A 66,726-nucleotide genomic window follows, 5' to 3' on the forward strand; every position below is an offset into this window, starting at 1 on the left:
CTGTCACTTGGTCATTGTGCCAGACTTGAGATGGCAGAGAAAGGCAAGGGCGCGACAGCTGCTGCAAGGTGGCAGGCTTCCCTGTCCTTGGAGGGCCCTCCCTCTGCTTTTGGCTCTGGGAAAGACCGTGGCCCTAGGCTCCCCAATGGTGGAGTGGGGATTGACTTTTAGCTTTGTAGTCAGAAAACTAAACATCTAGCCTCTGCTCGGTGTTTACTCTTGTTGCTGTTGTTCAGTTGCTCAGTTGGGTCCAACTCTTTCGACCCCATGGACTGCAGCATGCCAGACTTCCCTGTCTTTCACTATCTCTTAGAGTTTGCTCAAACTCATGTCCATTGAGTCAGTGATGCCATACAACCATCTCATCCTTTGTTGCCCGCTTCTCCTCCTGCCCTCAATCTTTCCCAGCATTGGGATCTTTTCCACTCAGTTGGGTCTTCACGTCAGGTGGCCAAAGGATTGGAACTCCAGCATCAGTCCTTCCAATGAATATTCAGGGCTGATTCCCTTAGAATTGACTGGTTTGATCTCCTGGCTGCCCAAGGGACTCTCGAGAGTCTTCTCCAATACCGAATTCGAAAGCATCAATTCTTCGGCTGTGCCCTTTCCAGGACCACTTTCCCTTTTCCTCTCCTACCTTTCAACATCCTTCACACCTCCTCCTCCAGGAAGCTCATGTAAGGAATCCAGCACAGGGCTCTGGCTCTCTGAAGCCCAGGGTCTTGTGCTGAAATCTACACTGCCTCACAGTGCCCCTATGTAGACTCTATGAGTGCTCTGTCCACATCACCTCAGCCCTCTTGTTTCTGTGCATGCCAGCGGCTTCTCCCTGTGAGACCTGCTGGCTCCTTCCTGAGGGCTTCCCCTGACTGCAAGATGTGCTCATGCCAAGCTGGGCACAGGGCAGGCTAGACTGGCCAGGAAGCCAAGGTAAACCTCCAGGGCAACTTTCAACCAGCAGTGGAGGGAATTACAAATGAGATATAATTCAGAGTACCTGCAAACACTGGCCCCCTCACACTGCTGCTGGGGCATGAGATGGTGCCCCCATTTTGGAAGACTGATTCACAATTTCTTATGAAATTCAATACACACTTCCCCCATCACCCAAGAACTTTACGTCTAGGTAATTGTGCAAACAAAATGTTAAGATACACCCACCAAAAGGCTTGTGTGTGAATTTCAGGGTAGCTTTATCCACAATAGTCAAGACCCAGAAATGACTCCATTGTCCAATATGTGAGTGGATAAGTGAGATATGTTCATTGAATGGAATAGTATTCAGCAAAAAAAGGAATGAAGAGCTGAAATATTAAGTGAAAGAAACCATTTGAAAGAGTACTTATTGAATGATTCTGTTTATGTAAAGTTCTAGGACAGGAAAACTAAGAAATGGGGATAAAAATAAGAACAGTAGTTGCCTGTAATGGAAATGTTCTATGGTGGAGGTTACACTGGGGTATCCATTTCTCAAAACCTATTGAGTGTAAATCACTGAGTGTAAATTATACCTCAGTAAAAATGTTCATACTGTGCTTAGGCGCTCGGTCTTATCAGACTCTGCAAGTCTGTAGCCTGGCAGGCTCCTCTGTCTATGGGGATTCTCCAGGCAAGAATACTGGAGTGGGTTGCCGTGCCCTATTCCAGGGGATCTTCCCAACCCAGGATGGAACCCAGGTCTCTTGCATTGCAGGCAGATTCTTTACCATCTGAGCCACCAGGGAAGCTCAAGAATACTGGAGTGGGTAGCCTGTCCCTTCTCCAGGGGATCTTCCCGACCCAGGAATCGAAACAGGGTCTCCTGCATTGCAGGCGGATACTTTACCAGCTGAGCTACCAGGCAACTGGATCACTCCAAAAGTTACACAGATCAATGCAGAATGTGTGGATATACAAAAAAGCACAAAGTAAAAACAAAACCAAACATCACTTGCAGTTACACTCCCCAGAGAGAGATCACCAGTCTGGACAGTTACTCTTCCTACAGTCATAGTTCCCATACTTGGGACCCTACTATTTACACTGCTTTGCAGCCTGCTTGCAACATCTCCAGCTGCTCTCCACATCCACCCCCATCCTTCTCTACCTCAGATTACACCTGTGGGCTTGGCCAGTGGGAGGCAAAATCAGGAGACCAGAGGGCAAGAGACCATAGAAGCCGGTATTCACTCCTGTATCTTTTCCTACTGGATCACCTTGGGCTCGCCATGCCCACAACCAGAGATGACAGCGCCTCTGGGGCCGCGGCGCCGAGGACACTGTCCTTCCAGAGTCGGAACCTCTCCCATCCCCTTGGAGCCTGTTGACGTCACAGCTCTGCTGCTCCAGCACTGGGTTCCCGCAGAAGTCCTGCGGTGCCCTAAACCTGCTCACACTCTCCCAATCAGCCCCCTTGTAAGTAAACGCCCATGAATCATCCTAATTTGAGCAGGCCATCTTTATCCCGTCTGAATTCTGACGGGGCAGCGCCGGTGAGAATGACCGTCGGTCCCCAGAACACCGCGGCCCCTGCTGGACTAACAGCTCTGGCACAGCAGCCCGGAGGAGGACGCGTCCCTATAGCGACGGAGCAGGGTCGCGCTTCCGGCCCAGCTGGCAGGACGGAAGTCCCGCCCCCGCCGGCCCGCCCCCGGCTTCCCGTGAGACCCTGCGAAGCGCGACGTAGCCGGAAGCGGGTGGCGACCGGGTGGGCGGCCGGCGCGCGTCCTCTGTGCAGTTCGCGGCGCGGCAGACCCTGGCCCGACCCCCGCCGAGACCCCCGCCCTGACCCCAGCCCGACCAGGCGGAAAGGATCTAGCGCCCTGCCCGGTAAGCGCGCGACCTAGACCTAGAGGTCCTGGTTCCCCCTGGGGCTGGTCCACGGCCCCTCCCGGTGGCCACCCCCGCCAGACCCCCACCCATCTCGAGGCAGCCATCCACAGGATTTGGAAGCGCCGACCTTGCCCTCCCCCAGTCGTTCCGGGGCTGGTCCACGGCCCCCCTTCAAGTCCCCACCCCCCAACGCAGCACCCCTCCTCCGGCCGTCCCCGCCCAGACCCCCACCCACCCTGCAGGGCGCCCCAGATCCCCAACCTTCTTTCCTCTGAGACTGTCACGGGCCCTTGTTCACCTGCACCCCTTCCGTAGGGCCAGCCGGCCCTGCCCCGTCCCCTCCTTCGGATCCAAGACGTGGTCCGGACTTAGGGTCCGGTCAGGCCTCTTTCTGAGTTCTGAAGGGTCTTCCACTCTTCAGAGGGAAGGATCCTCCTCTCGGTGTTGAAGAGGCCTGTCTCATCGGGAGCGGCAGCCACCCCTTGGCCGTGGGTGACGGTGTTGCGGGAGGGAGGGGAAACGGAGAGAGGACTTTGGAATCCTCCCTCAGTTTATGTACCTCTAGTAGAAGGACTGTGTTTCTCATCTGCCCTGTTAAACAGCTTCTCGCCTGCCGCAGACGTGAGAGTTAATTGTGCTCATTTGGTGCAAGCTTAAGGGTCCAGCCACCATGGGTTTCTGTGCCAAATGGGGCTGTCATAATGGTCCAGGGGATAAGTAGTGTTGAAGTTGGCCTTGGCATCCCTTCCCCACCCTGCAGAAGTGCGCAAGTAACAGTGCTTTAGGATGAGAAACGGTGGTCCTTCCATGTAGGTGCTTTGAGTGCTCAGGTGGTTTTAGAGAAAGATCAGCATGATTTGTCCCTGTCGCTGGTGACAGCCCCAACATTGTGCTGAAGTCATCCCTTTTAATCTCAGGTCTTGAAGAAGTTCCCACTTAGGGAGCAATGTTCTAGGGTCTGACAAGTGGCTTCTCTCATGAGCTGAGAAAAAATGTCTTGGTTCACCATTTACTGAAGCCTCGTCCTCTTGCAGAGAGCTGTGTGTTACCATCTTGATTTCAAGTATTAAAGCAGGAGTTCTTGGATTCTTTTTCAAGATAAACTTTGGCCACCTCATGCGAAGAGTTGACTCATTGGAAAAGACTCTGATGCTGGGAGGGATTGGGGGCAGGAGGAGAAGGGGACGACAGAGGATGAGATGGCTGGATGGCATCACTGACTCGATGGACGTGAGTCTCAGTGAACTCCGAGAGTTGATGATGGACAGGGAGGCCTGGCGTGCTGCGATTCATGGGGTCGCAAAGAGTCGGACACAACTGAGCGACTGATCTGATCTGATCTGATCTGATGGTTTTGAAAGAAGGTATTTGTTTCTCATGTATTAAAGTTAGGATTTCACAGAATTAAAGGGTCTTCTTATGCAAAAAAACAGTTGCTCTTAAATCCAGCCCACCTCATTCACTTTCATGTGACATGTTTCCCCCGCTGTCATTCTGCCAGTCCTCACTCTGCCTTCTTTTACACAATTACACATTCAGGGCAGGCTCATCCTAGTTTTGACTTCTGTTTGCCTGTGTCCTGTGAGTGTTTGGCATTCTAGATTCAGGAAGCATGGTTGTGGGGACAAGCTGGGTCCCCTTGAGGAGTAACTGAAGGTAACAGGCAGATGCGGACCAAGATGCTCCTGGGTTTTCATGCCGTTGCATTGGCAGGGAAGCTGGTGGGAACAGGCCCCTCTCAGACAGTGGGCGTGAGGTCAGAGGTTGCGAACACTGCTAGCGACGCAGGCGTGTGGCTCTGTCTCTGACAGTGGCCTATGTGTCCTCGACAAGACACGTCCTGCCGGGGAAGCTGGAGGGAGTGTGCACACTCTGGTCCCAGGACCCCGGCCAGGTTAGGGTTAGTTTACATCCAGCACTGTGCTGGGCACCCTTTCCCTCCTTGGCTTGATTCTTACTGTATCAACTTTCCTGGTCATGAATTAAACAGGCCACCATTGAACTTGAACTTGGCCAAAGCTAGGAGATCTGTGAAGAGATGGCTTTTCTCTTCAGCCCAGGCTGTGTGGCTGCTATTTCCCACAGTGTCCCCATGAGGCATTGTGACAGATCTGCAGGTCCATAGGCCCCTGCCCATGCCCTGCTGTGGCCATGCTCTCTGTCATCTCTGTCCTTCAGATGGCCCCTGGGAGGCCAGCCTCGTCCCATGTCAGTCAGGACCACCGCTTCTGCCCCAGGCCTGGAGCCTCCCTGTGCTGGCTTGAGGCAGGTGGGGCATTGCCGGGACCAAAAATGTGGGGCTCCCTGACTTCAAGTACCATCAGCCTGAGTCCAGTATGTTGCCCTGAAGGCAGGAAAAGAGATTTAGCAGCCAGTTCTGAGCACATTTTATAAAGCCCAGCCCTTTGCTAGGAGCTTCACTGGAAACCGACATTCCATAAATTACACAGTCTTGATGCGACGTGGTAAGTGGCCTCTAGTAACTGCACGTTACTGCTCATGATCACTTTATTGGCCTGGCAGCATCCACACTGCTTTGGGCTTTTCCTTGCGCCTGGAGAGCAGGTTCCCGCCGTGAGGGGCCTCCACACTGCCTGTAGTGAGTTGTCCTATTCCCTAACAGCTTCCAAGCAGCTTCTTGGGGTTCCTTGAGGTTATATCTTGTAATGTGTTTGCACTGGCGGTTGATTTTCTTGTGAAAATCTTGTTTTTCTCAGCACCATGGCCAGCCCAAGAACCAGGAAGGTTCTTAAGGAAGTTCGGGCGCAAGATGAAAACAATGTAAGCATCTGCTTTTCCTCGACACCCAGTTCAGGTTTCAGGAACCTCTCGGGGTAGTGTGTGGTCTTGGGGTCCTCACTCCCTGTCACCGTTGGCCTCATAACCAGCCTCCCTGTTCTTGCTCTTGGGGCCACCACTGGGTCTTGGGGGTCCCTGGGTCCTGCCTCAGCCTCTGGACAAGCCCCTGGACACCCTCCGCAGGTGTGTTTCGAGTGTGGCGCCTTCAACCCACAGTGGGTGAGCGTGACCTATGGCATCTGGATCTGCCTGGAGTGCTCGGGGAAGCACCGTGGGCTTGGGGTTCACCTCAGGTCAGTGTGCAGGGGTGGGGAGGAGTGGGCCCCCATGTAGGTCGGCCCCTTTCACCCCCGGGCTCTGAGTCAGGGGGCGATATAGGTGATGAGGCCAGCCCTCTGCTGTGCAGCTTCGTCCGCTCTGTCACGATGGACAAGTGGAAGGACGTGGAGCTGGAGAAGATGAAGGCGGGCGGAAACGCTCGGTTCCGGGAGTTCCTGGAGTCTCAGGAGGACTACGACCCCTGCTGGTCGCTGCAGGAGAAGTACAACAGCAGGGCCGCTGCCCTCTTCAGGGACCGGGTGAGGCAGGCCGCCCGCCACGTGGAGGCTGCTCCGGCCACGGGCACTGAGGTCCCCTGTGGTTCTGACCACAGCATGGAGGCCGCGTGCCATCTGCGTGGAGACAGCATGCATGGCCTTGGCTCTTCCCACCTGGAGGACTTGGGGGGCCTGTGGTTTACTGGGCTGAGGATGGGCTTTCCTCCCAGATTCCGGGAAGCACTGTGTCCAGACACCTCTGTGCATGCAGCTAAAGCTCCCCTGAGAACTTCAGTGCCTGCGGGGAAGGCCCATCGTTCGGGGTGTAGAAAGAGGGCCTCAGAGACTAAGAGCTTGCCCGTTTGGCGTCCACACCCAGCAGAGCCCCCAGCACGTGGTGTAAAGCCAGAGGGGCTGTGTGGGGGGCAGGGAGTGCACTGCGGTCAGGAGCATTTAGGCCACCTTGATGGGCCCCTGCTCTCTGACCCAGGTTCCCTTGGCAGGTGGCTGCTCTGGCCGAAGGCAAAGAATGGTCTCTGGAGTCATCACCCGCCCAGAGCTGGACTCCGCCTCAACCCAGGACACTGCTGTCCTCTGCCCACCGGTAGCTCCTCATCCAGCCTTCTGGCCAGCTCTGTGCTGGGTTCAGCCCAGCCCCTTCCTCCTCCCTCTTCAGTAGTGAGATTCTGGTCAGAAGGGCTCCAGACTGTGGCCCAGTGCTTGCTGTGGCCTTGGTCCCCCTGGTTTCCCTGCGGCCCCCCTGCAGGCTCAGGCCGGCATGGAGCCCCTGTGGCCCCCGTCCCCCCAGAGCCGCGCCTCCCCTACTTCTCACCAGTTTCAGCTGCTGAGCCTAAGCTTGAGCTGCCTTCTGCTCAGAGCTTAGTGTTCAGAGGAGCCAGGCATGAGCAGGTGGGCGTGACTGCACCTCCCAGAGACCCCTGCGGGCATGTACCCACCCTCTGTTGGCCTCTTACTTTTGACCCACCATTGCAGAGCCTCTGGCCAGGTGCAGAACTCCACCGCCTCTGGGGACAAGGCTTTTGAAGACTGGCTGAATGATGACCTTGGTTCCTATCAAGGGTAGGGTTTCAGGCGGGCTCAGGGGAGGCTGGGGGCAGGGGGCACTGTGAGAGTGGCTGGGGCTCCTGCCCATGTGTGTGGTGGGTGCAAGATTGGCAGGCCCTGTGGAGTCCTGAGTGGCAGCTTCAGGAGGGTGCTTGAGTGAGAAAACCACTGAGAGAAAGGACGTGATTCCTCCCTGGAACCTGCCTGGCCTGTGGACGAGTGTGTCCCACTTCCGGCAGTGACCTGATATCTGGGTCTGGATGCCTCTGCACCCTGTGGCTGTCAGGAGCAGCAAGCCTGTTGCCTGTGTCCCCCAGGGCCCAGGAGAACCGTTATGTGGGGTTTGGGAACACGGTGCCGCCTCCAAAGAGGGAAGACGACTTCCTCAACAGCGCCATGTCGTCCCTCTACTCGGTGAGGATGCCGTCCCAGTGCCCCCCGCCCCGACGCCCCAGGGCCTCCTGGAGACCAGCCATCCTAGGATTGCAGTGGCCCACTCCCCTTTCCTTCACTGACCTCACACCTTAAAGCTGGGCTTATGGGGTTTAATCCCACTTGTGTTTTGTCTTTCATTTACTTTGGCTACAATGTATAAGACACGTGCCCCAGGTTTAACAAGGCATGTTTTCCCCGGAGACCTCGGGCTCTGAGTGGAGCCTGCCTGGCTGCCCCTCCTGGCAGGGCCACCCTGTTGCATGGGTTCTGGGCTGAGTCTGCTCCAGGGGAGAAGGGGCCGTCAGCCTGGCCTGGTTTTCAGAAGCGCCTCCCAGGGTGTGAAGTTTGTGTCCCCGTGTCCCTTCCATCCTACCCCCAGAAGCTGAGCATCTTTTGTCAGCTCCTCATGAGGGTCACTCCACATCTCCCCAGGAGGCACAGGCTCAGTGGGGATTTAATCCAAATGACTGGCTTCTGTTGTGGAGGCTCAGGGGAAATGACCTTGGACTCAGAACAGGTTTCATGACCCCTGCGGCCTGGTGGGAAGGCCTGTCTCCAGGGAGTGGACCTGAGCTGCTTCTGGGGCCCCTAGCTGTGTCTTTCCCACGGAGCATGGGTGCGAAGGATGCTCTCCTGTGTCTGCGTGTGGAGCTGCCACATGGCTTGTGTGTGGCTTCCTTGCAGGGCTGGAGCAGCTTTGCTACTGGAGCCAGCAGGTTCGCCTCAGCGGCCAAGGAGGGCGTAAGTACCAGGCTGTCCTGCAACACCACAGGCTAGGCAGCCAGGGGTCCTGACGGGGCTCCAGCCACAAGTTCGTCTGCCCCACGGGGGTTTCTGTGAGTGGCCCCTCTGCCGGGGCCCTGAGAGCACCCAGGGTGCTGGGGAGAGGTGAGAAGTATGACCAGTTGTGCTCAGCAGTGAACAGCAGAGCCTGCTGGACAAGGCCCCACCCCGCCTGGGGGCCCTGTGTCCAGAGCGCAAAGGTCGGCGTCGGGCCTGCTCCCTTGCCCTGGGCGCCCCTACCCTACCCTGGTGGTCTAGCTCCTGGGGGAGCAGGGGTAGAGGGCAGCTTTGCGGGGCCTGAGAGCCACTGTGGGGTGAGTGCCAGTCCTCGTGGCCATCAGGAAACGGGCCTGAGCACCCAGGCCCTGCAGATGCGCAGCTCCAGCAGCCAGTGTCGGGCAGCTGATCAGAAAACCCTCTTTGTGCTTCCTTCCAGGCGACAAAGTTCGGGTCCCAAGCAAGTCAGAAGGTACCGGAAGAAACCTTTGCATGGGCACTATGGGGCTGCTTCTAGGCTGGGTGGCCTCCATGTGCCCTGTGTCAGGGGAGGAGTGTTTTACACCAGCAGTCAGGCGCCCACGGGCCCGCACGGAGTTCTCTCTCAGGCTCCCACATCTGCATGTTACTTCAGGCGCCTGTGGGTTTGGGAAGTGGAGGCCACTCCACCTTGGCCTTGTGGGGAAGGAGGCCCTGCGCTGGGTCTGGGCAGCCGTGGGTGGGAGACCCAGCACCCCCTGGGCATGGGGGTTTTGTCCCAGGGATACAGCGTTCCTCGTCTCTATTGGTGTTCCCCCTTCCTGTGGTTGCGTCGGGGCCCGCTGTTTGTCTTGTTTTCAAACCTTGGCTCGCAGTCCTGGTGGTCTCCTGCGTGATGTCTGGCCCTGGGCTGGGTTCAGGACTTGGGGTAATGGCTTTGGGGGCCGGCGGAGGAGCCTCCGAGCCATGTGGGCCCCTCCCACCCTGAGGGCTGAGCTCCCCCAGCCCCACTCAGGGACGTCTCTAAGCCCCCATTTCACTTGATTTCCACCCAGCCTGCTCCTGTCATCCTGGGAGGGTCAGGTGGGAGGGGCTGGGTCTAGAGAGGGTGCGGTGCCCGTGGGACCCTGTCCTGGTTGTCGCGACTGTGGCGCCTACCGCCTTGCTCTCTCTCTTCCCCCACCCCTGTCTCCCCACGCTGTCTGGGTAAAGTTCTGGGGTTCCAAGCAGCAGCCAGAGCTGGTAAGGCCCCGTCTGTGCTTGTGCATGCCCCCTTACCCGCCCCATGTATCCGGCACGTGCCTGCACTACAGCCTGCATGTTGGCGCTTCCATGTGCTCACACTCAGAGCTGCTCCCCAGCTTGATGGGCTCCCATTTGAGCATCCGTGTCACAGGCAGGAGGCATGGGATCCAGAGCTCAGGGCTGCCATAGGGGACCAATGGGCCGGGGTACCCTGTGGTCCACAGGGAGTTTTTCGTGGTGTGGTTTAATTATCTTCAGCCAAATAATCTGAAAGAGTCCAGTCCTACTGGCGAGGGCCCCGCACTGTGGTCATCTCCCCATTGTCCTGCCTGCTCCAGACCTGAGCCGCTGGCCTGGCCCGGCCTCCCCCCACCCCCAGCTCCATCCCTTCTGTGTGAGCTCCCTTGGGGGCCCCTGGAGGGCAGATGGGACTGGGAGTACACCTGTCTGTATGAGGGACAGCGGGGGCTCTTCAGGAGCCCAAAGGCCAAGGACGGCAGTGCCCAGCCTCCACGACAGCCAGGAGCGTCGTGTGGTGGTGGCTAGGCCTTGCCAGCCACCTTCCCTCCACGGGCAGAGTTCGCCATCCTGAAGAGAACATGCCACAACACGCACACAACTTTTCTTCATCATGTCTTTCCTTCTAACAGGCTTCGGAGTTGGGCCACAGTCTGAATGAGAGCGTCCTCAAACCCGCCCAGGAGAAGGTAACATGGGGAGAACTTCTGGTGTTCAGCTGTGTTCAGTTCCCTGGGCCCTCGTTCGAGGGGCAGTTGCTCCTGGGGCTGTTTGGGTCCTCAGACTCCCTGGTGTCCCTGGGGGACTGGTGCCTATGGGCCCTCATCCTGGGTCAGCGAGGCCTGGCCTTGCACCCTGCTCCTGCGTGGCTGGGCATGCATCCTGCCACTTGCCCTGGAGGCCCAGACAGGCAAGAGGAACATGGGGTGGGCAGGGCAGGGCAGTGCCAGCCTGTGTGGGAGGTAGGGGGCGACGCAGAGAACACCAGGGGTGGGGGTCCAGTGAGACTGGCCCGGGCTGTAGGGTGGTCGGCCGGCCCTCCCTTTTGCTTCTGGGGAGGGGACAGCATAGAGACAGAGCCCCTGGTGCCAGTGCTGGTGGGTGGCAGCCTTCAGTGCAGGCAGTGGGCGACTGCTGGGCTGTGACGACGCTGTTCCCATCTGCCAGGTGAAGGAGGGGAAGATTTTTGATGATGTGTCCAGTGGGTTCTCTGAGTTGGCGTCCAAGGTAGGGCAGCCCCGCCTGACATGCAGGCTTGGCTGGAAGCGTCTCCATGTTCCAAGGCACCCGAAACCGTGAGCAGGGAGGGCCAGCGCTTCATGCGCATCTCTTCTTGGCCCAAAGGGCCTGTAGGACCAAGGAGGGTCAGGCAGACACTCCGGTGCTGACAGCCTGAGGAACATGGAAACCTCTGGACGAGCTCCGGTCCCAGCCACTAACCTGTTGCTATTTTCTTTCATTCTTTTCTTGCTGCGGCCAACCTTCCTGGTGAGTGTGCTGTGGGTGGCCTGCCTCTCTGCCTGGCGCTGTGGGTGGGGGCGCATTCGTCCTGCTTCCTGGCCCAGAGCCTCTCCTCAGGCTCTCCTGGCCGTAGCTTCTTGTGCCCACACGGCAGGCATCCTGCCGTCCCCATCCAATCCTATCCAGTAAACTGGCCTGAGTTTGGCGGTTCACTGCATTTCTAATCTTCACCCTGGTCTTTGGACACGGCGCAGTCCTAGCAGAGCCCGGCTGAGCTGTCTTCCGCTCTCTTCCAGGTCCAGGGAGTTGGCAGCCGGGGCTGGCGGGACGTCACCACTTTTTTTTCTGGGAGAGCAGAGGATTCATCAGACAGGTATGCTGTGTCCATTCCTGAAGTGGGCTGCCTTCTGACATCTCCCCCAGATCTCAGAGGCAGGGCGTCTCCCCCAGGGTTTTGGGTGACGATCAGAAACCCCTGGAGCCCTGGAGGTGCAGAGAGGCATGTCAGTCCCTCAGCCTCTTACTCTGAAGCCCTGCCTTCTACCTCGGGAGCTACTGCTGCCCAGGTGATGGGGGTGGTCTCAGCCTTGCCCTTGTTGGACGGGCTGAGGGAGAGGAAGGGCCACTGGGCTTTGACCCACCTCCTCGGGGTCTCCAGCGCTCAGGGCTCTGCCCAGGCCTTCCTGCTGGGAACCAGGTGGGCCAGCTTTCTCCTCCTCTGACTTGGATGGGACCCTGGGGCTCTGATGGATGAGCTTATGCCCGGCCCAGAGTGGCAGCCACTCTGCCAAGGCGGGTGCTGTTGGTCTGCCTGCTCGTGGACCAGCTGCTTCCTCCCAGCACTGCTGGACATGTTCAGCGGTGAGGTTGTGGTTGGGTGAGGAATTCTCGTCCTGAGCTGGTTCCACAGTACAGAGAAGGGTCAAGTCTCTGAGTTTTCTTCCCATTATTTGTTGCAGGAAAGTAGTATTTTACATTTTCCTCTGAAACATCCTCCATGTGGGTGGGACTGATGGAGGGTGGGCTCTGGTGGCAAGTGGCCTGAGTCCTTCCATCAGGTTCCACGGCCTCAACTCCATGGAGGAGCCCCCCCGAGGCTGGGCGTCCTCTGCCCAGGAGAACAATGACTCCAGGACCCTGAGGGGCGTGGACCAGGACTCTGGGTTGGAGCTCGGACTTAGCTAGGGAGAGGCTGAGGGGAGGCCAGATGGCTTGGGGCCCCCGTGATGACCTTCCGGTTCTGGGAGCTCAGAGAGCCCTGTCTGTCCCAGACCCCCGGAGGGCCCGAGCTACCAGAACAGCGGTGGGGACAACTCCCAGAACACCCTCGACCAGAGCTTCTGGGAGTCCTTTGGGAGCACTGACCCTGCCAGGGCCCACCGGTCCCCAAGCAGCGACAGCTGGACATGCGCGGACGCCTCGGCTGACAAGAGGAGCTCGGACAGCTGGGATGTGTGGGGCTCGGGCTCTGCGTCTGCGTCCAACAATAGGATCAGCGACAACAGTGACGGTGGGGAGGCCTGGGGGGGTGGCGGGGAGGGCCGGGCCAAAGTCGCCAAGAAGGCCACGCCGCCACCCACGGTGGACGATGGCTGGGACAACCAGGACTGGTAGGGGCCCGAGGCCAGGTGCAGCGGCTGCTCTGCCTCCTCCCTCTTTCCGTTCCACCCAAGAAACGCCGGACGTGCGAGAAGACAGCCTCAGCCGAGACCCAAGAGCCACGTGCCTGTGGGAGTGGGGGCGTTTCTGTGCCCCTGAGCTCGCTTTCCGGGGGACCCAAGCCAGGTGCTGTCACAGGCAGGGCTCCCTGCTGCTGCAGGGCCAGCACACCCAGCCCCTCCCCAGAGAGCTCAGTAATAAACGCTCTCCTGCTGTTGCACGAGGCCACATGTGCTCGAGGCCTGATTTTCCTTGAAGCGACTTTAACTTTCTGTTTGCTCTCTTTTTTTCTTTGCAAGAAATTGCCTGAGGTTTGAGCGCTGCCTCCGCCTCCCCTTCCCATTCCTGTCTGCACTAACGCTCACCTGCGGCAGCTTGCCTGGCCTCAGTCCAAACCACTGGTCTCCCATGGGAGCGCTGGGCCCAGGTGGTTGCCAGCCCTGTCCTCCTGGCTGGCTTTGCAGCAAGGGCTGGAGTATCCAGCTCCCCTGCCCCTGTGGGGCTTTGATGTCACAGCAAAGCACCTGGAGACACAGGGTGGTCTGGGCAATCGCCCTCACCAGCGAAGGGGAGAAAGGTCCCCAGTGGGTGTCTGCCTGGGAGAGCAGCTTTGTAAGGACAGACTGGCAGTGCCCCCTCCTCTCCTGGTTAGACATGGGGCAGCCAGCACGTGGCCAGCTGGGCCTTCGTCTTCCTGAAACCTCCTGACCCTGGGCACCTGGGGCCGCTGGAGGTTCTGGACCTCCGGAGCTGTGCCTTCTGGGTTGTTCCGTGTCCTGTCCTGGGGCAGCACTTTGGGGCAGTGTGGTCCCTGGTGGGATGGTCTTAGAGCCTGTTCTCAGCTGAGTCCCAGTTGTGATGACCAGGTGGGCTTTTGCCTCTCTGGACAGCACACCTGTCAGCCGTGCAGCTATCCTCAGCACCCTGGCTGCTGTGTGCTCTCCCGCCCAGGCTCTGTCTCCAGGAGGCCAGGCCAACCACCAATTGGAGCCTGGCCAGCCCTGCTGCCTGTCTGCCCCAGGCTTCCTGGCCAAGGCTCCGGGTTGACCAGGAGACACTTCAAGGCTAGTCTGCCCAGCTTAGCTTCCTTTTTGGGAACTTTCCCCAATGACCTGTTCATCTTTCTGGCCCCTGCTTTATATACAAACCCCTCTGCTGCCACTGTGTCCAGTAATCCCACTCCCAGATGGTGACCCTGCCTAGCAGGCCCAGGCCTGCAAGCCAGATGATGGTGGCTCTCCTGGGTCCCCATACCCTGAGCTGGGCCTGATAGGAAGATAGGGAGCAGGCTTCTTGGGGACTGTCTGGGCGTAGAGCCCCTGCCCCCTGCACCTGCTCCCCAAGGAGCCAGGGAAGCTCTGCTCAGCCCTGAGGGCCCCTTCCTGAACATCAGGACTGGGGTTCTTGGGGCCATCTCCCCACTGCAGAGGTGCCACCTGTATAGGAGTGAGGGTCACAACGGCTGTGCAGCTTCCAGAAGGTTGACAGGACTCACCCAACAGGGGCCAGCCTGGCCCCATCCTTCCCTTTCTGCTGCTGCTGCTGCTAAGTCGCTTCAGTCATGTCCGACTCTGTGTGACCCCATAGACAGCAGCCCACCAGGCTCTGCCGTCCCTGGGATTCTCTAGGCAAGAACACTGGAGTGGGTTGCCAATTCCTTCTCCAATCTTCTCTTTCTGAGGGCAACTCAAACCCTGGCTGAGCTCTGACCCTGCCAGGTGGGCTGTGAGGCTCGGGTGCGTGGAACACCTGCTGGATGCAGGGACTCCTGGGTGGATGCACACGTGTGGGCCTAGATGGGGTCTGGCCGGGAGTGCTGAGGACCTGACTGGCTTGAGAACACCTTGGTGGGCTGTGTGGTTGTGTACACGCGTGTCCTGAGCACCTGTGAGCCACGGGTGTGCAAGGTCATGTGTGTCAGTGCTATCTGAGGCCGCTGGGCCAGGCGCCCTCCGCTGACCTCCACTTGGGTCTGCAGGGCCCACCTGCATCCCAGCGCCCAGTGCAGGGCATCCACCAGCTCTGCAGTGTCTGGTGTCCAGCCATGAGTCCGAAGCCATAGGTGGCTCTCAGGCCACAGCAGGTCTCGGGACTACCTTTGCCTCACGTCCTCAGACCCCTCCTGGTTGCAGGAGCACCAACCACAGGGCAGGACGGAGGCCAGAGGGGTCTCAGGCTACCTAGAGCAAGGCTGGAGAGCTGGCTGGATCCAGCAGTGCCTTCCCAGTGGCTGTGGGTCCAGGGAGGAGGACAGGGGCCTCCATGGGAGTTGGAAGGGCCTCACTCTCCAGCAGCATCCAGCCCCTGATACTTGCCCACCAGCCTCTCCTAGTCTCCAGCAAGTATCACAGCCCTCACTGGATGGTGGCCTCTGCTGGCCAGCAGCCCGAGGGCCCTGTGCTGTGCCTGCCTCCCCCAGAGCACCTCTGCTTCCAGAAGCTGAACCCAGAGGGGCCCTGGCACCCTCGGAGCACTTGGGAGAAGGGGCTGGTCCAGGTTGGGGTCGGGCGGTTCTGGGGGGTGTGTCCTGGGGTCCAGCAGGGGAGTGCTTGGGGCCTAGACTGGGTACTTTTCCCCGCCCCCACCACAAGCCTTGGTTGGGTCAGGCTCTGAGGCTGTTGGGTGGGCTGAGAGGGCTCTGGAGGGGCTATGCTTGGCTGGCCCTCACAGACTGCGGAGGGTTGTGGAGAAGGGGTAGGTGCAGAGGAGGCTGGGCAGGGCAGAGCGGGGGTGCCCTGGGCGCTGGAGAGTCCCACAAATGGCTCGGGTTTGGGGTCACAGGTCCTGGGAGGCGATGCTGGACGAGAGAGGAGGCTGTGGCTGCTGGTGTGACACTGGCGTCCAGTTGCTGCTCCAGGCTGCCACTCACCGAGGCTGCCAGAAACCCCCTGCCCATTACTCATAGCTTGGCCCCTTGGGGTGACACATGGTGACCTTGGTCCCTGAGGGGCCTCCCCATGGGTTTCTCTGGGACAGGCCCTGTGAAGTGAGGGGTATAGGTGTTTGTCCCTTGGTGCTTTGGGCCCCGCCCTGCAGGGTGATGGGTCCTTCATGCTGTGGCCTGTGTTCCCCAGCTCTTGGGAGAGACATTCTGGGCAGCAGATGGAAGAGCTGGTGGGGGGTGGGGGAAGGGGCGGAGGCTCCGGGTGGGTGGGGCTAGGCCAGAGCAGTGACAAAGGGGCCTCATAAGTCACGGCCTTCCTGTGACTGCAGTGGGACGGGAGCACACGGGACCAGGGGACGCTGCCCGGGGACAGGAGCAGGTTGGTGACTCGTCTGGAGGCTGGGTGGGCAGGGGCTGCTCGCATTAGGGGCTGCTCCAGGTGTGTGATTTGAAGATGAGCTTGACTTTCTAGAGAGGTTTCAGGGTCGGGGGAGCTGAGTTCCTGGGGGTGCAGCAGGACGGGATGCATGGGGTCTGGTGGGGGTGGGGCCTGGACCCCTAGTGTCACAGGTGGAGGAGGGCAGACACTGTCGAGGGATCCCAATCACAGCCTTGACCTCTGTGCCCCTGGAAGGGTCCCACGGAGGTTCCAGGGAGGGCAGCCTGGTTTCAGAGTGTGGAGGAGGGTCAGAAAGTGAGGTCACCAGGTAAACTGCCTCGTCCTCCAGCCCCTCCACAGCCCAAGGACATTGTGAGCCCCACCGCCAGGGGTGTGGCTGGGCTGGGGGTCCCAGGAGCCTGAGATCCTGCCCTGCGTTCCTCTCTTTTCTGTTAGCAGAGGCCTGGAGGGAGCCCCCCAGGACCCAATCCCCTTCAGGGCTTCCCCCTGACTCACTGAGAAGCCGGCTCTGGGGTCGAGAGGCTGGTGTCCTGGGGGGCGGATTCTCAGCCAGGACACCTCTTCCTGGGCTGGCAAGTGAGCAGCACACCTAGGGTCCTGCTTCAACTGGGGTCCCACCTTGACTTACTCAGGGCTGCAGGCAGGACCGCCCACCTGCCCCCACTTCCTCCCTGGTCTAATGACAAGTGGGCAGAGCAGCAACCAGGCCCCATGTGGGGCTGTCGAGAATGTCACAAGGATGGGATGCAGAAGCTGGTGGTGGGCAGGTGAAGGGCAGCTGACCTGTGGACCCAGGAAGCCCCCCAGGCCTGTTGGACACCAGCTCCTGTAGACAGGAGGGTGGGCGTCCGGAGGTGTCTGGGTGGGGCTCAGTCCCAGGCCCACAAGGGCAAAGATGAACAAACTCTGGCTTAGAGATCAGGAAGGGATGGACTGACGAACGGACAGTCAGACAGGTGGCTGAGTGGCCTCTTCTCCTCCTATAGGCTGCGCACCATGAGTGTCCGCGTGCGCCCTCACCTCGGAGTCGGCCTCTGTCTGTATCTGAGTGTCACCCTGGGGCTCAGCCAGGGACAAGGTGAGGACACGGGTGAGGGTTCCTGGAACTGTGGCTCCCGCCTGGCCCCCCCAGGCCATACCTGCCCAGGGCACAGGCCCCCCTGCGGGACCAATCTCCCTCTGGCCCTGAGCAGCTGCTGCTTCCAGGGGCTCGGGTGCTCAGGGGACAGAGACGGGAAGACAGGACAGCTCTGCCCCCAGCATCACCCTCAACTGTGTGGCTTGACCTTTGGTACTGCGGTTTTTCCTTTTAGTTGGGCTTTTTTTGTCTTATCCATTTGTTAACACAAATGTGCATTAATGCACTGTGCATTTGATTCACTCTTGCATTAGTGATTTTTTTTCATCATTCTCTGGACACGTTTTTAATTGTGAAATTTTCAAACAACAGAATCTAGAGTGAAAAGTGACCCCCCCGCAACACCCCCGAGGAGAGCCCAAGAGGCCGCCTCCAGCAGGTCCCTGATCCTTTCAGCTCATTTATGGCCACGGGCAGCACCTTGGTCAGCTGTCCCCCGTCCAATGAGGGGATGCTCAGCTCCCTATGGGGCGTGTCCCTTTCAGGGTGATGCTCAAACCCGTCAGGGAAGGCTGGGGAGACCAACCTTGGGAGGTGGTGTTTGAGTCACGTAGCGAGCCTCCTCCACACTGCCCCCCAGCCACATCCCTGGCATTTGTCCAGCTCCCACGGGTGCCGAGAGGGTAGGAGACCTCTGAGCTAGTCCTCACGGGGGCGCGGCAGGGACCTGTCACACAGCCACCCAGCCTGGAGTCCTGGCTTCTCTAACTACCTTCTTACTAGCGGCACATCCTCCTGGCTATGATTTTGCTCACAGATGATTGGGGCCTCCATCCCTGGGGCTCTGACAAGATCCCCCAAGGGGACCAAGTCAGTAAGAAACCCCAGACACTCAAGGTAGACAGCACAAGGCACCTGCAGACTCTGGGTGGACTGCGTCGGGGGGTGGTTGGAAGATGGGGGTGGGACCCATAAGTCCAGGCTGCCCTTCTCCGAGAATGGCCCTGTGTGGGGGTGCCCCTGGTTGGGTGCTGTCTCCCCAGTGCCTGCCAAGGCTCCGACCTGCAGACCCAGAAGGCAGCTTGGGATGCCCCCCCAACAACATGTCAGGGGTGCCGGGAGACAGAGGCTCTTCATGAGCTGGGCCCCCCACTCACAAGCGCCTTTTCAAGGCCCCCACTGCTGAGACATTCCTGCCTTTCAGCTCACGCTCCAGGGAGCAGGGGGCCCATCCGGAGGCCCAGCTCAGCTGCTACCCGCTCTGAAGCGGCCATTGTGTCTGCCACGGGCTCCCCCCAGGCCTGCCCTTCCCCTGTGCCCCTGCTCTGAGGGGGGCAGCCAGAAGAAGTCCATCTCTGTCCCCACTTTCCAAAAATAGTCACCCACACCAAGGAGCTGCCGGAAGCTTGGAAGTCAGGCTGTGCTGGAGGGCTCAGGCCTCCATGGCCCCTTCCTCCTCCCAGGACGGCCAGGGCACCCGCCCCAGGGAGCCCCCGCCCCCAGGCACCCCCACCTCCTGGGATGTGTGACCATGGCAGCAGGGAGTCTGCAGCTGTGTCTCCACTGCACTTCGGGGACTCAGGCGGGGAATCGGGAGGGGTGGCCGGCTGCAGCTGGCTCAGAGCCTGTCTCCACTGGGTGGGTGGGCAGTTAGGGCCACTCTGGGATGCTGGCCTGAGCCTAAATCCACAGTGCGGGGCACCCCTTATAGAGCCAGGAGGGCCTCTCTGGACAGAAGTCTCCCCCACCCAGATCTACCCGGCAGCCTTGGACTGCAAGGGGGACCAGTCCTCTTCCAACCCTGGCTCGGGGGAGGTGGGCTCCTCTTCTCAAAGTTCCCCCCAGTGGCACTGGAGTCCCCTCTGAACCTCGGAGGGGCTGAGCCCCAGAAGGGCCACAGCCTCCTCGGAACCTCAGGATGGGGTCCCACAGCTGGTTGGGGAGGTCACCAAGGAGGATCAGTCCTGACCGCCTGTCCTGCTTCCTCAGTGAGTGGCCGCCTGAGGCTGGCGGTGCTGCCTGAGGACCGGCTGCAGATGAAGTGGAGAGAGTCAGAAGGGAGCAGCCTCGGCTACCTGGTGCAGGTGAAGCCCAGGGCAGGTAGGGGCCTGCGCCTTGCCTCTGTGCAGACCGACGGTGAACACGCTCAGCACGGCGGTCGCAGTGCTGGTTCCCCTGGGCTCTGCCCTACCTCCTCGCTGTCTCCCCACTAGCACAGGGAGGTTGTGGCGGGAGAACAGGGCCCTTAATGTCCCCGCCGTGTGTCCCCACACCTGGCACGTGCAGAAGGCAGTCAACGACTTTGCAAAAAAAGGGCCCTCCCCCAGCTTAGAGTTCTCAGGGCCCTGACAGTGCCAAGCCCGAGTGGCAGACTCGCTCCATTTTAGGAGTTAAGGTTGTTTGACGTTGGGCTTCAGCTGTTTCAAGAGCTGACCTGTCCTCAGAAACCCTTACACCTGGGTGGAGCTCTTCAGGGTCTCAACCCCAAAGAATTAGGAGGGGGGATGTGCCAAGGATGCACTCTTCAGAGGACCTGCCTGTCCATCCCTCCCTGGAAGGCAGCAGGAACCCAACAGACCTGGGCTTAAATCCTGATTCCGAGCAACTGCGTGACTCGATTTCCCATCTACAAAACGGGTGGGGGCTTGTGAAAATTATGCAGCTTGAGTCACGTGAAGCACCTGGGACCTCACCCTCCTGGCCTGTGCCACCTCCCCATGCAGGGCTGGGCCCAGGCTGGGGGCTGTCCACCTTGCAGGATGTTGGACAGTGGGCAGGCTTGTGAGTCCTTCCTCTCTGAGTCCCCTTTCTAGCACCTGAGGTCCAAGAATTGCCAGGTATTCCTGACCTCTGATCAGTCGCTCCTATCGCCTCCGTGGCCGCCTCCCCTGAGAGCATGGCAGCATGCCCTTGGAATTGTTTCTTTGTTTTTAGCATAGACTCACAGTCACACTGGGACGTGCTTACAGGTTCACTGCCATGTGCTATCCAGCCCCTGTGCACAGGTGGCAGGCCCCTCCCCACGTGCAGCCCTGTCTGCACAGACACCTCCATGGTGTCCCCAGCGCTGCTCTGATGGCACCTGGAGAACTTACAGATCCCCCGGTGGACCCTGAGATGAGTCCCTCTGGGGAGGAGCACAGGCCACTCCCATCAGGTCCTAGAGAGAGACACACAGACCTCTCCCCCTACTCCCTCCCCTGGCCCAAAGGGAGGAACTAGGGGAGGGGAAAAAGGGGTGCCAGGCAGATTTCACCACTCCTAACACACATGCACACATATGCACACCTCAGGCATAAGTGCACACACGCATGCAGATACCACCCACCTCAGCTGCCTTGATCCCTCTCCCCAACCCCACCCTAGGGGACCCAGAGCAGGAGGTGATGCTGACCACCAAGACCCCCAAGGCCACTGTGGGGGGCCTGAGCCCCTCCAAGGGGTACACCTTGCAGATCTTCGAGCTCACTGGCTCAGGGAACATCCTGCTGGCTCGCAGGGAGTTTGTGAGTAAGTGCCCTGGGCGTGCATGTGTGCAGAAGAGGCTGGGAGCCCATGGAGCCTGGATGGGCCTTTGTGGGAAGGGTTGCGTGGGCAGCCCCCAGGCCTCTATCCCCCCTGCCGGGCGGTGGGGTCCTGATATCCCATCACATCTCTCTGCAGTCGAGGATCTGAAGAGTAACTCCGTGAGCAGGAGCAGCCAGAGGCCACTGGGGGCAACCCTGGAGCCCACCCCTTCCCTTGTGGGGAGCCCAGACCTTGAGCCCCCAGGGGCCCTGGCCCCAAGCCAAGATCCACCCACACTTGGTGGAGCCAAGTCGGGGGACGGTATGTGCCTGGGAACAGGGGGCAGTCTTCAGTGCCTCACAGTTTCCACGTGGCCAGGAAGTCCTCCTTCTGTCTGCCCTCACACTCCTGCACTTAAGCTTGGCTGCCCGCTCCTGACTTTACTAACCCTCTGGGACAGGTCATCTGCTGGGAATGTCCTTGGGCCCCAGTGCCTGGTCACACTACCTCGACTTCCCTCAGGTACCCCCCAGCCTGAGTGTGGCTGGTGAGGGGTAACACAGCTGTGATCCCCCCAGGAGTACCTGGTGAGGAGCAGCACCCACCCAGGGGCCCCACAGGGGAGGGCCCTGCTCAGCCCACCCCAGACCTGGAGGGGCCGAACCACGCCAGGACCTCAGCTGGAGGGAGAGGGAAGCCAGGTGAGATGGCTGGGGTGCCAGCATCTGCGGGCTTGAGGGCGGGACCACAGCACAGCATTGCCCATGAGGCCCTGCAGGGGCCTCCCCCTGCAGGAGATGTGCCTCCCCCACCAGACCTGGGATGTTTCTGATTTTGTCTCCCCCATCAGACTTGGAATGGAAAAAGACACCTCCTTCCTTAGACCTCACGTGGGGTCCTGGGGTCCAGGCCCTCTACAGTCTCCCAGTGGACTTGGGGTCTTACAGGGTGGTCTCCCCCACAGTGCAGGGCCTTGAGGCCAGAGGGTGCCTCCCGCATTCGGTGAGGGTCTCACCACACCTACCTAGCCAGGAGCCTCCAAGAGGGGGTCTGGCCCTGGCTCTGGGTCTTGGCCTGAAGACACTGTGCAAAGCTCTGGGAGCCCCAGGTCAAGGGGCATGGCTTTGTCTCCAAAGAGCTCCTGGTCCTTAGGACAACCCTCTTCACACACGGTGAGGACTCAGCCTAGAGCTGGTGGAATGAGGGGCCACCTGGCGCTGTCCATGGTGCTGACTCACCCCAGTCGATCCTCTTTGGACAGCCTCTGCCAGCTGTGCCTGGGAGCTGGTGGGTAAGGAAGGTGCAATCTCCCCTTGGACAATTGCGCAGTGACCAGCACTGGCCAGGCCAATAGAGGGTGGAGGTTCCAGAGCAACTAGATGTCCTATGAACCCCCTTTTGGGGGACTCAGGGAGGCTGGGACAGTGGGCTGAGCTTCAAGTGCAGTTTTCTAAGTCTGGTGAGACCCTGGTACCTGTCCCTCAACACTTTGCTGCCCATCTCATTTGAAGCCAGAGTCCTGCAGCCCCTTCCCCTCTACCAACCTCAGGGAAGGAGATCTTGGGGGCTGGAGCCCAGCCACAGGCAGTTCAGGGTCCTGTAGCAGTGATGACATTGCCCAACACCTCACCTCCCTCCCCTCCCACCCCAGGCAGACCCCAGTTCCGCTGCACACCCCCCATGCCTGTGGACATGATCTTCCTGGTGGATGGGTCCTGGAGTATAGGCCACAGTCACTTCCAGCAGGTCAAAGACTTCCTGGCCAGTGTCATCGAGCCCTTTGAAATTGGGCCGGGCAAAGTCCAAGTAGGTGGGTCCCAGCCCTGCCCTGTGCCCCGCTGGGGTGGTCCTCACAATTCCACTCCATACCCCCAGCTTTGAGAAGGGAGTGCAAAGTGAGGGAGGAACCAAGGCTAAGTTCTCACCCGACCAGGCAAAACTGAGGTCCCCACCTGCACTGGGGAGACAGCTAGCTCCCAGGGGGACCTTGTGTGGAAAGTGGAGCTTTGCAAACATGCCTTCCTGGTGACCTGGGCAAGGCTGTGTGTGTTCTGCCCACCTGCTGTGTGCCCACTCCCCCCACCCCCTGCCAGCCTGATTCAATATAGAGGAGACCCCTCCCCTCCCAGTCTGACTCGGTAGAGTGGGGACTTCTCCCCTTCCAGGTCTGACTCAGTACAGTGGAGCCCCCCAGACCGAGTGGGACCTGAATGCCTTTGGCACCAAGGAGGAGGTGTTGAATGCTGTGCACAACCTCCACTACAGAGGAGGAAACACATTCACAGGTCTGCCCGGCCCCAGCCCCAGCCCCAGCCTTGGCCCCACCCTCGAGGTCCATTCAGGTCTTGTCCCGTGATTAGTCTCCCTTGCACCCACAGATAAGGAGAGGCATGCATGAACCACGCCCGAGTCCTGTGTTTTCATGCCTTTGCAGAGGGCCAGTCTGCCTCGTTCATCCATGGTGAATGTGGCAAGTCGGGCAGTACTGCTGATAACAAGTTGCTCCTCTGGTCAGTAGAGGCTCCTGGGAAGGCCCACCAACAGCTTGGGGGAGCCCTGTTTTCAGCAGTCCTCCTTAGGGGAGAGGACTGCTGACCCAGGCAGACCACACACCCATGGCACAATTCCCTCCCTGATCCCCATTCACCCTGTGCACCCTGCAGCAGCAAGGTGTGGGGTGCTGGCCCCTGGGTCTTGGGTGCCTGTGAGGGAAGGAAGGGTGAATCCTTGCCCTCCAGGCACCCACAGTCTGAAGGGGCCAGGACTGCCCTGGTGGGCAGAGCAGATGGCCAGTGGCTGGTGGAGCCATCGCAGGTGGGCAGGAGAGTGTGTGGGGGCATGAGCACTCTTGCTCTCACTGTGCCCAAGGCCTGGCCCTGACCCACGTGCTGGAGCAGAACCTGAAGCCCAGAGCAGGTCTCCGTCCAGAGGCGGCCAAGCTGGTGATTCTGGTGACAGATGGCAAGTCCCAGGATGATGCCCACGCTGCTGGCCACGTGCTCAAGGATCTGGGTGTCGACATCTTTGCTGTGGGTGAGCAGCTCCCCACCCGGGCTCTCAGTGGGCATTCTCACAGAACACAGCAGGGTGGCTCCCGGCTCCCCAAGCTGCAGGTCTTGTGGCCTCTGAGCCTCAGCACCTGCTCCCGCCCCCCAACCCCATCTATGAATGGGAGGAAGAGTCCCTGCTCTGAAGACCTGAGTTCCCACCTGGACAATTGGAGGTAGCCACACAAGTTGGCGTGGGCAGCCTGGCCACTCCCTGGTGAAGTGGCCAGTTGGCAGAGTCATCTGTGGACATGTTTGTGGCCCCTCCCTGTTCCCCACACCATATGCCCTGGGGACCTCTCTCTGCTACCATAGCCAGCCAGTCACTAACTCCATCCCTTGGGAGGGAACTCCAGACCTGGGGGCAGGGTTTCTGAAAGCAGAGACCCTGCTCTGTGCCTGACCCCAGCCCCTGGGTGAACAGGACCCCAAGGAAAGCACACTGACCTCTCTCCTGGCTGCAAGCTCCACAGAGACCTGGGCAGGCATGCCACAGGCACCTTCACACCAACCTGTCTCTCATGGGCACCTGGCCAGGTGACCCCATTCCGGGGCCTGTGGGGTCTGGGGTCCTTGGGAAGGGCTCTCTGCCGACTGGATGACCAGGAGGGGCCCAGTGGTCCTGACTGCACAACAAACATGGGTGCTGAGTGGGCTAACCCTTCTCTCAACACTGCGGCAGGCGTGAAGAATGCCGACGAAACCGAGTTGAGGCTCCTGGCATCCCAGCCGCTGGACATCACCGTCCACAATGTGCAGGACTTCCCCCAGCTCGGCACACTCTCCGGCCTACTCAGCCGGCTCATCTGCCAGAAGGTCCAGGGCAGGAGCCCGCGTGGGAGCCCAGGTGAGCGACGCGGCTGGGGCAGGGGCAGGGTTGCCACACCAGGTGCAGCCCCACCAGGTCCCCTACCACTGGGCTCTCAGGACTCCCAGGACAACTGGGGAGCCCCTGTCCTTCCTGGAAGTGGCCGCCAGGGGGCGCAGGCAGAGCCACTGACACCAGCCTCCCCCTGGGCCTGGGCTCCTCTCCCTCCCACAGCTACACCGGCCCTGGATCCCCCTCCCGCTCCCACAAGGCTGGTCCTGACCCAAGTGACCTCCTCCAGCGTCCTCTTGTCCTGGAGCCCGGCCCCACAGCCGCCCCTCAAGTACCTGATTGTGTGGAGGCCTTCCAAGGGCGGCACCCCCAGGGAGGTGAGCACCGGCTCCCCAGCCCCGCCACCGCAGGCAGGGCTGGAGTAATGCCCACAGGTGATAAAATCAAGGTGAATGAGGAGCAGGTGCGGGAGGTTTATGCAACCACGGCCCCACGCACCCGTGGATGGCAGGGTTGTGCAGGCTGATGGCCCAGACCTGCTCTGGGGACACAGCTGTGCAGGGAGTGAAGGCTGACCCAGCACCCCTTCCTGTTCCCCTGCACCCCACCGACCTGCTCCTCGCGGCTCCTATTCCAGGTGGTGGTGGAAGGGCCCACCTCGTCAGCACAGCTGCACAACCTGACCTCCAGCACCGAGTACCTGGTCTCTGTGTTCCCCCTCTACAAGGCTGGCGTCGGCGAGGGCCTGCAGGGCCTGGCGACCACAGGTGTGTGCGTGAGCTGAGGGTTGTAGGGGCTCCCCCCACCTGCAGCCTCCCCTTGGAGCCCGGCACCCTCAAGGCGGTCTGAACCCAGGCAGGGTACCACACCCAACAAAGGCCGAGTCACTGGGCCGCTTTGACCCTCAGTGTCCTCTTCTGAGCACAAGTGACATCCTTTGTATCACAACCCTAACACACAGGGACCCATCACTGTTGCTGCCACACTGTGGAGCTCCCACCCTGCCTGGCCTGCAGTTCCCTCAGGACTGCGTGAGACCCGCCACCTGGCGGCTTTATTGAGATACACCCCACAGTCACCTGTTCACAGCGGGTGATACTGTTGTTTTCCATATAGTCCCATCATTGTGCACCCGTCACCCTGAAGGGGGCCCCACACCTTAGTGGTCACCCCAATCCTCCCCTCCCCCACAGTCCCTGCCGACCCCTGATCTGCTCTCTGTCTCTGGGGTTTGCGGATCCTGGACCCTCCATCTAAATGGGACCACACAGGCTGTGGCCTCTTAACCCCAGGCCACGGCCCTCTCACCCTCAGGGCAGGTGGCCTTAACAGAAACCTGCGGGGCGGTCCAGAGTGAAATAAGTTCCAGGACTTACAGTCAGTTGTCTGTCCTCCCCTACCCCTGCTGGTCTTCCCCTCTCTGTGTCTCCATCTGGACACACCTAGCCCGCGCCTACCAAGGGACTGACAGGTGTCTGTCCTCCCCCAACTCCCGCTGATTGATAGGTCTGATTTCTGCCTGCTGCTGCATTTTTAAACTTTCTGCTCCCGTCTCCCCCAGCACCCCTGCCCCCACCCCAGGCGCTGACCCTGGCTGCAGTGACACCCAAAACTGTCCGCCTCACCTGGCAGCCCTCGGCAGAGGCCACCCAGTACCTGGTGCGGTGGTCACCTGCCTCCCCCAAGGGCGAGGAGGAGAGGAGAGAGGTGCGGGGCACAGATGAGAGGGGGGACGGGCACGGGGGGAGGAGCATAGGGAAGGGAGGCTGGGGGAAGGGGGCAGGTAGGGTGGGGCCAGCATGAGTGTCCCTGCAGGTGCGGGTGGGGCGGCCGGAGGTGCTGCTGGATGGCCTGGCCCCGGGCAGGGACTATGACGTGTGGGTGCAGAGCCTTCGAGGGGCAGAGATCAGTGAGGCCCAGGGCATCCGTGCCAGGACCCGTGAGTGGATCCCGCAGGTTGCTGCCTACTCTGGTTCCCCCCAACTTTCCACGGTGGGGGACCCCAACCCTATCCAATAGTCCCCCAACCCCGGCTGTCGCCTGCCCTCCCCTGGTACCCATGAGGCAGTCCTAAGGCCTCGGTGTGCCCTGCAGCCGCCCTGACCACCCCCAGACACCTGAGCTTCTCAGACGTGAGTCATGATTCAGCCCGCGTGTCCTGGGAGGGCACCGCAAGACCTGTGCGCCTGTTCAGGGTCAGCTACATCTCGGGCAAGGGAGGCCACTCGGGACAGGTGAGAGCAGGCCTGCATGTCCGGGGAGGGGGGCGATTTGTTCACGGGGACCAGCGCTTTCAGCCTCCCCGACCAGGCCCCTGAATTCAGGGTCAGTGGATGTGACCGTGTCTCCCGAGGCTCAGCCTCAGCAGTGCAGGGGGAGTGGAAGGCAGCTGACCCCACCCCGGCCCTTGTGGGCCCCAGTCCTAGTCAGGGGGGATGAGGCAGAAGTGAAGCAAAGAATTGTAAGAATCCTTACATGTGACAGGCTGGACGGGGTGTGCTGGGGGAGCAGGCCCTGAGAGGTGAAAACACCAGTGTGTTGGGGGAATGGGCAAGACCCCACCCAGGGGCACAGATTCCGCTCCCGGTCCCCTCTCTCCAGTCTGGGAGTGGTTGTGGGGGAGGCCTGGGTCTCCTTCTGGCAGGAGCTGCCCTCCTCAAGCTGCCTGTGTTCCCCCCCACCGCAGACGGAGGTTCCTGGGAACGCCACCTCAGCCATCCTGGGGCCCCTCTCCTCCTCTACCACCTACATGGTCCGCGTCACCTGTCTCTACCCTGGGGGCAGCTCCTCTACCCTGACCGGCCGCCTGACCACACGTGAGTGGCAGTCGGGATGGGGTCCCCAGGCCACCTCCCTCTGCTTCCCTCAGTGATTCAGACCAACACGAGTCAGGTGAGGGCGAGTACCTGGACAGGTGTGGTGGTGGGACCCGGGACCAGTGCCCAGCCCGCAGCCTGCCCTGGGAAAGGGGACCGCAGGCACCGTGAGTGGGGACTGGGGGCCGCTCTGCCACCCCAGCCTCAGTCTCCCTCTTCCAGGGAAAGTCCCCAGCCCGAGCCAGCTGTCGGTGACAGAACTGCCTGGGGACGAAGTCCGGCTCGAGTGGGCGGCCGCGGCGGTGTCCGGCGTGCTTGTCTACCAGATCACGTGGACGCCCCTGGGAGAGGGGAAGGCCCGTGAGGTATGGGGGGAGTGGACCCTCCCCACCCCAGCTTCTCCCATGAGCCTGGCCCCCAGGGAAGGACACCTCCCCCAGGTGGACACCAGTCCCTCTTCTCCACAGATTTCTGTCCCGGGGAACCTGGGCACGGCCATCCTGCCTGGCCTGGGGAGGCACTCAGAGTATGAGATCACCATCCTGGCCTACTACCGGGACGGGGCCCGCAGTGACCCTGTGTCCCTCCGTTACACCCCCGGTAGGTGGCCCTGCTCTGCCCCAGAACCCCCGACTCCGTGGGCCTGACAGGCAGCCCCTCCAGTCCTGACCCTGCGAGTGGGCCACTGGGTCCACAGAGCCTCCCTGAGCCCTCCAGGCGGGCTTCCCTGGGGTGGCCACGGGTCCAGGTCACTTGGTGTGACACCGCACCCGAGGTGGTTCCACAGCTGGCCTGGTGGCCCTGTCTGGGCCATGGCCACTGGGCTGCGTGGTGGGCATGGTGGGGGCCGTGGAGTGGGAGGGTGGCGGGCATGGTGCAGAGTGGAGGGGAAGCGCTGCCATCTGAGATACCCCACGCCTCATGCTCCCCCGCAGTCAGCCGGAGCCCACCCTCCAACCTGGCCTTGGCCTCAGAGTCGCCTGACAGCCTGCGGGTCAGCTGGACGCCCCCGAGCAGTCACGTGCTCCACTACCGGCTCTCCTACGCGCTGGCCTCAGGCTCTGGACCCGAGAAGTCGGTGGGTCTCCCTGGAGCCGGGGAGGCCATCGCCCCTCACGGGCCACCGCATCCTGGGCTTGGGGAGACATGTCCCATCCTGCCTGTCGAGGGGGCCACTCTTCTGCGATGTGACCCACAGACAGGGAACCAAGATGCCCAAACTAGCGGAGATGCTCAAGTGACCATCTTCACCCCACCCCCGCCCAGATCTCCATTCCAGGACCCGGGAGCCACGTGACAATCCCTGACCTGCTGGCGGCTACCAAGTACCGGGTCCTGGTCTCAGCCATCTATGGAGCAGGGGAGAGCGTGGCGGTGTCTGCCACAGGCCGGACGGGTGAATGGGCGCCAAGATCCCAGATCCCAGCAGACCCTGGCCAGGCCCAGGACCCTGGCAGCCTGGACGTGTGGGCCCTGTGACTCCCAGATGTACCCCGCATTGCAGAGCTTAGCGAGAGACCCTCTGGTGCAGGATTAAGGCCACTGCAGTCCAGCTGAGCATGTGCAGGCTGGCATAGAGGGAATCGTGGCTGTGGCTGGCCTGCAGAGGCCCGGGGCGGGGGACGGGCGGTGTTCTTCTGGGTCTGTGTCCAGGAGGTTCAGGGCAGATGTGCAGCTTGTAGGAGTGGGAAGCCGGACACATGCCACAGACGGGCTGGCTGCAGCGTAGCCCAGGGCCCACTCTGGGCTGGCCCCGCCCCTGGGGTCTCAGTGGTCCTTGAGGTCCCACCACCCCCAGGCCAGGACCCAGCTGAGAGGAGCCTCAGTATCTGTTTGCTGTTCCTGCTGCTCCTTTCGAAAATCAGACAATCAGACAATCAGAACAGAAGGCCCTTTAGTCAACCACCCCAGCTTCCCCCCGTGTCCCCTCCATGGTGTTGCCCAGTTTTGACTTGAATACCTCCGGGGACAGGGGCCTCACTACCCAGGGCTCAGCACCTTTCGTCTTTTGGGTGGCAGGGAGCCACTTCCTGCCCTGAGAGTCTCAGTTCCCGTCCACACTCATACGTGAACACTCAGAGTGTCCACACAGTGCCTGGAAGTGGAGCAGGCTGGCTCAGCCTGGCCCCAGGACAGTGTGGACCCGGGCACATCCACATACCCAGGTCTCTCCCGGCCTGCACCTAGGGCATCTCACCTCTCGACGCAGACCCTGTGGGAGCACCCGGCCAGGTGCTGTCTTCCTGGGGGTTGGACACTGTCCCTGTCCTATCCCTGAAGTGTGGGGACCACAGGGCAGGGCATCCAGCCACAAAGGGCCCCTCCCCGCTGACCCTTACCCCTGTCCCCTCTCAGCAGCCTGCCCGGCCCTCCACCTGGATGGCTCCCTCCCAGGTAGGTCCCACTCTGGCGTGGCAGCTGCTCCCCAGCAGCCCCCACCCACTCTTCCTCCTCTGGGTCCTTGTTGGGGGAGGGCGGCCTGGGTTTGGAGTCAGGCAGTCCTGGGGCCCGTGGGTCCTGCGTGGCCTTTGTGAGCCTGTGCTGACCGGGAGGTGGGCGGGCGAGGGGCTGAGCCTGGGTCCACAGCATCACATATTTACTGCTTGGGTCTGAGACCCTCCCCGGAGAGAAGGCTGACACGTGGGCCCCGCGTGGTCAGGGAGATCTGCCAGGTGGGGGCAGCTAGTAGTGAGGGCGGGGGAGCTATCTTGGTAGCTGGGTCTCCTGAAGGATGTCCAGAGCTGCTCAGACCAAGCTGCAGGGCCGGCCGAGTTGGGGTGGGAGTGGGATGGGCGAGGGTCTGGGCACTGAGACTTGTGGGGAGGTGATGGCTGTGGGCATGGTAGGGCCAGGTTGGTGCTCCCTGCATGTCCTTCCTGAGTCCAGGATAGAGGGAAGGGGGGACCAGACCCCTGAGGCCTGACGTCCCTGCACTGTCTCTGTGGCTCCCACACTCCCCTCTCACCAGAAACCTGGTTTTCTACTCTGCCTCCTACTCACCCCCACCTCCCCTCCTGTCTGATGGCGCCCCCCTCCCAAGGCTTTGACCTGATGGCGGCCTTCGGGCTGGTGGAGAAGGAATATGCCTCCATCCGCGGCGTGGCCATGGAGCCCTCGGCCTTTGGCCCCACCAGGACGTTCACACTCTTCAAGGACTCTCAGCTGACCCGGCGGGCCAGGTGGGAGCTGGGGCGGGCCAGAGAGCAGGAGGACACCCTGGGGGAGTCAATTGGGCAGACTCCTGGGGGCATACGGACTCCGGGAATCCGAGTTCCACAAATTAATAAATCTCCTGGAGGTGGGGTGGGAGGGCTTTCCCCAGGTGGCACTTCTGGGCAGGGGCCACCACCTTTGTCTCCCTGAGAACTCCAGCTTCCTGTGTGCTCTAATTTGATCCTGCAAATCTGCACATATCCGGGGTTTGTGAGAAGCCACTGCTTTGTGACTCACCATGACCATGGCTCGGATGGCCCCCGATGTCTGATAATCACCCCACTTCATACACAGAGGTGTCTTTAACCACACGTTGGAACTTCCACATGCACAGCATAATATTTCTTAAGTTAAAATGTTTTAAATTGCAAAGGCAAATCACGTGCTTTATAATATTGATAGGAATTTGAAAAATACAAATTGCAACTCTGGGGTTGCAAAGAGTGGAGGGCTCCCAGGAGCTGGCAGAGAGTAGGAGCTATGAGGAGAGAATGTGGGGGAAGGGCACTGGAGAAGAACCAGCATGTGCCAAGGGGATGGCCTCCTGTCCCTGTGGGGCCGTCCTGGGGGTCCCAGGCTGCTCCTGTTGAGACCCAATAGGCCAGGAGGAGAGGGGAGTTCCACTGCTGACACTCCCCAGCCTGGCCTCGAGGACCCCACTCTCGGTCCCCAGGGTCCGACCTCCTCTCGGGCCTGCGGTGCCCCTCCTGTTCCCTACAGCGACATCCACCTGGCCACCTTGCCCCCGGAGCACACAGTCGTCTTCCTCCTGCGCCTGCTCCCTGAGACGCCCCGAGAGGCCTTTGCATTGTGGCAGGTGGCAAGCGAGGACTTCCAGCCCATCCTCGGGGTTCTGCTGGACGGTCAGTTGGAGGGGCAGCAGTGGGCCAGGTGATGCTCTGGGGGGTCCTCTCCCGCCTTCCGCGCAGGGGTCTCATGTGATTCTTGTCGCATCCCCCAGCCGGCAGGAAGTCGCTGACCTACTTCAACCGTGACCCCAGGGCCACCTTGCAGGAGGTCACCTTTGACCTGCCTGAAGTGAGGAGGATATTCTTTGGGAGTTTCCACAAGGTACTGGCAAGTCCTGGAAGGACCACCGCTCGTGCCTTCCTGCCTGATACCCTCGGTGCTCCCAGGTTCTGGGACAGACCCCCACTGGGCTCTGCAGGACACAGGCTGCCCTGTCACCATGGCACCCCCCAGAATGCAGGAACTTTGCTCTGCCCTGGATGCCCCCACCCTAATCTGGGTCAAAGAGCATCCAGCCCTTGCTCCTGGTCCCGCAGCCCCTGGGAGGGGCCGTGGGGGTGTCATTGTACAGAACAAAACTGAGGCCCTGTGAGGGGTTTCAGGAGATGTGGGGTGGTCAGGACCCAGACACAGCCCCGGGAATGGTCCCTGCCCCTCCCTGCTCCGGGCCTGGCCCTTGGACATGGAGGGAGCCCATCCTGGCTGGGGCCCCGGGGAACCTCCTGCTGTCTCCCAGGTGCATGTGGCCGTGGGCCGCGCCAGGGTCAGGCTCTACGTGGACTGCCGGAAGGTGGCCGAGAGGCCCATCGGGGAGGCCGGCGGCCTGCCTGCTGCCGGCTTCGTCATGCTGGGCAGGTTGGCCAAAGCCCGGGGCCCCCGGAGCAGCTCCGCCTCGGTGAGCCAGACCATCTGGGGCTGGTGGGCCCCTACCACCCCCTGTGACAGCCACACCTGACCAACCCCACCCCTCTCTCTTCCTCTCCGAAGTTCCAGCTCCAGGTGCTACAGATCGTGTGCAATGACTCGTGGGCAGAGGAGGACAGGTGCTGCGAGCTCCCAGCATCGGTAGGTGGCCAAGTGCCCACTGAGGGCAAGAGTCTGGGGGTAGACAGGCCATCCAGGTCATCCGGAAGAAGTGTGGACAGGCTTCCTGGAGGAGGTGACCCACAGGGCTGGAGCTGGAGCTCAGGGCAGCTGGATGGGTGTCCTGGAGGCCCTGGGGCAAGGAAAGCTAGAGCAGGCCAGGCAGCCCCCAGCTCCAGGGTGGCTGCTGCCACGTACTCAGGGCCACTGCCCTTTTCTGTGGGCTCAGGCACAGGAAGGGGTCCTCACTGACTCCCCTGTGTGCCCACACTGGGCTTGGCCCTGCCGAGGGCTTGCAGGGAACGAGAGATGGCATCCTGTCAGCAGGCCTGTACCAGGCAGCCAGGAAGGTGGCGGCCAGGACCAGGTCCCCACCCTTTACCCCTCGCCTCCCTGGACCCTGGAGTCAGTGCAGACACTGAGCTCTGGGGTTAAACAAGAGGCGAAGAGGGGGTGCATTTAATGGCGGGGGTCTCCTTTCTCCCAGAAGGAGGGAGAGTCCTGTCCTGCCTTCCCATCTGCCTGTGCATGTTCCTCACAGACCCCTGGGCCCCCAGGCCCCCAAGGACCTCCGGTGAGTCCCGCAGTTCCTCCCTGGGGTAACCAGGGACTCTGGCAACATTTCACTGCCAGTGGTGATGGATATGGTCCCCTCCCCAAGCCCCAGCAGATGTCCCTGGGCCTGCCTCACTGATGGTCAGAGTTCACGAGTGTCCTGGCTGCCTTGTCCACCCCCGGCCCTTGAGTTCCCTCCTAGAAGCCCCTTCCTTCCCACTGCAGCCTTCTCCTGAGCCAGCCCCTCTCTGGTGTTGGAGCCCATATGTTCCCCCTGGGAGTGGGAGCCTAGCCCATCAGGCTGCAGCATGGTGCTGGTCATGGCCTGGCCATGAGTCACAGCTCCAGGCCTGGGCCCCACTGTGGGGCAGGCCCAGACCCTCTGGCTGCCTGGAGGGTGCAGGACCCATTTCGGCTGGTGGTCCACAGACCTCTCCAGGGAGGGGCCAGGGCTGGAAGCCATGAGCCCATGTGTGCGGTAACCAGTGACTGTGGGGAGGCGGGCCAGGAGGCACTGGCCCCCGGAGTCCCTCCCTCTTCTACCATGAAGGTGGGGACTGGAGTCCAGGGCACTGCCGGGGGGGGGCCAGTGTGCAGCCCGGCCTTAGCCTTGCTTGTGCCTCTTCAGGGCCTCCCCGGGCGGAACGGAGCCCCAGGAGAGCAAGGCTTCCCAGGGCCCAGGGTGAGTCATGGGGCATCCTGGGGGTGGGTGCAGGAGTGAGCGCCCCGCAGTCCAACCCTAGGCAGGAGGGGGACCACAGCCTGGGCACCGTGTGACGGGCAGTCTTGGGCGCCGGCCGGGCCACGTGTGCTCTGCCCTCCCCTGTGTTTCTCCCTTTAGCCGCTCCACCCCCTTGGAAGTTGCTGGCATTTTATTGTTGGATGCATGTCTTCGGGCCCCGTTCGACTGGCTTTTCTCCTTCATTCGAGGAGCTCTAGGTTTTCTGGGAACCCTGTGCCCTGAGCTGTGACTAGTGTACCGAGTCGTGGTCTCCTGACCTGGCTTATGATATGTGTGGCAGGCAGATTTAGGATCCACTTTGTCTTATCGGCTGTGTCAGCTGTGTGGGTCTGTCTCCACGGCTCCTGACTCGCTTTGTATTTAAAGGCCTTCCCTTAGTCTGTGAGGACCACCTCCTCATGGGCCTTGAAGTGCTTCTAGCACCTTCCAGCCTGGAACTGTGGTTCCTCCTTCCTCCCCAGACCACTGCCCCTCAGTCCTCTATTTATTGAGTAGCCATTCCCCCACCCCCGCCACTTCAAATGCTGTCTAATCACATCACCAGCTTTGCACGGAGTCCAGAATCCAAATAGCTCTTCAGACACAGGAGCAGCCACCGTCCTGGCAGGGATGGGTCCAGCTCTACATCCTCTCCCCTAAACCCCCTGTCCTCTCTGTGTATTGTTTTTGGGCCCCATTTCTTACTCAATTACCTTATTTGCAATTGTTTTTTAATTTCATATGGTTTCCTTGGACTTTCCTGGTTTTTATTTACAGCACCTGCGAAAAATCATATCACTGTCTCCTTTTCAATTTTCTCTTTCTTTTTAAAATTTTTTTCTTGCTTATTTCTCTGGTGTGGGTGACACTCCAGAGTTTGTTAAGGAAGCCCGGTGATAGCAGACATGTCCATGTTAGCTTCACAGAAATGCTTCTGGGGTTTGCCCGTTGAGTGTGGGGCCGGCCTGGGAGCTGAGACAGATGGATTTTGTCATGTGATAGTCAAATCCTAACCTTATTTTATTAGGAGACTTTAAAAATCAAGAATGGGTGTTAAATAAGATTTAGTGCCTCATCAGCTGCTCTGAACACAAGCAAATCGTTTTCCTTTTTGGAGCTATTAGTTTGGTGAATGATTTAATCTCTCTCGAATGCTGAACTCTTCCTGCTCCCGCTAGAAGCCGGCATGGTCACTGAGCCCTCACCACTCATTTAACAGGCTGCAGGCTTCTGTGTGCTCATGTTTTATTTAGGATTTTCACATTGATATTCGCAAATGGGAATGCCTGTGGTTTTCTTTATAGAATTTGGTGCATTGATATGCTTTAACTCTCAATTATTTGAAAGCATTCTTTAAAAAAAAAAAAAAACTGCAAATCAAGCCATTTAAATGGTGTTGGTGGCCTCTGTCCCTTAGAGGTTTGGTAGGATGTTTTGGTGTCTGGGGTTCAGAGCTCTGTGACTGGACTGTCAGAGCTGGCCCAGCTCCTAGCTATAGAGTGGGGTTGCAGCAGGACCCTCTCAGGGTGGGCCGTGAGGGTGAAGATGCCTGTGTGTGGGCGGGTCTGCCCCCCGCCCTGCCCCCGCCGACCCAGGGCAGGATCAAAGGAGGGGCTGTAGGAGGAGCCATGTGCCTCCTCAGCCCCCATCTCCCATGTCTCCAGGGAGAGCCCGGGCCACCTGGACAGATGGGACCCGAGGGTCCTGGGGGTCAGCAGGGGTCACCGGGCACCCAGGGCCGCACCATCCAGGGACCCGTGGTAGGTGCTGCATCCCCCCGCCCTGTCCCCCCACCCCCTCCCCTCGCCTTCCCGCCCAGTCCATCTTCCCCCTCCAGGGTCCGCCAGGGGTCAAAGGAGAGAAGGGGGACCATGGACACCCCGGCTTGCAGGTCAGACCATACTGGGGATGCAAGGGCTGTGTGCTTGGGACAGAGCTTCCTCCTCTGGGTTGGATCTCAGCCCCAGCCTGGCCGATCACCTCTGTTCTATTTCAGGGCCACCCCGGCCTCCAGGGCACCCCCGGGAAGATTGGCATCCAGGGACCGAAGGTGGGAGAGAAGCCTGGCTGAAGGGTCTTGAGATGGAGGCAGTGGGGGCTTCCTTCTCTGCCCCACCCTGCCCTCTGCATGGCCTGGCTAGTGGGGAGGGGAGTATCAGCCCACACTGACCGGGGGCAGGTGCAGTCACTGCCCAGGGCGGGGCCAGGCCTTGAGATGGGCCAGCTTCAGCCAGGCACAGGCATGTACCCCCCATAGCTGTGGGTCTTGGTGATCATCATGGGAGGGGCTTTCAGGGGTACCAGCCCTGCCCCCGCCCACCCTTCCTTTGCCCTCAGGGAATGAGAGGCCTGGAGGGGACTGCTGGACTGCCTGGCCCCCCAGGCCCTAGGGTAAGCACTGCCTCCTCTGTGAGCCCTCCAGCCCTGCACATCCCACTGGCATCCCTCAAGTTTCCTTGAGGCTGAGCTGAACATGGTGACCCAGGGAGGGCCTCTCTCTCCCGGGCTGGGGCAGGGACTTAGACTGCAGTGGGGTGTGTGTCCTGTGCTCAGGAGCACAGAGGTAGCCCCCTCTTATCACCCCACCAGAGAGGTTGGTAGGAAATGCATTTGTGCAGCCCCCAGCCTCGCCTGCACCCTGACGGCACACAGCAGGAAGATGCCTGAGCCCCTAGTTGGGCCTGGGAAGGGCGGACGGGTGGGTCTGGCTCCCTTCCCACTAGAGAGTGGGGGCAACCCCCTCACTCGGAAGTAGCTTCCTCCCAGCCCAGTGTTCCCAGAGGTCCTAGCTGAACTCAGAGCCAGGGAGCTGCTCTGGGTTGGGGACTAGGGCCAGCAGCCCAGACCTGGCCAGGGTCTCCTGGGCTTGGCCTCCCTGGTACCTCACTGGGTACCAGGGAGGCCAAGCTGCCCCTCCTGCAAGAGGCCACCCCTGGGAGGCCTGGCCTGCAGTCACACCTGGACAACTGGGACATATTCCTCTAGAACCAGTGCCAGTGGTCAGGGTGGGCCGGGACTGCCCTGGGTAGGTGAGGAAAGCAGGGCCTGCTGGGTGGGTGTGGGGCTCAGCTGGTGTGAGGCTGGGGACAAGCTGAGGAGTCTGATCTTGGTTCAGGGTGGGGGGACTTGGAGGGAGAGGCCACCCCCGGGGGACAGCCACCAAACCCAACCTCCCACTTTCATAGGGCTTCCAAGGTACTGCGGGGGCTAGGGGCAGCAACGGCGAGCGAGGACCCCCAGGGGCCGTGGGGCCCACAGTAAGTCCCCTCCCCACCCAGCCCAACAGCCAGGGGGGCTAGTCGTGTGCACTGATGCCCAGGGGTGCCCAGCAGCTGGTACATTTGTAAAGCTAGGCTGACACAAAGCTTAGAGCAGAGGGAGCCCTGGACTGCCCCCTGCCAAGCCCAAGACAGAGGAGGGGGACAGGTTGGGGTGGGGCTCCCCAACTTGGGCTCCAGGGGTCAGGGTGGCAGCAGATCTGGCCTGCAGGCTGGGTGGGGCCTGAGGACAGGGAAACCTAAGTCGGCCGGCTGTCTCCCTCTTGCAGCAGCAGAGGTGGGTCCTCTGCTCTCTGGGGACTCCTGGGTCTCTGGGCAGCTGTGGGGTCCAGGCACTTCTCCTTTTCCTCCCACTCAGGGACTGCCAGGGCCCAAGGGGGAGCGAGGAGAGAAGGTGAGTGTGCAGAGTCTGGGGTCCGGGCCGACCCTGGGGGAGCACGGGGAGGCACTGACCCCCACACTGCCTGAGCCGTCAGCCACATGGCCTGTCCTCCCTTGCAGGGAGAGCCACAGTCCCTGGCCACCATCTACCAGCTCGTGGGCCAGGCTTGCGAGTCCGCCATCCAGAGTGAGTGGCCCTGCCTCCTGTGGTGCCCAGTTCCTCTGTCTTCACACTGGAGGGAAGGGAGCCCCGTGCCGGGTCATTGGTGCCCCAGCCTCGAGCAGTTCTCCTGGGCCGCTGCCTCCGGGCAAGGCAGGGAGCAAGGGAGGGTCTCCCAACCCCCACTGACATCTTCCCCCGCCCCCCAGCGCACGTGTTGAAGCTCCATGCCTGCACCCACGAGAGCACCCGGCCCCCCATGCCCATCTTGGAAGCCCCCAGGGCCCTTGGCACAAGGAACAAGGCCCGGCTCCCTGGAGAAGGGGGGCATGGTGGCCCCCACCCTGGGGACAGAGGTACTGGGGGAGGGGTCTTCTCCAGTCCTGGGGCTGTGTGCTCTGAGTGGAGTGGCCATGGGTGAGGGGACAGGTCCTCTCAGCCCACACAGACCTGGGGCTGCCTGGCTGCCTAGGGTCTCCCAAATTCCCCTTCCCCAACCTCCCAGGAACCCTGAGCTTAGGGCCACTTTCCCCTCCCCCACCCCTCCCCGCCCTTCCCTCTCTCCTTGCTGGGACACAGTGGGAGGCTTGGTCCAGTGACCTTGTCATGATCCGTCCGTGTAACAGGGCTGCGGCTGCTCACAGCTCAGATGCTGAGATGGATGGACGGGCTGATGAGGGGAGAGGAGCTCACAGTCTTGCTGGTGGGGGTGGGGCTGAGGTTGGCTGGGGGACAGTTCTGCACCCAGGTGGGTGAGAGAGGACGGGGGAGGGGCAAGGGACCCACCCATAGCGCCTTGCCCAGGCCCACACATTTGTGGAAAGAGAGGGGTCCCTGCCCCCCAGCACCCACCACAGTTCCCCAGACACGGCCTTTGCCGTAAGCGCCTCGCTAGTTTGTACCCGCTGTCCAGACAAGGCTGGCAGGTGCTGTCATGACGCCCTCCCCAGCCCCCTCCCTCACCCCCACCACGCTAAACCTCAGCCTTTGAGATGAAACAAGGATCAGAGCCTGTCTGAGGTCAGGGACCGCCAGCCCTAAACTTTCAGCCTCAACTTGAGGGCTGGACCTGCTGCCCCAGGCCCCAGGGGGTTCAGGACCCACCTTTCCTGGGTCAGAGCAGGGCCCCCGAGAAAGGAAGGCAGTGCCCCCTGCACCCCTCACTCAGGCACATCCTCCTTCCCCTTGGGGAAGCCTGGAGCCCTCAGTAAGACAGAGCAGGCAGAGGTGTGGGCAGCCTGGCGTGTGGGGGCCCGTGGGCCCTGGGGGAGCCCAGCAGGACTGCAGGAGGTCCTCATAGGGCTCAGCACCCCGGGGACACCTGGCCAGGCTGGCGAATAGGGGCTGGGGGCCCAAGGGTCAGTGCCCGGAGGAGCACGTTCAGATAGAGGGCTCACTGTCCTACTGGCACCCGGGGCCTGGTGCACATAGCATCATGTCTGATGGTGTCAGCTGTCCACCAGACCTGTCAGCCTCTGCTTCTGCAGGACGGTCCCCCTGCTGCCTCAAGTGAGCCCGCATGTGCCCCTGGATCCTGGACACCCGACATCCGACCCCTGGAGCAGCTGGAGAAGAGGGTCCAGAGGTGCAGGGGGAGGAGGCGGAGGCCCGCCTGGAAACCTTCCCTCTGTGCATTTCCTGCTCAGATAAACATGCATGCTTGTCAAGGGAGGCGGCTGCTCATTGCCGGGGACTCCCCCATCTGCCCATCCCCCACTGAGTGGAGTCCCACCTTCCCTCCCTGACCCGCTTCTCAGAGACAAGCTGCCATTCGTCCTTGGTCGTGAGGATCCCTCCTCCATGGTCTCCCTCACTGCCTTCTTCCTGTGAGGCCACTGAAGCCTCCAGGCCCTGGTACCCACAGCCCCACCCCTCCAGGGATCAGACCCGACTCAGGGCTCTCAGCCTTGGGCACACTGTGAATCAGCAGGGTGGGGTAGGTTTGGAGAACGTGTCCAGCCCACCCCCAGATGCTGAGGTGACCATCCTGGGCCCAGCCAGGGGCTCCCTACCTCCCTCGTAGTGGCCTCTCTAGTAACATCTTCATGGAACCCCGACCTACTGGCCCCTTACCTTGCCACTGCCCAGTGCGTCTCCCCTCGACCAACCTGGGCACCACAGCCTGTTCAGTGACCACGTCCCTTGGCTCCCCCTCTGCCAGGGAAACCCGCCAGCCATGGGCCCTGGGGAGGCACCTGCTATGGCCCATTCAGTAGCTCTCTGAACACTAGGAAGAGTTTGGGGTGGGGCCAGTGAGGGCTCCAAGGTGACACGGGGGCAGAAGCAGGACAGGCTGGAAGGGGGAGACCGTGTAACGTTCTGGGCAGGGACCCACCTGGGCAGGCTGGGTCTGGGCCTGGCCAGGCCCAGCCCAGAAATGGCAGGAGGAGAGAGCGAACTGAGGACGGGCTGGGCCAGGGGTCAACCCCTGACCTGTACAGGTCAACCCCCTGTAGCAGGGGTGCTGCAGGGAGGGGTCTGAGTTTTGTCCTTGGAGTGTCTGGAAGCCCCTGGGGTTCAAGCACAGGCTGTCGTGACCTGCTGTCTATGTGAACGGCCTGTAGATGAGAGTGTGGGTGGCCACCAGCATCACCTTTTGCTGGGTTCAGGGGGCTGGAGAGAGACCAGCCAGGCCCTGGCCCTTCACTGTTTGACCTGACCAAGGGCTGACATGAAGCCTCACAGGACAGTGAAAGTCCCTCCCAAATCTCCCCTCTGCACACACACTCTTGCACCTCCCTGTGTGCGCATACACTCACTCTCACACATCCACACTCGCAGCACTATTTCCAGGTTTGGGAGCCAAGGTAACCCGGGGAAAAATGACATGTGAGCCAAGCACGACTCGGGAGAAGGGGAATATGAGTCCCCGTTTAGTCCTTTAATTTAAAATCACAGTATCTTCAAAGAGTTGGAAGGATGGGTAGTAATAACACAGAGCCAAAATTAACAGGCTTGAGGAAATACAGCATGGAAACATAAAAGGAGAAATAAAGTCAGTGAGGCAGGCTTGGTAATTACAGCCTGACCACAGACAGGCTGAGAGATCACTAGAGAGGCTACCCAGGAGGCTCGGGAAAGGATAAAATAGCAAAAGCAAGTGTTGCCTCCACACGAGGGGCTCCCAGAGGAAGCAGTGAGTCTATGAGGGGTCGGAATGTTGAAATAGGTGCTTTTTAAAGATTTGAGAATTAAAAAAAAAAAAAAAAAAACGATTTGAGAATTAGAAAAAGACTTAAAATCCCAGACTGAAGGGTTCAAAGGGCCAAATGGGACCAGATTTTAAAACACGCCTTTAGATTCACTGATGCAAAAACACAGAGATGGTGGGGAAAGTCTTTAAACCCTTTTCTACAAGAGGACAAGAGCCACTTGACATCAGAACACGGGAGAAAATGGCCTCAGAGTGTTGAAGGGAAAGGCTTGACCCTTAAACCTGGCAGAACTATTACTGAAACGAATAAGATGAAAATACATCCTGAGACCCAAGCCTAAGAAGGCAGGTCACACATCACACAGGATCCCTTTGAACCCGGCTGGGGGCAGCTTCAGCAGAAAGGGAAAATCATCAGCACTTAGATTCACTACACCAGAAATCCCTGGTGAGTGGGCTTCCCAGGTGGCGTTAGTGGTAAAGAATCTGCATACCAATGCAGGAGATGTAAGAGACACGGGTTCAATCCCTGGGTCAGGAAGATTCCCCCTGGAGGAGGGGACGGCAACCCACTCCAGTATTCTTGCCTGGAGAATCCCATGGACAGAGGAGCCTGGCGAGCTACAGTCCATAAGGTTGCAAAGAGTCAACACGACTAAAGCAGCTTAGCATGCATGTGACTTAACATGCACACACACCTGGGTGAGTAAAACCTAGTGATGTTTGCCATTCATGGAACCATCAAGCCCTCCCCAGACCCTCGTGTCCACAGTGACCTAGAACTAGATTCCAGGTTGCTCCAGAATCCCCACGGGGCAGCGAGGTGCTTGCTTTGTCTGGAGGTGGGAGGCCTGATGGAGACAGTTTTCATACCAACTTATCAAGCTCTTAAATACATACGTGCGTGCATCCGTGCTAAGTCGCTTCAGTCATGTCCAACTCTTTGTGACCCCATGGACTGTAGCCCACCAGTCTCCTCTGTCCATGGGATTCTCCAGGCGAGAATACTGGAGTAGGTTGCTGTGCCCTCCTCCAAAGGGTCTTCCCAGCCCAGGGATCAGATCCACTTTTCTTACATTGCATTGGTAGGTGGGTTCTTTACCACTAGCACCACCTGGGAAGAGCTCGAAGACTACAAACAAACACTGTTCTATTAGGGGCAGCCACCAGGAGGGAAAAGACTGAACGTATGACCTTCAAGATTAGCCAACTAGACGGCCTAACCAGATACGGGTGGAGCAGAAATTACAATAAGGGGGGGGGGGGAGGGGTTAGCTCTTCAAAAGATTGCATTAAAAGGCAAGATACAGCTTCCTGCTTCTAGCCCTGATGGAGTAGCTCACCCCAGACCAAAACCCATTAAAGAGCAGGGAAAATATACAAGGAAACTTTTTAGGCATTTTACTGTGGGATGGTCAGTGCTTCAAGAAACGGTGCTGAAACAACCCTCCCAGGCGGGTCTGGGAGGCACCCAGGTGTCAAGTTATCACAAGACACAGAAAATGAGACACAGTCAACACTAACAGGAAACGGACGCCCAGAGAGACCTGCCCGCAGGCCGGTGGAGGTGATGGAGACACAGACACATTTTAGTTTATTGGGACAGAAGAACGTGACTCAGCACAACAAACTGCTTACGGATGGGGACACGGTCACGGTGGGCGCCGACCGCACCACACCCAGTGGAAGAGCAGAAAGGCCGTGAACTGGGGGCTCTGCTCAGACCAGGGTCACGGTGGGGGAAGCCCCTCTCCGGGGAGGAAACCAGGCATAGGCTGGAGGGGCTGGAGGGGCTGGAGCGGCTGGAGGGGTCTGAGGTCAAATCTAGTTAAAACTCACTGATCTGAGGGCTTCGGACCAGGCATTTTTGTCGTAGGTAAATTTTATGTCAATCAAAAAAAACAAAAAACAAAAAACCCTGGAGGCAAGTAGCCCAAAATAGTGGTTGTGGTTAATTTGGTGGGAATGTGGGTGATCTACTCTGCATGTGGATTTTCTGACTTGTTTTTGAGTCTCAAAGAAAGGAAAACACAGAAACCAGAAGGTGGGGGCTGTTGTCCTTCCTGGGGCTCCTGGTCTCTCCCAACCCAGGAAAGAGCATCTGCACACGGGCCCCAAGGCCCCCACTGCTTCCCCACATCTGGCGCCGGATCCGCTTACGTAAGGAGGATTGGGGTGATGACGTCTGAAATCTGCGTCCGGGCTGCGACCTTGGGGCCCGTCCTGTGTCCTGGTGAGCTGCCAGTCTGGGCTCTCCCCTAGCATCCTGAGAAGATTGGTGCCCCAGTAGCCTCCAGGGGGCAGGTGCCAGTCAGATGGTGTCCTGAATGTCCAGGGGGCTGGTCTGCAGTTCACCGGCGGCCCGGTGGAGGCTGTGAATTCCAGTCTCCTCCACCTGGGCAGTGCCCTCCAGCAGAACCTCTGCAGAAATGTCTTTGAACTTCACTAAATTATTCATTCAATTCTCCCAAGTTCCTCGTGACCCAGGCACAGCCTCGGGGGAGACCCAGGGCTCCAACCTGCCAGCTACACCCCTGACACACAGGTTCTGGAGAGGCATAGCTTGACCATCACTGGAGAAGGGATTCCTTGGGCCTGGGGAGGCTCCCTCCACCCAGATGTGGCTCCTGGGGGAGGGGCCACATTGTCCAGACCCCACCTGGCATCTGGAGCCTAAGGGCTTGCAAGAATCCGCAGAGCAGGGGCAGCCCACCCCACATTACCACAAGGCCAGTGTTTCCCCGGGGTCTCAGGGGACACTGCCGTGGTCCCTGGTGCTCAGCCTTCATGAGGAGGGGACACTAGGCCCCTGGGGCCATTGCCCTCCAACCTCCCCTGGCCACCTCGGGCAGGGCAACCTCCACATGGTGTGAGGCAGAGGCTTTTGGGCTGTGGAGGGTCCCCTCCACCCCCGCTTCTCAGCCCCTCCCCTGCAAGGCACCACACTCCAGAGGGCCCCAGAGCTAGCCAGACAAGCGGTCCTCAGGGCCTCCGAAGTCACCACAGCTGCCATGTCAGGGAGGTCTTACCTGTCACTATGCCCCAGAGGCGTCCCCTGACTGTGAGCAGAGGGGAAATCAAGGGAAGTGTTGGGTGAGGAGCCCAGATCTGGGTCCCTCACAAAGTCTCAAGTCCATGGGAGACCTGGGGGCATCACCAGGCCAGCAAAGTGTCTGCCCAAGACCCAAGCACCCCTGCCGGGGAGACATCTGGGCTGCCTAGGGCTGAGGGTCCCTCACCCGAAGGGTACCTGCACCTGATTCTCCTCCATGGGGACCATGTCTAACCACTCCAACCCCAAGGCTCCTAGGGTGCAAAATCTGGGCTTTGACTAATGTGCCCAGAAGAGACCAAACCCAGCCCCTGCTCAGAACCCCCACTCCCCGGCTTGGGACCCCTCCCAACCACTCAGATACCCCCTGCTTGGACCCTGCCCTGGAAGGTGAGGGTCAGGTGTTTGCTGACTCACCTCTGGGGTCAGAGAGAGCAAGCCTGAGGACCCAGGGGTGCCCCAGGCCAGGATCTGTGCCTGGGTCTCAGGGATCCCACAGGGGTCAAGGGCTCTGGGGGCTAAGAGGGGCTGAGGGTGGCTAAGTGGCATGGCCTGGGGATATGCTGGGACGTTTGCTGAGAGCCATCAGCTGCACGTCCTTGTGGGAAGCCATCGTGTCGCCATGCTCTGGTTAAACTTTAATAAGACAGGCAGTGACACCGCCCTGCAGACAAACGGGCATTCACCAGTCCCCCAGGGTCCCCAGGGGTCAGCAGCTCCTTCCAAGGCCGTCTCATAGCAGACAGAGGATGGGGGGCAATCTGGTAAGTGGCATGACCCCATCGAGTTCAGGGAGTCCCGAGTCCGGGCCCCTAGATCATGCCGGCCAGCCAGGGCGGCAGGAAGAGGCCAGCAGTTCCCAGCAGGCAGACGATGATGAACACCCAGAGAAAGATGCGGTCAATGACCATGGCCACGTACTTCCAGTCCTCTTTCACCTGCAGACAGACACACACGGTCACTCCCAGCTGCCTCCCTCAGGCCTCGACACAGCAAGAAACTTCTAGAACCTCTGTTCCTATTCTTGCCACCAGGGTCACCAAGGTTGCAGGCATAGCTGTGCTGGGTAAGGGGTGTGGAGGGGATGCAGCGAAAGGGCTTTGTCTGAAGTCTGGGCTCAGAAACTCTGGGCTGCAGGTGCCAACGCTGTCTATGGGGGTGGCAGCAAAGCCACTGAGGGAAATGGGGTCCAGCATGGTGGCCCTACCAATTCCATCAGCTGGGCAGGTGCCTGAGCTCCCAGGAGGTAGTGGTGGGGACGCCTCTGAAGGAAGGCTAGGGTCCAGGCTATGACACGGTGAAGTGTGCTCTGGGTTTTTGATAGTTGGTGGCACCATGGGGACCAACCAGCCCCCGCATTTACAGATGGAGGCAGTGAGGCTGGAGTCAGAGGCACCCACAGCCCCTCACAGTGCAAGGCAAGGGCCAGAGCATCCTGGATAGTGGTTGGGGGGGAGCTGACCTCCAGCAAGAAGCCCAGGGCAGTGCTCACAGCTGGCTGTCCTTCACTCCTGCCTCTGCCCAGGGCAGGGCTCACGGCTGGCTGCTCAGGTGGCCTGAGCCCCTCATGGTCAGTGGGACGCTCAGGTCTGTCCCCAAAGCCCCTGAGGGTGAGGATCAGACGTGAATACAGGCACAGCCCTGTGCTGCCAGCAGGCTCTGAGCGTGCAGCTGCTGGGTGGAGGGCTCCCCGGGGACAAGGGAGGGGACCCCAGGCTCGAGGTGGGGAACGTACTGAGCCCACCACCTGCGGCCACTCCCTGGACCCGACAAGGAAGGTGGCTGACCATCTGGGCTGCAGGGGGGTACACAGAGGCCCAGAGGCAGGACAGGTCATGTTACATGTCCACGCTGGGGGAGTGGGTCCCAACCCCACCTGGGGTGCCCCCAGACAAAGCCTTAGGGAGGCCACAGGCGGGTCCTGGGTGGGTGGTTGTCAGCACTTGAGTGACCAGAAAGGAGGGGCACCTGGGCTCGGGCCCGCTGGACCCTAGCAGGGCCCCCAGGCCTGGCCAAGGGCAGGCTCAGCCTCCCATTTTGGGGGCCTTGAGAGAAAGAGAACTTTTCACTGTGGTTTTCTGCTCTGATGTTTAAAGTAATCAGCTGCATCGTGACAGTTTTAAGCCAAAGCTGAAAGGGCCGAGTTTATTCTCGGGTAACCAGAGCAAATGGGGTCACTTGTAAGCCAGGGAGCGACAGGACCCTCTGTTCTATGAAGCAGCCAGTGGTGCTGCCGCATCCGAGCAGGAGCAGTCTTTCCAGCCGCCCCTCGGAGGTTGAAACGCTGCTCACAAAGCCGCCCAGCCCCCATCCCAGGTCGGTTCCTCTGAAGTTGCTTTGCTTCCCAGAACCTGGGCACAATGCCGGAACCAGAACCAGGTTGTGACAGCTGGGCCTGTGATGCGGATGGAGGGGTCTGGGGACAAGGGGCTGGCCCTGCACTAAGAACCACTGGGCGCCTCCAAGATCCTGGTGACACTTCAAAGGCATCGATCTCTTCTCAGCAGCCCCTCAGACCCACACATCAGAGCTCCTCAAGAACTGGGGAACACAACGGGCCCAGAGCCAGCGTCTCCTGGTGGAACCTTCCAGAAACCTTCGGATGACTTCACAACCCCTTGGGATTCAGAGGGCAGCTAGGAGACTGACTCGCTTTTAGGTGGGGTGGCCCAGCCACAGGACAGACAGTCCCCAGGGATCATGTGTGTCTGGGAAACGATCACGGGCTGTTCCCGAGGAGGCAGAGGGATGAAGAGGTCGGGGAGGGAACTGCAGTGTCTTGCCTGCCCACAGGCCTTCGTTCCTGCAGGAGGAAGCTGATGTGGGGCAAGGTCACAGCCCAGGTTGAGCGGCCAGTAATGACCAAGCAGACTGAGCGGTGCCCTCCCCCACCCGCCTATGTGCTCCCCTGCCCCACCCCACCCAGGATCTGAACTGGGGCTTGGCCCTCAGCCTGGACTCACCCTTGCAGTCCCCGACTCCACAGGGCCCTGATTATGACCCGTGTCTGAGCACCTGCCCTGCTCATCCAGACCTCAGGCGCCCTCTCTCTGGCCAAGCATGAGGGTGCTGGCCAGAGGGTCCTGTGTGCCAGGCCTGATTTCTCCTCTCCCCGTGCTAGGCCACAGAGGCCACTCAATCTCATCCCATCTCCTCTCAGCACCTCTCACCGCAGACCCTCCCCGGGGGGCCCACAGCAGGGTGGGGGGCACTTGAGGTCGAGGGAGGTGCTCACCAGGTGCAGATGGCGCTGGGGGCTGCCTAACACCACCTGCAGGCAGGCTCCTTGTGCCCTGAAGCCCAAAGGAGACACAAGAGGTCCACTCTGCTCCAACAGGGCCACAACTGGGGGTACCTCCTGCCCCCAAGCTGATGGAGGCTTGGGGCACAGGGAACAGCCGGGTTGGGGTCCTGGTTTCTCTGTCTTTCACCAGTCACCTCCTCCTTCAAAGTGGATGGGGTGGTGGGGCCCCATGACATGGACAGGGCAGCGGGTCCCCCCCCTCCAGGTGGCTGTGGTGGAGACTTACCGAGAAGTCTGTGTCTTCCGCCTTCAGGTGGTCTGCGATGTACTGGACGCCCTCCACCGCCCGTGCCAGGGCTGGCGACAGGGGCAGGGGTGGTGCTCTGGTGCTGGAGGTCTTGAGCGTGGCATTTGGGGCCCCCGGCTCCTTCCTGCACTGGCATTTGCAGGAGGCAGCCTGGTCTGGGGGCGGGAGCTTGGCTGAGGGGGCCTTGGTCGGAGAGGAGGGGGAGCTATCCGCCAGGTGGGTGGCTGGTGAGGCGGCCTCCTCTCGCGGCCCGCAGTACTGAATGCTCCGGGACCGGCACCGCACACCGTCCTCCACCGCTTTGCTGGGGCTGGACACGTGCTGGACACTTAGGGACCGGCTTTTGGTGAGCCCTGGGGCCTGGGTGCCAGTGAGTGGACGGCAGGGCCCAGGAGATAGGCAGGGGCTGGCCTTCTCGGTCTCTGAAGGCTGCAGAGTCGGCACCTGGTCAGAGGGTGTTGTATGGGCTGGCTGGGGCTTGATGGGCTGGTCCACCCCACAGGTCAGGGATGGAGACCGGGCGGGCTCCCCCTGGGGCTCCGGCCAGAAGTGCGGAGTGCTGGCCGTCTTGTGCATGGACTCAATGAGCCGCCGGCAGTGGTCCTTGACCACAGACGGCCGCTTCATGAAGAGCAGGCGCGGCACGATGTCCAGGAAGACGCGGCGGACCCAGGCGGGCATGGTGTGTGTGCGCGGGGAGCGGTGGTGCACGTTGAGCACGAAGACGGTGATGATGATGGAGAGCGTGACGAAGATCATGGTGAAGAGCAGGTATTCGCCGATGAGCGGGATGACCAGCGAGGTGGATGGGATGATCTCGGTGATGAGCAGCAGGAAGACGGTGAGCGACAGCAACACGGAGATGCAGAGGGTGATCTTCTCGCCGCACTCGGAGGGCAGGTAGAAGACAAGCACGGTGAGGCAGGAGATGAGCAGGCAGGGGATGATGAGGTTGATGGTGTAGAAGAGCGGCAGGCGCCGGATGATGAAGGCGTAGGTGATGTCCGAGTAGACCTCCGCGCAGCACTCGTACTTGCGTGTGTTGTAGGTGCCCACGGCGTCCACGATGACCCACTCACCGCTGTCCCAGAAGTCCAGCTGGTCCACGCGGCTGTGCATGCTCACCAGGTCAATCTTGGCCTTGTCGTAGGTCCAGGACCCGAACTTCATGGTGCAGTTCTGCTGGTCGAAGGGGAAGAAGGTGACGTCGATGCTGCAGGAGCTCTTGTAGATGGCTGGGGGCGTCCACTGCACCCGGCCGTCGTGGAAGAGGTGGGCCTTGGTCAGGTGGGTGACGGCAAAGTCCCCGTCCGCGCTGGGCAGGAGAGAGAGGTGGTGGGTGAGGCACCCGACACCTGAGGTCCAGAGCTCTCATGCCTCTGCCCACTACACCCACCCTCACTTCACAGTGAGGCCTCGCCCGGGACCAGACAGCTCTGGGTTCATTGCTCATGGTGCCCATGTCCAGCTCATTGCTCCCCTGCCCACCTTGCTGTTTCCCCTGCCCTTGGGGGTCACATGCCGTGGAGACTGTCTCAGCAGCCCACACCACACTTGACATCCAAGCCTGACCATGGTGATGACCACGAATATTTGGGGGCTAGAAGGGCCATCCATGCCACATCTGGAGCCCATGATGCACTAGTGGCCCCAGGGCAGCACACAGAGTGCCTCATTCCCTGTGGTCACCCCGGAGCTGGACGGAAATCTGACCTGTCTCACCACCTTCTCCTGCTCCAGGCCAGCATTTTCTCCCCCACAGATCCCCCCAAACCTAGAGGCGAGAACCCCCTTCTTGCACAGGTGAAGACTCTGGGGCCCAACAAGGCAAAGACTGGGCCTCCCAGAGGGGGATGTGGACTCCAGCCATCACATCCCAGGCCCTCAGCCCTCCTGCCAGTTCCTTGGCCTCGGGGCTCCCTGTCCACAGACCTGGCAGGCAACAGAGCTAGGGGCTGCTGTCCTGGCCCAGGCCTGGGTCTCCCAGGGACAGCCATCTAAGATGCCCATGGTGAGGAGAGGGGCATATTGATGCCATGGGGGACCTGGGGACACCTGCCCACAGTCTGCTGAGAACACTGCCTGCCCCCAGGGTCAGCCACTCTCTCCTCTGCTGCTGGAAGTGCCCAGTCCCTAGTCTGAGTCCCAAGCTGTTATTGCCTGGGTCAGGAGGGCCCTCTCTCAGCCTGTTTCCCTGCAAGGCCTGAGCTGCCCACACTGACCACACGGGGCACCCACAGACAGGTGAGGGAGCAACTGTCCTGGGCTTCAACTCTGAAATGCTGACAGGAGACCTCCCCTCCTCCCACCGGGGACAGCCCCACAGACACTAGTCTCTGAGCCCATGTCTTCACGCTCCTGTGCTAAGGGCACTTCCACCCCGGGCTGGTCCCTTACTCTGCATGTGGGACTCTGGGACCCAGCCGCCCAGGGCAACCCCAGGAAGAAGGAGCTTTCCCAAGGGAAGCTGTCACCAGCCCCACCTCCCTGCCACCCCACTCCGCCCCCATCACCACTCTAGGAAGTCCTACCCCTCCCCCACAGTGGGCTTTGCATGCCAGGGGACAAAGCACCCCCCAGAAGCTGGCCCAGCAAGCCCAGGGGGAGTGGTCATTGGGACAGCTTGTGGGGAAGAGGTCAACCCTGCCCGTCAGATTCCTGCTCTAGGCCAAAGACGCCATCCACATGAGGCCCTCTGCCTGGCAGGCCAGTGGAGGGAAGCCCCTGTGGGCAGCACGGCCTCACGTGCACTCCCTCCAGCCTCGAAGGGGTACCCCCAAAGCTCTCAGAAAAGCCACCCTCAACCCTTCCCCTTGCCTAGCAGCCCGCGCTGACCACTGGGCCACAAGCAAGTGCACATGGGCCTGATTCCTGGAAATAGACCTCCCCAGTGGCCATCTGGCCAACATCACCACCAGCCCTGGGCTCTATCCCTGCCCACGCCCAACCCCCTCCAAAGAGGGCCTTGGTGCCAGCCTCCATCCGCAAGGGAAGCTAGGGGTCCAACCTGCTACCTCTGGGTCTCGGTAGGGAGTCTAGAGAGGGAAGGGGCTGGGCTGCCATCCTGGGGGCTGTATGCCTCCCAGACCTGCTTATTGGTCTCGGTTGAGCAGTCACAGAGCACGATGCTCCCCTGGGTCCCAGAGTCCTGACCCTGGTCCCTGTGTTCTGGGTCAGAGAGGTTCAGGCAGATTCAGTGTTGGGTCCCCTAGGGGCTGGGGGAGCTGAGTGGGGACTCCGGGGGGCCTTAGGGGGCCTGGAGGATTCCAGGGCTCAGGGTCTGACCGGGCAGCTTGCAGAGGGAAAACAGAGAGTCTGCCCCGCCTCCCACTCTCCAAGCGACCCCCCTTAATGCATCCCTAAAACCCTCTCCTCCACGTGCGGCCGCTCTCCCTGCTGCCATTACTGGAATCAATTAAGCTGCAAGTGGAGCCCAGTCATTCTTAATCAAATAGCATTTGTAGGTCAGGCCCAAGCCCGGGGCCCAGGAAGGCTTTTGTGCAGAAGCACCGGGGTCTGGGTGGGAGGGCAGGGGGCTGTGGGCAGGGGGACCAAGTGGTGCCATTGGCTGTGTTCATCAGTGCTGTGGGGCCGCAGCCACCCAGAGCCTGGGTCTTCCAGCATGGATTCAGCTCTGGGTGAGCTGGCCTGGCAATGACACAGCAGAGACCAGGGACACGGTAGGCTGTCAGGCTGCCCCGAGGTCAAGGACCCAGCCAAGGTCCCGGGAAAAGACAAGTTCAAGGAGGCCAGCCCTCTGGAGCCCATGTCTGCCATGGCAGTGCCCATAGCCCCCTGGCCCCCCAGCACAGAAACACTCTCCAGAGATGAGATTTCAGCTCAGCTCCCACAGCTGGGACACAGCCCTGACAGAGGCTTTGTTTGCGGAGTGTGATGAGCTGGGGTTTGGGGACTTTCGGTGATGTCTGTGCCGGGAGCACAGATGGAGGGGCAGGGGAGGGCGGGGACAGGCATGCTGTTCTGGGGGCTCCCTCTCCACTCCCCTACCCTGCCCTCTGCTCCAGGACTGGGTGACCAATGTGCAGGGGCCCAGCCTCCCCAGACAGGGACTGATTTTGGAACCAACTCCAGCCCGAGGGGGAACTGGGAGGGGCCCTGATCCCTTCCTTGCCCTCCAAGAGACTGAGGCCCCAGGGCTGGCACGGGCAGGGAAGGAGCCCTCAGGCACCTGCAGGCCCCCAGAACCCCCATCTCCTTGCCTCTTTGCCCGTCAATGGGCCTCAGCACCCTCTATCTCCGCCTGGGCCCGAGGGCTGAGCTGTCTGCCTCTTGCTCACGCTGGCTTTGGCAGAGATTCCTGGCGGGGACGTGGCTGGATGTGGCCCCACCCACTAAGGCCCCAGCTCACTTGTTGTACAGGACGATGTCTGGCCGCCAGATGAGCTCAGAGGGGATTCGGATGGAAGTCACGTTCTCATAGTCGGCGGGGTCCCAGTGCAGCTTATAGTCGTGCCACTCCTGCGGGAAGAAAGGAAAGAGGGGGGTCAGAAGAGATGGGTAGGGAGAGGATGGGGAGGGGGCAATGAGGGCTCTCTCCCACTCACCTGCTTCACCCACACATTCGTCGTCATCATCTGGTTCTTCTCATCCTAGGGCACGAACGAGAAGAAGGCAGGTTGTGATCCCCTTTGGTTCAGGACACATCTCTCTGGCCAAGCTTCCTTACCCACAAGGACGGGCCAGGGCCGAACATGGGGACTGGGTGACCTCAGGAGGGAGGGAGTGTCTCGCCCCTGGAGGCAACCAAGCCCAGGATGGCAGGCCCAGAGGGGACTGAGGGCCACAGGGTAAGTCCCCTTGACCCTTCTAAGAAGGAAAGTGTGGACAGTGTCCAGCTGACTTTACAGGTGGCTGGGCCTGGCCCTCTCCAGCTACGTAAGTAAGGGTGTATGCAGCACCCAGGGCTCCTAGCTGCTGGAGGAGCTGCCCTCTTCCCAGCAGCCCATGCTGGTCCTGCCCACCTGCATCACTCCCTCCCAGCTGGCCAGCCTGCCCCCTCCACTACCCCTGAGCCACCCACTCACTGGCCAAACTGCCTCTCCAGGCCCAGAGCCTCAGGACCTGGAGGTAGACAGGTGAGGGTCAAGAACAGGTGAGGCGGGAGCAGGAGACCCAGCAGGCTCCTCTACAGGTCACTGAGAAGCCCCCTGCCAGGCGAGAAGGGCTGGAACACACACACCACTCACACACACTACACACACACACACTGACACTCACATACAACATTCACATGCACGCATACACACTGACACACACACAATACACACACACTCACACATACACACAACACTCACACACACACAGCACACACACACTCATACACTCACATACCACACTCACATGCACGCATACACACTGACACACACATACACACTGACACACACACTCACACAATACACACGCGCTCACACACTCATATACAACACTCATATGCATGCGTACACACTGACACACACTGACACACCCACACACACATACTCACACACACAATACACACACACTCATACACACACACTCACACATACTCACATACACAGACACACTCCCTGCTCCCTCCTCCCCTCTTCCCAGCCCTCCTCCCCTCTTCCCAGCCCTCCTGTTCACTGGACACAGGCAGTCAGACACCAGCACAGGCTGGAGAAGAACGCCAGCCTCTGTGCATGGATGTAGGGGTCCTCTTACCCCACCCTGAACCTGCAGGGACCATGCAGCACCCAGCCCAGGCAGAGGGCAGCTGGGTTGGGGCTGGAGGGGGCTGGCTCCTTGCAAAAGGTTTGGGGTGGGACACTTGCTGCTGATGGAGGGTACTTCTCAGACAGCAGGGTGCCCGCAGGGCCTGAGGGACAGGGACTGTTCCCCTGGGGAGAGTAGAGGGACTGGACACAGGCTCTGGGGGGCGGTGCTTGAACCAGCCTCTCCCCACTTTATGATGGCCCAACTTTTTCCCTTGTCGGCTCTAGACCAGGGACACACAGGTCGTCAGGATGACTGCTCAGCCCAAAGAAACGCGAGGATGGTCAAGAAGTGAAGCACCCAGTGCCCAGACCAGGGCTGGGGGCAGATGGTTATTCAAAGGCAAGGCCGGGGAGTCTCCCCTCCTGTCCAGGGGACAAGCCCTGGGTCAGCTGGGTCACGGGAAGGGACCACATCTCCTGCCACCCCAGGCACTGCCTTGGTCCTGATCTCCCTCAGGGCCACCTGGGACATGCCGCCAGAGGACACTGAGGATAAGCATGACCTGAGCAGGGCCCGGACACCACTCCAACGACCTTGACCTTGGCAATGCAGTCCTGCAGTGATGCCGCCCCCACCACCACATCCTTCCATTCCCCCAGGGGAAGCTGGCCCGGCTCTGCCCCATTCCCTGCCCCCAGATCAAGCTTCCAGGTGCCGGGCCTGGCCTCCTTCCCCTTGTGCCCACCCCTCACACACCCCCCTTGCAGCTGTCTACCCGTTCACCCCACCCGTATGAAGTGCCCTTCGTACATTCGGGCACCTGAAACGTTAGTCCAGGGCCCAGAGGTGCCCAGGGATTCCCAGCCTCCTCTGCAGGCGTGAACACACACGAACACACACACACCAGGGCACAAACCTGCAGTAAACACTGCAGCCCTTCAAAGAGTGGGCAGGGAGGCGGCCCCTTCCACAAAAGGCCAGCACCCAGGACAGGCAAGGACGTCTCATCAGCACACGTGTGCAGGAGTGTCCTTGGCCAACTCGGCTGCAGACAGTAGGGCTGGAGCAGCTCCTGTCCAGCCCGGTGCTGCCATGGGGCCACTGGTGGGTCCCACACTGGGGTTTCAGGACTGGTGTGCTCCGGCTGTCTCTCCTGGGCAAACTAGGGAGATGGAGGGGAGGAGGATGCTGCGATGTGGGAGTTGGGGGGATGCTGCAACATGGTGGCCGGGGGACGAGAAAACCCCAGGAGCTCAGGCAGGAGGCCAGGCCACAGTGCAGCTGACCCAGAACATGAAGCCACAGCCATACTGGGAATAGTGTTTACGAACGCAGTGGGTCGGAACCCTCGCCATCCTGAGCTGCCTTCTGGCTGCACCCCAGCCAGGAGTACTTTACAAGAAGCATTTGAGGCTTGGTTCCAGGAGGCCTGAGAGCACAGGCCAGGATGGGAGACTGACCGGGTCTCTCTGCTAATGGGGCACAAGCATGGCTCTTTCTGTCAGTGTGAACGTGGCCACAGCCCCCACCCTTCACCTCCCAAAGCCCCTCGGATGTTGCTGGCTCACTCATCCCATTCCACAGGTGAGAAGGCCAAGGCCCCAGGGGCCACTCAATACACCTGGCACGAGCTGGAAACCAGGATCTCCAGGCTCCGAAACTGGTGGCTCCCCCCCTCACAGAGCCCACTTGGGGTTGGGGTCCTGTCAGGGACATGGGGTGGATATTTGGAGAGATCTACAGCCCCTGGCAGCTCCTCCTGGAACCTGAGCTGACTGGAAACCCCAGTCCAAACCCAGCCAGCCTCAGACCCTCTTGCAGCCAGCAAACCAACTCCTGGAGGACTCCTCCAGGCCAGGCTGGAGCCCACACTCCAAGGCCCTTGGCTGCTGCCCCAGGATGTGCAGCCAACACGTAGTTAGACCCATAGGACAGGCCCCCACCCTGAATGGTCACCCCCACGCCTCCAGAGCTGCAGCCACTCGGAGGCTGGACCTTGACCTCCTCCCAATAGCCTCCTTGGTCCCCATCCAGGGAAGTAAACTCACCTGACAGCCTGTCTGACTCGCCAGGTTGCCCCATTCCAGACAGGTTGGGGGAGCCTCCTGAGCAAGGTGAAGGTCAAGAGGGGCTGCCAGGGCACCACACGGCCCCACCCTGACCAACTCAGTACCAGGACTTACCCCAGACCCTGCACTAGCCCCACAGATGAGTCTCCTGCTCTCTGTCTCTGACAGTCACAGCCCTGATCCCCTGCTGCAAATCTGGGCCTTTAAGCTTTTCTACATGGAGAGGGAGGAATGGGCAGGGCCTTGGAGGGCACTGCATGGAACAGTCCTTGCCCCCCGCATTGCTTAGGTGTATGTGCAGGACTCAGGCAGAGCTGGGACTCAAGTGCAGCCCTCCCAGCTCATCCAGCCCGCTGCCCCCAGCCCCAGGGACATCTCCAGGCCTATCCCTCCCTGACACAGGTCGGCCCTGGGTTGCTGACCCCCACCCCATCCCCAGAACCTACCACATCAATGAGCTGCGCGATGGATAGGCCGAAGTGGACAAGAACCGCATCCGAGATGTTAGCCACAGGCCGGGACCACTTATTATAGCCAGAGAAGAGCTTCTTCAGCAGCCGCTCCTCCGCATGAGCCCGGGTCTCTGCATGGCTGCTCACTGGGGGGACACGCGGGTGCGTGGCTCAGGGGAGGGGACAGTGGCCATCCAGGCTGCACCCTTGGGCTTCCTGCCAGGCCTCATTCAGCACTTGGGCTCCCTTCCAGCCCCTCAAAGCACATTCCTCCCTCCTATCTCAGGACCTTTGCACCTGCTGCCATACTTCCGTTCGCAGTTTCTCCTCTACCCCAGGGAAGGGAAGCCTTCTGAGCACTGGGTCCATCACTGTGAGAAGGTATCACTGATGTGATGAGTGCTGACTGGACAACTCCCCATCAGACTGTGACTGCGGGAGAGAAGGGCTCTATCTAGAGCTACTAGCACAGTCCTGAGCACCTTGTCTCAAAGCACAAGGCGGGGGTAACCGCAGGACAAGACGGGGCAGGCCCAGGCAGGGAGAGAAGGACGGGGAGTGAGGGCTCCACCCCTGAGGGTTTCCTGTGGCTGCAGCAACCGCAAGTGATCATCCTGGAAGACCATCCTGGATGCATGAGTGACCTGGCACCCCCAGACTGGCACGCTGCATTCCTGGATGGTCTCTCCTCAATGACCAGGTCTGGAGTGAACCTGGGGAGGGGCTTCCTCATTCAGCCCAGCCCAGTGGCCAATCTGTGGTCTGAGAGCTTCCCTGCCACTCTTGGGCACCTGTGCTTCGACCACTGCATCGTGGAGGGCATCTGAGGGCAGGACAGGAGACCCTTGCTTACCTGCTCCTCTCAGCTCAGTCCTGCTCACCTGGGAGTTACAGCTGGACCCATGAGGGCATTCACAAGTACGTCTGGGATCAGTCCTAGACCCGCAGGACCTTCACTCCCAGCCCAGAGCCCCAGCCTGGTCCCTCTGACAGTACAGTATCTCTCCTTCCTCACTGGGGAGGCCAGAGGATTAAATTCCCTCCATGCACCCCTGAAATAGCAAGGTGGCTTCCCAGGGAATGGGGAGGAGCAGGGGGCTGGAACCTCGACAGTCCTAGTGAGCCTGGGGGAGCAGAAGGGGTTTGGGTGGGGCCCTGCCAAGGGCAGAGACCAGCCCTCTGATTCCCCAGCCCCCAGGGGTGGGGGGTGGGCAGGCATGGTGCAGCCTGCAAGGAAATTGGGCAGAATGGATAAGCGGGGGTGGGCCGCACCTCTCTCCATTCAAGTTGAAGCTTCTGGGTCTAGCTCTTGAAACAGCATCTCCCCCACACCCACCCCAATCCTTTTCTTCGAATTGCCGAACAGGTTAACTCTTTCTTCGCCTGGCTCCGCCCGCGCCCGCAGGACAGTCTTTTGCGTCTGGGGGATGCGGGGTTGGGGGAGCCTCCGCAGCTGCCCCGTTGCGAGCACCCGCGGCTTGGGACCGCAGCCAGGAGCTTCCCTTCCTCTGGCTCCGGAGGTCCGAGGCTGCCCTGAACCGGGCGAAAGGGGGTCCTTCCAGCGCCCCGAAACTTACCAGGCAGGAGGCCGGCCCCTAGAAGCAGCAGCAGCAGCGGCGGCAGCGGCGACGTCCCCGGGCCCCCGAGCTCCATGGCGCACAGAGCGGGCTCTAGATGCGGGCGGCTCCCGGCTCTGCCGCGCCCCTGCTCTGAGCTCCCGGCGCACCCAACTTCATGCCCCCCGCGCCGCGCGGGCCGCTCCGTCCGCAAAGCCTCGCTCGGTCGCTCCTCCCTGAGGGAGCGGCGGCGGCTACCGGACCGGGATCGCGGGCTGTGGGCTCCGCGGCGCTGCCCCGCCCGGACCTGCCTGCCTCCAGCCGGCGAGGAGGAGGGGGAGGAGGGACAGGAGGAGGGAGCAGGAGGGAGAGCGAGGACCGGGAGGAGAGGGGGAGGGGGATGCACCGCGAGTCGAGAGAGGGCGCGGGGGCTGAGGTCGACCCGCGCGGGGGCAAAGTTTCCTTTGACCTCCCAGGGCCGGGCACGTGCCCGAGCCACGAGTGGGGGCCCGGCAATCGCTGCGTGCGTCTCGGGGATCCCGGCGCGGGCTGGTTTGCGGACCACGAGACATCAACCCTCACCCTGTCCCCAGCCCCGCGCCTCCACCGCCTGCCTGCAGGGAGGGACGCGCCCCACGTTCTCCGGGCGCCAGGAGGGGCGCCCGGGCGGATGTGGTTAACTTCACCACCCCGGCTCCTGCTGTGCAGTTTGTAAATCACAGGTCCCTGATCGTCTTCCCCAATCAGGCGCTCAGGACAGAATCCTTCCCATCGGCCTGTCCCCCGCGGACCGGGAAGCGTTCAGAAGGGCTTCTACCCGGCAGCCGGCCTTTCTGGGACGAGGAGAACTCTAACGCCCCCTCCCCATGCGAAGCCGCTTCTTGCCGCCTCCAGGTCGGGCCTGGGCCGGGGTCTGCTGCCCCCGCCTCTGAACGGCCTGCGGCCGGGTGGACTGCGCCGGCGAGAGGGCAGCCCCCATTCCACTCGCGGTGGGCAGCGGCTGAAGGGCGGCTGTGGAGGGTCTCGGTGAGACCCCCGCAGAGCAGTCCGCGGCGCCCCTGGACTAGTCTTGAACTACATCGGCCGCAACCGAGATGACCTGGTGCCACGCTCGATGACCCCGCACGGGCTCCGCCCTTAGGTGGGTCGAGGTGGCCGCCGGCCGAGCAGCAGGTTCTCGAAGGAGGGCCGTGAGGGGCCGCTTTGTGCGGCGGAGCCACAGTCTGCGGCGCGCACACCGCGCTGCTCGGCAAAAACGCGAACCCCGCAGCCATCCGTGTGCAGTTCCTGGGAATCTGCGGCCAGCGCTGGATTGGGGGAATCCAGCTCCCAAACCGAGACTTCGGTTCCGGTCGAGGATGAGGGCAGAGAAGGAGGGGCTGGAGCTGCCCCCGCGCTCCTCCCGCGTTGGCGCCCGGGCCTTGGGGGCACTGAATGATGGTCCCGGAGGCCCCTGGTCCCCGCCCCTCACAGACGATGCTCTGCAAGTAACAGGCTTGGTCCCAAGGTAGCAGCTTCAATCAGGGGAGGCCCCTGCCGCTCCGCATCCCCCAACTCCTGCCCCCTTCCAGCTGGTTTCCCAGTATTCCCTCTTCTCCCTCCTCCCCATCTCCCCTCCCCCCATCTCCCCTCCCCTTCCCCATCTCCCCTCCCCATCCCATTTCCCCTCCCCTCCCCCATCTTCCCTCTCCATCTCTCTTCCCCCTCCCCATTTCCCTCTCCTACCTTCCATTCCGCCCCCCAAGCCCCCTTGCCCCGACTCTGGCCAAATGATCTGAGGCCTCCAAGGTTCCCCACCCGGAGCGATCTGTCCACTCTGGCTGGTGCCTACAGACCTTTCGAAATGCCTGGTCCCGGGCAACTGCCAACCTCAACAGTGACGGTTGCTCCCTTACCCTGTCCACGGGCTCCCTAGATGCTGGCCCAAGCCACTAAGACAGGTGGACGTGGCTCCCACAGCATCCCTATGAGGTGGGTTCTTTTGTTATCTCTGTGTCCCCATGAGGAAATGGATGGACAGAGGGGTTGTGCCACATCCCAAGGTGATGCAGTCAGCACCAGGGTTCCTACTGGGAGGTCTGGGTCTGCACCCTGGCCTCCCCTGGCCTCAGGCGTAGTGTGTCCCAAAGCTGGCCTGTGCCCCTGCAAACTGGTACTCCCCAGTCTGCCCTTCAAGGGGGCTGCCTTCTGGGAGTCCTCCTGGACCATGACCCGCCCACTGCATGGCCTTCCCTCGGACTCCCCGCAGACCCAGAGCCTGCTCCAGTTTGTGGCCTCTTTCCCTTCCCCCATCAGCTCTGTGCCAGGATCCAGAAAGTTCTCTAAGGTGGAGATCTGCCCTAAGATCTAGGAGCCGGGGAGCAGGCCCTGGGATGGCTCACTGGGTACAGGGGGCGAAGAGGGCAAACCTCCCCCCTTGCCTGTCCTGGGCCACTCCCCCGACTCACAGTAAACACTTGATCACATGAGGTTCAGAGCCAGGGAACCCCCCTCACAGGGAGAGGACGAGCCCTGGTGTCTCTGGTAGCTCTCTGTCCATTCCTGCTTGGCGCTGTCCCAGGGCAGGTTTCTGCCCCATGACCTTTTCTTGGTGGCAGAGGCCAGCTGTGCTCCAGGTCCCTCCAAAGTCTCCTCCAACCACCTCAACATCCCTGGGAAGCGGAGGTCAGCCTTCCCTCATCTGGCAACCTAGAAAGGTGAGGTAGGGATGGGATTTGTCTGTCTGATGACATCTGGGTGCTCCTGGGAATGTTAGTTGGAGTCAGGAGAGAGGGTGAACTGGGCCAATCTGTGAAGGCTTCCTGGAGGAAGGGGCACCCAGGAATGCAGCCCCTGGGACCTTGTGTATCTGCTCATAGCTGTGCACGAGGAATCGCCTGGGGAGTTGGCTTAAGTTTCAGACCCTGGCACCCCAGCCTCAGAGAGGACTCATCCTTGGCCAAGGCCCCAATCTCCATCTGCTGACAACCGTCTCTAGACCACCCTGATGCAGGAAGCCTCGGAATCAGAGATGATTGGGCCCAAGGACCAGGCAGAGAGTCAGGCCAGGCCCCCACCCAGCCTGGCATCCTGGCCTGGTCCAGGTGCTACCCTTGCCAGGGGTTGGGGCATGTCTGAATAGGGAGCAAGGCCTGGGCCCTCTCAGGAGCCTGCAGCCTCTCTCAGCCGGGTCAGCTCCGCATCCTTTCCCTGCACCTTGGCCAGCTCACACAGTGGACAAGGAGGCTCTCCATGGCCATTCCCATGGGTGAGTACAGCCAGGGAACTCAGCTGTGGCCAGCAGGCCCATCCCATCCTGTGCTGGAGGCCAGGCTGGGGTGGTGCCCATTGTCAGGGCCCCGACAGGCCCAGTGGAGCGCCCACTGTGTGCCCACACTCACACATCTGTCCAACCTCGTTTGGCTTTCCCCGTGGATTTGCTAATGCAGAGAGATTAATCGGGCCTAACTCATTAATTTGCAAGGCCCTCCCTCCCCACCTGCGCCCGGCTGGAAAGCACTTATTGCAAGAACCTAGTCATCATCCTATCGCTGAATTAGACTCTTACTCCAGGCCTCTAGCCCCTCCCTTCTGCTGCTCCTGAAAGTGCTGTTTCAAGGGAAAGGAAAACCCCCATTCACAAGCCGTAAGACCAGCTTTGGGGAACTGCCCCGAGTCCTGCGGGGTCCTCTGAGGTGGTCTCAGGCAGGGCCTGAGGGCAGGAACAATATGGAACAGGCGCCCTGAAGACCTCTCCCCACACGCTCCCCCGGCCAGTGCCAGGCTGCTGGATACAGTCTCCCTCTCTCCCTCCAGTGACCTCTCCGCCCTCCACCCTGTCCCAAGGACATTGCCATGGTAACCAGTTGTTGGCATAAACAGAGGTTGGAATTAAAGGTGGGGTCTTAGGCTGGGTCAGGAGCTGAGGAGATAGCAGGGAGGACCTGGGAGTGGACCAGAGGGGGTCCATCGGCACCAGGCCCCGTGTGAGCCCAAGGGCAGTGCTGGGAGCCCAGCAGACCAGGAGAAGGGGTCCTGCCTATACATCCACCCACGGGGGATTTCCTCTCCAGCCTTTCAGCCAGGCTCACCCATAGGGGAGGGGATGGTCCATCCTGACACCAACCCCACCCCCCTTCACCTCCCAGGCCCACCCTGCTCCCTCCCTCTCTCTAGCCTTTTTCTGTCAGCACCACCCCCACACACAACCCAGCCATGGAGGTCCTTTAAGACCCAAACACCCCTGAGAGGGGCCACTAGACAGTGCAGAGCTCCCCTTGGATGGATTTCTCACCCCACCTCCATTCTGCTCTGTGACAGTGCTTCCCTCTCTTCCTAGAATCTTCATTCCCCGACATCACATCTATGGGCCCCTCCCCTGCTCCCCGCTGACCCCCTCACCAATAATGGAGGCTCTAGGCTTTGCAAACACACACACACACACACACACACCTGGCACTTAGCAGAGCTGGTAAACGTGTTGAATGCATGGATGGATGGATGAGTGGGGAGTGGATGTTTGGTAAGAGGACATGAGGGAGGCTGGGTCCACAGGGAGCCCCTGTGTGTCACTTGTCAACCCCACCCTGGCTGAACCCCACATATTCAGGCTGAGAGGATCCAGGCATTCAGGGTTGGTCCTGGCATCCAGGCAGTTGCTTCCAGGAGGGAGGGATTGTAACTATGTTGGCTGAGGCAAAAGGAAGGATGCTGGGAGTTGGAGAGGGTTCAGAGATCTCCTGTCTCCTCATCCTTTCCCCATCTCTCATCAGAAATTAATCCGGAGTGAGACTAATAGCCTTGCCTCCCTGGTCCTGGCAAGCCACCCTGCCCTCCTTCAGGTCAGAGGTCATGCCCACTCCTTGCAGTGGAACCCTGCCCCACCAGAGCCCCAGGCTGGCCCTTGCACCATCTCTCTGGGGCTGTTAGGAAGATCCTGGCCTGGCCTGGGGATCAAATCCCCCAGCAGGAGTCCTGGTCAAGTACACATGAGAGTGAGGCCCTGAGGGAGGGGTGCAGTGTCCAGCCCACAGGTCACTCTAACTGCCACAGGGAAACGTGCAGCCTCCTGGCCCTGGCGTCCTCCCTGCTGTCAGCACCACGGACAGCTCCACTCCTGCTCCAGCCTCCCATGTGCGTGCTCAGTCGTGACAGACTTTCTGCGACCCCATGAACTATAGTCCACCAGGCTCCTCTGTCTGTGAGATTTTTCCAGGCAAGAATACTGGAGTAGGTATTTGTTTCCTTCTCCAAGGGATCCTCCCAACCCAGGGATCGAACCTGTGTCCACTGAACCACCTGGGAAGCCCAGCCTCAGTGGAGACCAAATGCCTTCCCTGAGGTTTTTGGGAGATAGCCTATCTCTGAGTCTCTGTCTTTGCCCATTTCTTTCAAAAACATTTGGAAAACCATCAAATGCAGGAAGAATGTGAGAGAATCGGGGCCATTTCTCCAAAGGGGATGTGCCCTCGTCTCTCCCCACCTGAACATGCTTCTGGTCTCATGGAGGCCTTGGTCTGCAGTGGCTTGAAGCAGGGTTTCAGTTCCTGGCCAGAGACTGAAGTCAGGCTGCAGCAGAGAGAGCACTGAATCCTGGCCACTAGACCACCAGGGACAGTGGCCAGGGACAAGGCCCTGGCCTGTCATCTGTATAGAAAGAAATTCCCAGAGAGAGGGAAAGTAGTGAAAAAGTGAAGTGTTTATTAGGAGGAAAATGAGTATGTGTGGACAGACATGCAGGTGGACTCAGAGAGAGTCGTGCCCTCAGGGTGATTTGAATCACTTTTGTGGAGCACTTCTTTTGGTTTCCTCCGGCCAATCATCTTTCTGTTTCTGAGTCTACATAGACCTCATTTCGATTCCTGGGTCGGGAAGATCTGCTGGAGAAGAGATAGGCTACCTACTCCAGTATTCTTGGGTTTTCCTGGTGGCTCAGCTGGTAAAGAATTCTCCTGCAATGTGGGAGACCTGGGTTCGGTCCCGGGTTGGGAAGATCCCCTGGAGAAGGGAACGGCTACCCACTCCAGTATTCTGGCCTTGAGAATACATTCCATGGGGTCGCAAAAAGTCAGACACGTCTGAATGACTTTCACTTCACTTCACTTTCAGGGCCCTCCCACAGGTGCGTGCATCTCTCAGTCAAGATGGATTCTGGCACAGAGGCCTATGGGTGGGTTGACATCACCGACTATGGAATGGCACCCCATAGTCTTTTTCATCTCTGAGGAGCCTTTATGCTCATGTGTAGTTGGGAGGGTCTCCTTGAATTCAAGGAGTATGGGGGCTTTTATCTCTGATCAGGGCAGGGCTCACACTGCTATTCTGGAGTGTCTGCACAGGGGATGAACTCAGCCTGAGGCCCGTCTAGTTCCTGCCTCACTTCCAACCAGGCCCCTTAGAGACATGCCCCTGATGACCAGCCAGAGGCCACAGGGACCCTGGGAAGAGGGGTGGGAGAGAGGGTAGAGGGAGGCTGAGAGTCCTTGAAATCTAAGAAACATGGAATGTTTCCTGTCGGGGGAGAAGTGGATGGTAGCACAGAGGAAGTGAAAACTGGCCCTCCTGAGACACTGGCAAGTCCTCCTCTGAGCTCTGGATTTAAGCCAGAACCCACGGTGAGCTAGGATCAGGGCCTGCTTGTCTCCTCATGGCCTTGAGTTCTCAGCAGCCTGCAGCCCTGGCTGGAGGAATGTGCTGTCCAGAGCCAGTCATGCCAACAGGTATCCTCCCTTCCAGTTCTCTGCAGGGCCCCCCTTCTCCCCTGAACCAACCTGGCAGGGGCTCAGCCCCACTGCCCCACCCTCAGGAATTCCCCCACCACCTGCCTCCCGCCGGCCATAACCAGGGTCCCCGTGAGCTAGACTTAGCCCTCCAAAACCTTGCAGCATCTTTTCAGACCATTTCAATCTTCTGCCTTTGGCTAGCCTCCAGTTTCACAGTTCCACGTGCCTCTGCCCCCAACCCACCCTCACGACCGCCTGCCTCTCCACTAAGTAGTTAATTATCTACAAACATACTCCAGAGGAGGGTGGAGCACTCTGCAGGGTGAGGAAGTGGCTGGGAAGAAATGAGATTCTGACGTGCAGCGGCGGTGCGGTCTGGGTAACGGCCGGGCTAACGATGGCTGGCATGTCGGCTCTGAAGCGACTGGCGCCTTTCGATCACGTTGGAGGCCACCTCTTCAGAGGCCGCTCCGCGAGGGCGGCTGGAGCCCGTGGCGTCCGTCGGGCTGGCGGAGGTGCGCACATTGAGCCCCGGTACAGACAGTTCCCACAGCTGACCAGATCCCAGGTGATCCAGGCCGAGTTCTTCAGTGCGACCATGTGGTTCTGGATTCTCTGGCCCTTCTGGCATGACTCAGATGCTGTGCTGGGTCACTTTCCTTATCCCGACCCTTCCCAGTGGACGGATGAGGAATTGGGTATCCCTCCGGATGATGAAGACTGAAAACAGAGGCTCAGCTCTTGCCAAATGGGTGCACCCCATGTTTCTTGTTATGTTTAACATTTGTCTGTAAACATGTTTTGACTTTGCACCTATGGTGATTCTGAAGAAACAGTGCATTTTATAACAGTTTATTTGAAAAAAAAAAAAAAAAGAAATGAGATTCTTAGGCCTGCCTCTGCTCCCAAGTCTGTTGGCCCAGTGAGCATGACGGGCAGTTCAACTTCCCCTTCCCTACACACCCCACAGCTGGCACATATCTGAGTCTCCATTTCCCCAGCTGTTAAGTGGGGGTGCTAACTGTCCCCACCCATGAGGCCATCATAAGGATGAAGGGGGCAGGCCAGCTAGGCATTTGGTACCTGTCCCAGTGTCTGGCAAGCACTGAATTGCCACTGCTGAAAATGACCATTAAACAGGAATCGCCCTGTAGTCACCTTTCTCCAGGGAAGGCCCTTGTGTCGACAACTAAGAGCTGGGATCTGGGTGCAACTCAAGTACCTTCAGAGGCCAGGCAGGGGCCCATGGGCCAGGCCAGGTGTGGCAGACACCTGTGGGCCATGCCACCTTCCTGGGGGCTGCAGAGCATCCCAGGCGCACCATGCCTGAGGACCTCTCCCCAGGTTCTGTTCCCTGCAGCCTGACCCAGCCCAGGAACAGCAGGTGTCAGGATACCCACTGGCCCTGAGCCAGTGGACACAGCAGATGTTAGGAGAGGCAGTGAGTTTGGCTCTTTGTGAAGAATTACATCCTGACAGGCCACAGGCACAGAAAAGCCCTTTGTCCCGGCCAGCTGGCTGCCTGCTAATGGGTCTCAGCCTGAAGGATGGATGCGGCTTCTGCCTGGGGGCAGAGGGTCATAGATGCCCTGGGAAGAGAGGGTGGGGGAGGCCAGAGGGTCACAGCCCCCTTGGGAGGAGGAGACAGGGTGAGCGTGGGGGAGGGCCACCCTGAGTCACTCTGGCAAGGACAGAGGGCAGGTCCAGCAGGGACTTTGGGACTCTCCAAGGGGGACCCTGGGTCGTCCTGGAAAGTTCTCCTCTTTCTCCTTCACTCCCAGGTCACCTTGCTCTCTCAGGCCCCAAACCTGGCCCTGCAGTTCCAGAGCTTGGCCTGGGGTATAAGACCCCCTGGGGGTATAAGGCTCCACTGGGGTCTCCTCCAGCACATGAGGCCTGGACCCCAAGCTGCTGCTTCTATTTGGGTTCCCACAGGCTGAGTGCAGCCCAACATGCGTGTCCCTGGGCCCCCTCAGGACCTCCCCTCTGTGAGGGTGTGTGCTCTGAGCCCAGCCTCCACTACGGGGGTCTTCCCCCTCCAGATCTGAACTCCTTGATGCAGATGGCTGCAAGCATGTCCTGGGGGAGGCATGGGTGAGTCCTGTCCAGGCCAGACTTGGCTGTGGCCCAGGGACCTCCAGGGTGTGGAGGAACCCTCCTGGGGGTGGAACTCAGGACTGAGTTCTCAGAAACTGGCCCCACAGCCCCAAGGGAGGGGAGAGCAGCTGAGTTTCCGCCTCCTGCTGACTCCCTGGCTTGATCAGCCAGGCCAGGCAAGGGGAGCTGTTCCCCGTGGACTTGGGACAGAGCAAAGGCTCCTTCCCCTATTGCCACCTCCACCCTCAGGCATGTGCCCTGGGGCCCCCATGTTCCAGGAGGCACATGTGAGCAGGGCCCAGACCCAGGCCTGCCCTGACCCCCTGACCATAGGCCTCAGGCTGGCCCTCAGCCTCCCCAGGCTGTCCTAACCAAGGGAAGCTCTTTGCTATGGTGAATGCCCAACTAGGGTGTCAGCCTGTCTGCCCAGAGTGTCCACCCTGACTGAGGCGCCCCCTGCTCCCCAGCCGAGACCACCTGCCCATTATCACCATCCTGGGCTCCTTGGGGTCCCTTGGGCTGGGGTGGACCCTCCCTGCTAGGCCCTCTGGACCAGCTTCCTGGGGGCCTGAGTTCCCACGAACACAGGCTGGTGAAGGCAGCGTGGGTGCTTCCCCCTGGCCTCCCCCACCTGTGGTGAAAACAGTACCAGCAGCAGAGATGGGTGGAGGGTCCTGGGAAGGCCACATAGCAGTGCAGGGCCTCTCTGGGGCCCAAGAAGCTGGAGAGGAAGCCCGTGCATCTCCACCCAAGGCCGAGGGACAGCTGCGCATCCAGAGGCCAATCACCCCGGAGGCCACCTGCCACCTTCCCAGATGCCCTTCGGAGGCCCTGGGCCCGGCCTGTTATGCCCACTTCCTCCTCTGTCTCTGTGCCCAGTTGGCCTCCCCAGGAGGGGACTCTGAGGGAAAGGAAG

General features: G+C 60.5%; 3 protein-coding genes and 1 pseudogene across 13 annotated transcripts; 3 read left to right on the forward strand and 1 right to left on the reverse strand.

Annotated features, from left to right (window-relative positions):
- Positions 1-2,661: 2,661 nt before the first annotated feature.
- Positions 2,662-13,016, forward strand: ARFGAP1 (ARF GTPase activating protein 1). Of its 9 annotated transcripts, none has more exons than XM_086331065.1 (15): positions 2,662-2,808; positions 3,846-4,175; positions 5,529-5,592; positions 5,794-5,903; positions 6,017-6,188; positions 6,650-6,750; positions 7,140-7,226; positions 7,529-7,625; positions 8,331-8,387; positions 8,866-8,898; positions 9,618-9,647; positions 10,301-10,357; positions 10,836-10,895; positions 11,426-11,502; positions 12,401-13,016. In XM_086331065.1, exons 3-15 carry the CDS (start codon positions 5,533-5,535, stop codon positions 12,741-12,743), a joined length of 1,284 nt encoding a protein of 427 aa, XP_086187191.1. In that variant the 5' UTR covers positions 2,662-2,808; positions 3,846-4,175; positions 5,529-5,532; the 3' UTR covers positions 12,744-13,016. The 9 variants fall into 9 exon arrangements, with proteins under 9 accessions (XP_086187191.1, XP_086187190.1, XP_086187194.1 ...); XM_086331064.1 differs by having other exon boundaries at positions 3,910-4,175; XM_086331068.1 differs by lacking the exon at positions 9,618-9,647.
- A 135-nt stretch (positions 13,017-13,151) lies between these two features.
- COL20A1 (collagen type XX alpha 1 chain) lies at positions 13,152-39,148 on the forward strand. Its single transcript, XM_086331061.1, has 36 exons — positions 13,152-17,150; positions 19,140-19,250; positions 20,517-20,660; positions 20,814-20,978; positions 21,236-21,358; positions 22,309-22,467; positions 22,823-22,942; positions 23,526-23,690; positions 24,387-24,551; positions 24,747-24,901; positions 25,162-25,291; positions 26,086-26,231; positions 26,340-26,463; positions 26,619-26,758; positions 27,211-27,340; positions 27,563-27,705; positions 27,808-27,940; positions 28,276-28,418; positions 28,607-28,736; positions 29,696-29,734; positions 30,381-30,519; positions 31,274-31,416; positions 31,515-31,624; positions 32,040-32,198; positions 32,291-32,368; positions 32,874-32,960; positions 33,570-33,623; positions 35,327-35,422; positions 35,500-35,553; positions 35,659-35,712; positions 36,000-36,053; positions 36,848-36,919; positions 37,299-37,334; positions 37,442-37,508; positions 37,691-37,837; positions 38,969-39,148. The coding sequence occupies exons 1-36, from the start codon at positions 17,069-17,071 to the stop codon at positions 38,992-38,994; spliced, it is 4,023 nt and encodes a 1,340-aa protein (XP_086187187.1). The 5' UTR covers positions 13,152-17,068; the 3' UTR covers positions 38,995-39,148.
- Positions 39,149-44,312: 5,164 nt separating this feature from the next.
- Positions 44,313-57,601, reverse strand: CHRNA4 (cholinergic receptor nicotinic alpha 4 subunit). Of its 2 annotated transcripts, XM_086331074.1 has the most exons (6): positions 57,034-57,601; positions 55,451-55,602; positions 51,804-51,848; positions 51,608-51,717; positions 47,218-48,553; positions 44,313-44,625 (listed from the first exon to the last, which is right to left on the reverse strand). In XM_086331074.1, the coding sequence occupies exons 1-6, from the start codon at positions 57,107-57,109 to the stop codon at positions 44,500-44,502; spliced, it is 1,845 nt and encodes a 614-aa protein (XP_086187200.1). In that variant the 5' UTR covers positions 57,110-57,601; the 3' UTR covers positions 44,313-44,499. The 2 variants fall into 2 exon arrangements, with proteins under 2 accessions (XP_086187200.1, XP_086187199.1); XM_086331073.1 differs by lacking the exon at positions 57,034-57,601 and having other exon boundaries at positions 44,313-44,648; positions 47,166-48,553.
- Positions 57,602-64,073: 6,472 nt separating this feature from the next.
- LOC147360597 (NADH dehydrogenase [ubiquinone] 1 beta subcomplex subunit 2, mitochondrial pseudogene) lies at positions 64,074-64,592 on the forward strand (annotated as a pseudogene). The gene has a single exon (XR_015138693.1). The product of XR_015138693.1 is annotated as an NADH dehydrogenase [ubiquinone] 1 beta subcomplex subunit 2, mitochondrial pseudogene (transcript).
- Positions 64,593-66,726: the final 2,134 nt, after the last annotated feature.

This window comes from Bos grunniens, chromosome 13 (assembly GCF_055505025.1).
Source record: "Bos grunniens cultivar Pamir isolate PY7600 chromosome 13, Bosgru_T2T1.0, whole genome shotgun sequence".
In the NCBI taxonomy this organism is placed as follows: Eukaryota; Metazoa; Chordata; class Mammalia; order Artiodactyla; family Bovidae; genus Bos; species Bos grunniens.

What these genes read in the sequence shown, in the direction of transcription:
- ARFGAP1 (XM_086331065.1), top strand. Translation starts at nt 5,533, where the DNA reads ATGGCCAGCCCAAGAACCAGGAAGGTTCTTAAGGAAGTTCGGGCGCAA. An exon ending in CTGCTGTCCTCTGCCCACCG is followed by an intron (nt 6,751 to 7,139) that starts GTAGCTCCTCAT and finishes CCACCATTGCAG; the next exon opens with AGCCTCTGGCCAGGTGCAGA. An exon ending in CCAAGCAGCAGCCAGAGCTG is followed by an intron (nt 9,648 to 10,300) that starts GTAAGGCCCCGT and finishes TCCTTCTAACAG; the next exon opens with GCTTCGGAGTTGGGCCACAG.
- COL20A1 (XM_086331061.1), top strand. Translation starts at nt 17,069, where the DNA reads ATGAGTGTCCGCGTGCGCCCTCACCTCGGAGTCGGCCTCTGTCTGTAT. An exon ending in GCAGGGCCTGGCGACCACAG is followed by an intron (nt 25,292 to 26,085) that starts GTGTGTGCGTGA and finishes CGTCTCCCCCAG; the next exon opens with CACCCCTGCCCCCACCCCAG. An exon ending in GGGCATCCGTGCCAGGACCC is followed by an intron (nt 26,464 to 26,618) that starts GTGAGTGGATCC and finishes TGTGCCCTGCAG; the next exon opens with CCGCCCTGACCACCCCCAGA.
- CHRNA4 (XM_086331074.1), bottom strand. Translation starts at nt 57,109, where the DNA reads ATGGAGCTCGGGGGCCCGGGGACGTCGCCGCTGCCGCCGCTGCTGCTG. An exon ending in AGGGGCCGGCCTCCTGCCTG is followed by an intron (nt 55,603 to 57,033) that starts GTAAGTTTCGGG and finishes GTGTCCCCCCAG; the next exon opens with TGAGCAGCCATGCAGAGACC. An exon ending in GACATCGTCCTGTACAACAA is followed by an intron (nt 48,554 to 51,607) that starts GTGAGCTGGGGC and finishes TCTCCTGCCCAG; the next exon opens with CGCGGACGGGGACTTTGCCG.